This window comes from Grammomys surdaster, unplaced genomic scaffold, assembly GCF_004785775.1.
Source record: "Grammomys surdaster isolate TR1022 unplaced genomic scaffold, NIH_TR_1.0 241, whole genome shotgun sequence".
Taxonomy (NCBI): Eukaryota; Metazoa; Chordata; class Mammalia; order Rodentia; family Muridae; genus Grammomys; species Grammomys surdaster.
The window spans coordinates 3,207,601-3,269,122 of record NW_021604686.1 but is presented as its reverse complement, the minus strand read 5'-3'; the positions used below and the strand labels follow the sequence as shown (position 1 = coordinate 3,269,122).

Sequence of the window (61,522 nt, the reverse complement as noted above, 5' to 3'; positions counted from 1 at the left end):
CTGGCTCCCAAGTGCTGGGATACAGTTGTGCACCACCACATCTGGCTTTAACTCTCTTGTCACTCTTCAGTTCATGTGCTCTGTCCCCGTCTTGAAAGTGGAGTGCTAGTTGGCAGTTATTACTGTTGACTTGTCTACTTTTTTTAGGATTACTTCATGAATCTGATGAGTATGTATTTTTATAAATGTTATTATTTTTATTGGTTAACCATTTTCAAAACATATCATTTGTCTTTAGCCATAATTCTCCCTTAAAGTGTCTTCAGTATCAGAGTGACGCTCTGGTCTTCTTCTGGCCATGGTTTACCTGGTATATCTTTCACATTTTTTTCTTTTCAACTTAGTGGTATATTTGAGGATGAGATATATCTATGTCTTGTAGACAGTATGCAGCTGGATCGTGGGTTTTAATCCTCTCTGTAAGTCTTTTGCTTTTAATTTGAATGTTTGGTCTGTTTACGTGTAATGCATTTACTGATATGATAGAAGTTACATCTGGCATTCTCCTATTTGGTTTCTCTATATCCTGCTTTTTTAAATAATCTCATCACTGTTTCTGACTTTTCCATGCCACAGATATTTTCTACTGTGTCATTTTAATTATCTGGCCAGAAAACGCAAATCGCTAAAATTTAGCAAGCTGGTCATCATCAAAATTAAAATCTTTGACCTTTGACAGACATAAATAAGAAAATAAAAAGGTAGGCCACAAACTTATAGAAAATAATTCCCAAACAACTATTTATCAAGTACTTATATGTTGAATATTTTAGTTATCATTCAATAATAAGGAAATGGAAAGCCTGTGAGATCAATTGTGTAAAAATTTGAATAAGCATTTTTTTTTTTACCACAGAACATAGATGGGTGGAAGATGGATGCCTAAAATGACGCTCGACATCTTTAGTCCTTGTGGAGATGCAAACGGAAAGCAGAGTTTCCATGACATACGTCTGGAGTGGCAACATTGCAGCTGACGGTCCCCAGCGTAAGGAGGTGAAGTGACCCGCGTGTCATTGCTGATGGAGATGCAAGCAGCCCTTGCACTTTGGAAAATGAAATTACAAATATACTGAGCATATGACTCAAGAGAATCATTGCCGGGTATAATCAATGAAAACTTATTCAAACATTGTTTTGAAACAATTAGAAGAATAAGTTTTTACGTGTTCTCACCACAAAAATATGACATATGAAGTAATACGTGTTCATTAGCTCAGTTTACCCAGTTCACTAAGTACACATTTCAAAGCATCATCTTGTGTGTGATAATCTGTATTTGCCGATTCACGTGTTTTAAAAATCCACATTCATATGTCTCGAACACAAATATTCATAGAAACTTTATTCTTAATAGGCAAAAAGGAAAATATCCCAGTTGTTCATCGATGGTTAAATAAACAAATCCTGACCAAGCCATACAAGGGAGCTCAGCACGGCATCCCATGGGCAGACCTCAAAGGCATTGGGCTAAATGAAGGATATCAGGCAGGTCTAGACAGTGAGGGCTTCCTGAGTCCACTTACATGAAATCTCAGAAACATCAAAACTTGAGGGATACAAGAACAGGCTGCTGGAAATCAAGTAAGAGGAGGAACCCGAAGCAAGATGAGACAGGGTCGTGGAAGTGTTCTGATTCTGACTGGTGAGGTGGTGATTAGACCTCGTTGAACTCAACACTTAAAATGGGTGAATTTTGCTGCATATGAATTAAACCTCACTAGGAAGCATAGATAAAATTAGCAATAGTAACAAAACCATGAGAAGCTAGGTACAAATCCAATGAACTGTAAAACCTGAGGAAGACCATTATTAAACCATATTAAAAGATGGCCAGGATGTTCTTGAGCTGATGTGCTAGTGAGTGTTAACTATCAACTTGACACAGACAACCAGAATCACCTGGGAAGAATCGTCATGGGAAATTGCACAGATCGGGTTGTTCTGTGCTCATGTCCTTGGGAGATTGCCTTGCTTGTTAACTAATGTAGGAAGACGCAGCACATCGTGGGTGGCGTCATTCCCTGAGCAGGGAATCCTGAGCAGTATAAAGGGAGAAAACAAGCTGAGATTACACAGTAAGTCAGGACAAATGTGTCTGTTCTTTCTCTGCTCTTGACTGTGGGTGTGACACTTTAAGATCCTTCCTTGACTTCCCTGTAGTAAGGGACTGTAACCTGGAAGTGTGAGGCTAAGAAGCCCTTCCTCCCCTACGTTGCTTTTAGTTGGTTGTTTTATCACCACAACAGATATAAACTGACGACTGGCAAGAATTCCAGGTCCCTGTTTGACATATACAACCTCTTTTGTAGTTATGTGGCAGCTCTGTGACAATGGAATAGAAAGAAAGTGACCAAATAACGTAAGATCGGGGTGTGAGAGGTGTCTTAAGCAAAGAAGGCACTAAGGAAATTTCTAGAATTTGAAATATTTCTATTGACAAACTTAAACTTCATTTTTATATAGAAAGCATCTGTTTATCAAAACAGATAAGGAGAGAGGGAGGGAAGGAAGAAGGAGGGAAGAAAAGGAGATGGAGGGGGAGAGAGGGAGAGAGGGAGAAGGAGAGGGAGAGGGAGAGAGAGAGAGAGAGAGAGAGAGAGAGAGAGAGAGAGAGAATGATACAAGCCTTGTGTACCAAGAGGGTATTTGTGATACATAGTTAATAAAGAATTTATTGTGTTTTCCTAATAGATATGTGTAAAAGTCCTACAAATCAACAAAAAGACAAATGACACTAGAAAATGGAACAAAACACATAAATCCATATTTCTCAGAAAAAAAACACAAATTAGTATATTAACAAAATATATGGGAAATTAGTATAGGAACAGAGACCCAGCCTTACTAGTAATTAGATATTTGTTCATTAAAACACAATTAATAGCACTAGGCTGGGGAATAAGAAGCCTGGTGACTCCGTTATTGGCAAGAACGAGGAGCAAGAATAACTCATACCCTGCAGGTGGGAGTGCGAATTGTTTGAACTACTTAAACAGGTTGGCATTATCTCATAAAAAGAAGATTAATTTGCCAGTGACTGTTCCACTGCTGGCTGTGGAGCCTAGAGACGGTTCAGCAGCCACCCTGACCAGGAGCTCTGGTAGCAGCCGTGTCTGCAAGGGAGAGAGCCTGACTTGCCTTTCCCATCTCCAGACTGGAGTCCTATGCAAGTGAGACAAAGAAGAGGCCTCAGTACCCCCCCCCCTTGTGATTAACCTAAGGTACAATTCACGTGCAGCGGGGTAGCATTTGTTTAACAAGCACTTTAAAACCAAAAGTCTCTTCAGTGGACCACAGAGATTAAAGGAGTGTGGCCCTTTAATAAAAGGGCAATAAAAAGACACTTCTTGTTGCTGTAACAGGGCTTCTGCTGTAACTGGCCTCCAGGGCTAACCTGCTGTAACTAACAGGGCTGCCCTTGACCCCCGGCCCTCCTGCCTCCACCTCCTGAGTACCGGGGTTACAGGCATGTGTCGCCACGCCTGTTCTTATGCTGGGGATGAAACCCAGGGATTTGTCCATGCTAGGCAAGTCCTCTGCCAACTGAGCGGCATCCTCAAACCCATAGATCCGTATTGTAGAGAAATTCAAAAACAGTGACAAAACTAACAATCACACACAGACTTGCATCACATACGGAAATTCTGAGGAATATTAATAACAAAATCCTCCAGCCCTCCAAGCAGCCGCTTCTAATCCAACGCCTCAACCTTGGTATGCAACCAAATACATTGTACGGACACCTTATTTCTGTAAAAGGGAGTGGAAGGTAGCTCTCAGATAAGTGGTTTTGCCTGGAGAAGCAGGGCCACAGATGGCCACAGAGAAGATGCCTTCAGAGGTGGTGTTTATGTCCTGTTTCTTAAGCTACGTGAGTAGTAAGAGGCTAGTGTTGTTACTATCTCCATATGGAATGCATCTTCTGCCTAGCTGAAATATTCCACCTTCAAGAGAGAGAGAACTAAAGAAGTAAAGTCAACAGGGTCAGGGGTCAGCGGGGGCAGAGGTCAGCAGGAGAAAGCTCTGAGCCACACTGGGAGCTGTAAGCAGCAGAGAGTGGAAGAGCCTAGTCCATCAGAAGAGGATGAAGCCCCAGCCAAGGCTGAGGGAATGGAGAGCCTGGGTTGAGATAAAGTGTGGGAGGCTTTTGTCTACAAAGGGAGAAGCCCTGGACATGGGTCAGGTCACCCTGGAAGAGCATATGGAGTGACAAGAGAGGAGGCCGAGACCAGAGGCCCCATCAGCACCAACCTTTGGGAAGAAGAGGAACTCTTAAAGCTGAGTCTAGGTTAAGGAGAGAGAGTGGTGACCCCAAATCTGGGGAGAAGCTGACCAGTGGGGTCTGACACTAAGGAAGGAGATCAAGACCAGGCATGGACATCAGACCTGGATTCTCCAGTGTGGGCCTAGAGGGCTGGCTCAGAGCCTTTCCCAGGGAGGAGAAATGGAAGCCACATTGCTAGGGAGGAAGAAGAGACTTCCAGGGTAGGACGTGAGGCCAGAGAGTTGAGACTGCCCTTAGGACATTCTGCTGGAGACAGCAACTTACAGCACTTGGGATGGACACAGCCTCCAGGGAGCATGCTAAATCGTTCAAATTCTCTTTTGAATGGCCTGGTGCAGACCTATAATCTCAGCTATTCAAGAGGAGGCTGAAGCAAGAGGATCTTCATGTTGAGATTTGCCTGGGCTACAGACTGAATTCAAGGCTAGCCTGAGTGACCCATCTCAAGAAACAATGTAGAGGATGTAAATCAGTAATGATACAGCACTTGCCTGGCTTATAAGAGGCCCTAGGTTTGATCCCCAGAAACACACACACACACACACACACACACACACACACACAATTTGAATTTCCCAGTCTACTTTAGTGCCTCTGAGGTCTAAGAGTAACCTTGGGTCTCCTCACCCTCCACTGATGGGCATCCAGTAAGCACCAGCTCTGAGCCTTGCACCTCTTTCCTGAGGCTCACTCTCATTGACTTTTGACTTTAGAGTTGGTGAGAGAACAGACAATGGGAAAGCACCCAGGGCTTAGCATACAACAAGCAGTCACAACCTGCCCCTGTGAAGTCTAGGAACAAAACAATTAGCTGGTGTAGCCATCCACTTCAGTTTGGTTGAGACCTGCCTCTAATCCCACTTCACCCCACCTCACCTATGAAGGCTTCCCGCTGGCCCCAGAGGCCACCTTCACCAGAGGCCACTGTGGTCCAGCCTAGGCTGCTCCCACAGCAGCTGAGTTTAGCCCCGCCTATGTCATGCCAGTGGGGTTCCCCGAGGAAGCTCTGCTACCTGGCCACAGGGGGCAGTTGTCATGGGGATGCTGGGCATACTGAGCTGTCTGCTTAGCAACAGGACTCCCAGGCCCGTCGCCACGGAAACAGCCTAGGCAAGCAGTGATGGGGAACAACTGGCCAGGTTCCCTGCTCTTTCCAGAGGAGATCCCCCTCTTGACGCAGGCAGGATGGTATTCCCCCACCATCCAGGAACATGAAAACTGCTCTTCCAACCCCAGACACCAGCCCTAACGCTCAAGGTCCAGAGCCTGCAGGTACCCTCTGCGGCAAAGGTTAGGTACAAGAGTGTGAGATAGAAGTGGGTACCATACCACCTCCTAGCTCCAGACCTGCCCTTGGACTGCTAGAGTCCCACATCTGTCCTTCATCCACTGATGCCTATGATGCTGTCCCCGCAACTGGTCACCTCCTGCCCCCCAGCTAATCATCCTTTTCTGAGGGCCTGTCTGCAGCAAGAGGCCGTGGGGCCTGTTCTAGTTGGGTGGAGCTCATGTGTCCTGTACTAGCTGCTTCCTCCTCTTCTGCAGAGTCTGGAGCTGTGGCAGAGGCAGGGAGGAGGACCTGCATCATGGTCCTTCCCCCTACACACATGACACTGGGGATACACTGTCACACACACACACACACACACACACAGGTTGTACACAGGTGCACAACTCTCTATAGTTAGGCCTCACACACCCATGCACAGTTCTGCATACAACTCAATTCCGTGCTTCGAGGGGGGGGGGCAGGCTTATGCACATGTGCCCACAGCTGCTTGAGGGGCAGTGTCCCGCCCCCCACGGCCACATCCTCACTGGAGACTCCAGGTTTCCTTGTGAACCTCACCTCTCCATCTCTGACCCCAAAATAACGCGGCATTTGCTGTAACTTTTTTTATTTAAATAAAATATACAAGACGGTGTGTTTAACCGTTTTCTGTTTTAAAAGTGGAAGATTTTGAAAATTGCTTTTAGAGGTTGTGGGGTGGAAGGTCCTACAGACTGGACCTGGCCTCTCCATAGTCACCAAGGAGTTTGCCAGTGTGTCAGAGTGTTTATAAAATGCATGTATCAGTAGAGAAGGGTGCTTAGGCCAGGCCTGATGACAAGAGACTCCTCGTTCCTTATAACTTGACCCCCCATCTCCTCTCCTCTACCTCTGGGATGGACTACAGGTTTAGTGGAGTCCAGCTGGCTCCCTAAGCTGCCTGCCTTGGGGACAGAACTCAGGTCTGAAGACTGAGTCTGGGAGGCTTCTCCAACCCCTGTATAAACTAGGGCTCCTACCGATCTTCCAGGGCCCTGGGGCCTTCTTCACCCCTTCTTTCCCTGCAAACCATTCGCAGAGGATCCCCTGTGGCATCCCAGGGTCAAACCTGTTCATGCCACCCTTTCTGGCTGGTGCACGGCATGGTAGAACCAGCCCTCCTCACTGCATGGGCATCAAAGTCCTACCTGCTTCGACCCATGGATAGGGACGCCTCTGGCTGTGCCTCCACCAGGGTCCTGAGATCTGCTTCTAGTTCAGGGCCAACGCCACAGAGCAGTTTTAGTCTCTCATCCAAGGTCCTCCTCTGGTCCCCAGCCTGTATGTCTCCCCCAGGACCCCAGCTCCACATCACTGCGGTGACCTCCCCTATGCACCCCGTCCTCTCTAATTCTTTACTCACACATCCCGTATCCCAAGGCCTGGCTCAAGCCCATCACTGGCCACGCACCTTCCTCCAGCCGTGATGGAGGCCCAGCCACCTCCTGAGTCCTGAGAGTTTTAAGTCTTGGAGCCCTCAGCTAAAGTTCCCTGGGCTCTCACCATGGTTCACTGGAGCAATGGGCTAAATTTATGAGGAGGGGGAGAAGAAACATGATTTATTGAGCACCTGCTATGCTGTGTGCCAGGCACTGAGCTGGGCATTTCACATCTTTTTCTTATCTGGTTCTCACTGGTCATTGTGAGGCAGTTCCATAGTTCTTATTTCACTAATGAGGGAACAGAAAGGTCAGGTAACTTGCCCAAGGCCACACAGCTAAGAAGTGGCAGAGCTGGGATTTGAATTGAAACCTGACTACCACCAAGCTCCCATCTCTTCCTCCTGCACTTTGCCTAGGGGCCAAAAGCCAGGGCTCTACCAAACACTGTTTTCTGATGGGAAGAATACAGGCTTCAGCCTTAGGGAGGTTGATCCGCAGCTCAGACCAGACCAGCTCTGCCACTCCTGGTTATGTGATTCTAACCAGCCCTCAGTTTCCTCACCTGTGAAATGGGAGAAACCATAATCTCCACCTCCCCGTCTGTAGGTATGTATAGCCAGTGCTTGGCACAGAACAGTCTCAATAAATAGTTCCCCTCACCTCCCATTGTACAGCTGGAGAAACTTTGGGCCACAGAGGTGACAGGTGTGCTTGGAGCCCTGGGAAGTGAAAGGCTCAGCCTGGAGTCTTCCCCTTCCATGGGACTAGAGGTTGGGCTAGAACTGGGTTGCAGCCCAGAGATGGGGAAAGAGGGTCTGCTGCAAGGTTCCAGGGGTCCCCTTCCCTGAGGACTGGGAGGGAGAACTTCCCCCAGAGCCGCCAGTGCCCAGCCTGCGGGCCACAGCAGATCGATGGATGTAAGCTGACCTGGGTGTCCTGGCAACATGGGATTAAACTAGACTGCACACGCATGTGCACACATGGAAGCTGATATCTACACGGCTCTACAGAGCACTACATAGCTATACATAGACACATCTTACATACATATACATATTCATATACATATCTTGCTACGTTTACAGTAGAAAAAAAAATACAAGGCCCTCAAGGGTCCAGTGTGTCCCAAGGACTCGGGCGCAGGAGGCTCCTGGGAACACACTCCTGGGCAGCCCCCCAGCAGGGTGGGCTCCACGTTCACAGCCAAGGATCTGATGGTAGGTAGCTCTTGCTCTCAAGAACAATACAATGACAGGTCTGCGCTAGGACCCAGACATGGGTCACCCCACCCCTGCCCTGTCCCCAGAGGCCCTGCCTGCCTTCCTCTGACTGTTGCCTTTGGGCCTTGCCTGCTCCCCCCTCCCTCCCTCCCTCCCTCCCTCTAGTGCTGAGTATTAAAATAGTCTATAAAAGCAAATGACCAAAAATCTATAGCTCTAAGAATACCTGGTTATTTTCTGCTGTCTTTTTGTTTTTCTGGGGTATGTTTTTTTTTTATGGTTATTATTGTTATTGGTACATCTCCTAATCACAGTTAAACCTGAAGGAAGAAAGGAGCCAGAAAAAGAAGAGGGAGGGAGGGCCCAGCTCATAAATTAGACGGCAGTTTGGAGCGTACTGGCTCGGACCTAGCGCCAGGTTCCCTCTGGGGTGCAGCAGTCAGAGGGGGCCCTCCAGAAGAGGCGGCTCTTGCCCCAAACAAAGAAAGTGGGGGTGGCAAAGAACCTGAGGATGTCTTCCGAGGCAAAGTGACATGCTGGCCTGGGATGGCACCATATGGCCTTCCAGGAGGCCCAAGCCCCCCACTGCTCCCGCTGCCACCCCCAGCTCTGGGGTAGAGTAAGAAGGCAGCCACCGACTCCCCTGAGGAGTGAGGCGAGGCCCTGCGGAGAGTCTGGGCCCCATCCTGGGGGAGGGCTGGCTGAGAGGCTGAGATGAGCTTCAGGTCCTGTGTGAGGCGGCCGGGGGTGAGGGGTGGTGTGCCCCTGCGCTGTGGGACCTGGGGAGGCGGAGGACTGGATGCAGGTGGCAGGAGCAGGGAACCATGGGAGCCAGAAGCCCGGGGTGGGGCACTCGGGAAAGTTCTTGGGGGGCCCGGGCTGTGGCCCGGAGGGCTGAGGCCTCCTCGGGGGGTAAAGGCTACAGGAGAAGCCCCCCCAGAGGCCCCTGCCATGAAGGATGGCCGTTCAGGCCGTGGGGGTGTCTCTGGTGTACTTGGTGGACCAGCTGCCAGACCTGGGGACAACTCTCCAGGAGGCTGGCCGAGCTGCCCAGGGCTGGATGATGGTGACCTGGAGGAGGGTGGGGGCGGCAAGAAATGCTCCAGGAGTCCCAGGCCTCCTCGGGCCCCAGGCAGTGGGGGTGGCGGCTGGGCAGCCTGTGGAGAGCGAGCCCCCGGTTGCAGCGGGGTGAGCAGCGGGGAGTCAGAGGATGACAGGGAGCCACCTAGCGCCTTGTGAAAGTGGCCGAACCCAGTGGTGGTGGCGGCAGCGGAGGTGGATGGTGTGGGGGCTGCGGGGGAACCGCAGGCTCCTGGAGGCGGGGAAGAGCTAGAGGAGGGCAGGAGAGGGCTCAGTCCGGGAGGTGCAGAGAATCCAGCCAGCTGTTGGATGTGGAAAGAGGATGAAGATGGCGTGTCCACCTGTGAGGGGCTGCTGGCTGGTGAAGCAGAGCCCAGCGCTGAAGGGATCAAGGACTGCAGCCTCCTTGGGTGCCTCGGTGTCTGTCCAGCCCCAAGGTTGCCCAGCCCAGATCCGGGAGGAGGCCGGAAGATGGCGGCGGGCAGGCGGGGGTGGTGTGTGAGGGCTATAGCCACCGAAGTAGTAGCAGCAGCAGCCTGCAGTGGCGCCTGGATCAGCGGGGTCCATATGACAGGCGTGGGGGTTGGGGTGGCCGAGGCGGCAGCCTGGACCCGGTGAGCACAGTGGGCCATCTCGCGGTCGTGCCGCACGATCTGCTGGATGATCTCGTTCTCCTGGTAGTTGAAGACGCCTGAGTTGAGGTCGTGCTGCACCTTGTGGAGGAGGATGGAGTTCTTCTTGCCTGCGCCATAGAACAAGAGCGGACACTCAGGCCACGCCCAGGAAAGGAGATTTGGAGTCTGCCCTGCCCTCCCGCCTGCTCGCCCTGCCCCTCACCTATGCGGTCCAGGCGGTCCAGCGCAACCGTCTCGAAGGCCCTCCGCATCATGGGATACTCCTCCAGCACCTCATTGAAGTTGTCCACGCTCAGCGAGTAGAGGCGGCAGTAAGTATCCGCCCTCACGCTGGCTGTGCGACGGCCCCGGGTCAGCAAGCAGATCTCTGCGGGCACAGCAGGGCTCAGGGACAATCAGGTATAAAACTTCCCAGGCCACCCAGAGCTGCATGATCCTGCCCTTGGACTCCACTAGCTGGTACAATGAACTCGCTAGGTTATCTGCTAGGTTGTAGTCATACTGGGTACCAGCAATACCCCCAACCAACTGGGTGTCAAGTCGTTTCTATCTCTCGGGTCAATGCCCCTCCAATGGACAAAATGCCTGTGCCCACCCCATATTCCTATGCTGAAATCCTGGTCTCAAGGTGATCTGGTACGTAGAGGTAGGACTTTGGGAGGTGATTCATATCTTTATAGAAGAGGCTAGAGGGGGGGCAGGCCAGCAGGATGGCACTTTTGGCCAAGTCTCATAATTTGAGTTGGATACCTAGGACCCACACAATAGGAGAGACTTGACTGCCCAAGTTATGCGCTAACCTCTACATGGGCACCATGGTGTGTGAGAATGGGTAGGTGTGGTTGGGTATATGCAGGCTCAGACACACACACACAAACATAATAGAAGAGGCTAAGGAAACATATGTTCTTTCTACCTTCTGAGACAACAAAAATCACTAAGAGAATCCTCAATGGAATCCACTATGCTTGTACCCTGGTCTGTGACTCCCAACCTCCAGAGCTGACAATCCAATTTCTATGGTTTATAAGCTACCAGTCTTAGACACTCTATAAGCAGATCTCACAGACAGACACCCCTATACCAGGCTCACAGATGCCCACTTCCACGCTGTGGCTACAAAGGGCCCCTCCATGCTTCTGATCTCAGGGTATCCCTCTAGCCTAGTTCCCAGTCACCCCTGTCCTCCTGGTGCCCCCTGGCTGTCTCACCTCCAAAATAGGAGCCATCAGCCAGCTTGGTCTCCTTGTTTCCCTTAGTGAGCACACTGACCACGCCGTGCTGGATAAAATACATCTTCTTGCCAATGGTGCCTTCACGGATGATGTAATCCCCAGGCTGGAAGACCTCGAAACGCAACTTGGTCAACATGGAAGTCACGAAGTTAGGGTCTGCATTGGCAAACAGTGGCATGGAAGCCACCAGCTTCCGGCAGTTAAAGTTGATGATCTCCTGCTCGGGTCGGAACACAGAAGAAGAAGAGGGTCAGGGAAGTGTGTGCCAGCAAGGCCTGGCACCCCCACCATCCACCCAGGCTGCCCTGCAGCTCACCTCTCTAAGGGGTTCACTCAGCTCACCCAGGATGCTTTCCTCATCGAACATCTTCCCCTGATAGCGGTGTTCATAATAGTCATGGATGCGCTGCCGTGTGTCGGGCGGGAGCTTGTGGAAGGACATGTACTGCTCCACCTGTTTGTACTGAGATGGGAGAGAGACAGGAGTCACTTCCGGGCACCCCAGGCTGGTGACCAGAGGCACACTCCAACCCTGGGGCTTTCTTAGCTAACTCTGGCTCAATGTAGTATAAGCACAAAATAATGGCCCTGACTCCCAGCTCTGAGGGGTGATGGAGGTAGGGAGAGAAGGAACAAATACCATCCATGTTTGGTCCTCACCGTACCCAAAACTATAAAGATGAGTGGGAATGTGGACTGTCAATAGCCCACAGATGAGCTAATGACCAGGGAAGTGACCGGGTTTCCTCTAAGCATATTAGAGTCACCAACTTCTGACAGGAGAGACAATAGGGTCAGTAACAGGAAGGGCTGTCGTGGTGCAGAATCCAGGAAGTGCAAGTGAGAGCACCTCACCCTTTTATAAACTGTGTCTGTGGGTAGATACAGCCTCAGCTGAGACCTTGAGGTTTGGTGGTGATGGTGGTGGTTGTTGTTTTCAGTTTGGGTTTTGGGTTTTTTGACACAGGCTGGCCTCTAACACATGAAGATCAGCCTGTATCTACCTCTGCCTCTCTCTGCCTCTCTCTGCCTCTCTCTGCCTCTCTCTGCCTCTCTGCCTCTGCCTCTACCTGAGTGCTGGGACTAAAGGCATGTACCACTATGCCCGGCTGAGGGTTTGTTGTTGTTGTTTGTTTGTTTGTTTAATAGCATTTCCAGTCGAGAGTAGACAGGCCTACTGGGCAGTAGTCTCCTGGCCAGCCTTTGTGACAGAGGCAGCCTGCACATTTGGAGTTGTGTTTTGGAGAATTGCCTCTCAACAAACAGATGGGGAAACACCAGGAGGATTTAGAAGGCTCCTGGAGTAGTCTAGGGAAGAGATGGGGTTGGGGCGGGGTAGAGAGGTAAGATGTCTGAGAAGGATTTTTAAAGTAAATCGGGAAAGACTTACCCAAGAATAAAATAGGGGGAAATTCTTAAAGAAGTCACAAGCAGCTTCCGTCTGTCTGTGGTATAACAGACTGCACAGCCTTTGCTACACAGATCCCTGTTGTGTATCCCACAGGCTGAGCCCTGATGCTGCCTGTAGACCGATCCTCACCTAGGCCTGACCTGAGTCCTGTCCTTTATGGTCTGACTCCTATCCGACCCACCCCACCTTCTTGCTAACCCAGAACCTTGCTTTCTACCATCTTCCCTGACACCACCGGCCTAGGATTCTCTCTCACTTTCTCCTGCTTCTTCAAAGCACACTTTCCTGCTTCCCCCACCCCCACCCCACGCCCCCTGGCATTTGACAGCATCATCAAACTTGGCTGATGGCTCCCGGATAGGGTCTGAGCTCCTAAGGTTTGTCAGTAAAATAGGCAGAGTGGCGTTTGGTGTGGCAAGAGGTGTGAGAGGGACCGCTCTGATGTCATACATGGGGTGGGTGGTCTGCAGGCCACCCGGGAAACACTGGAGCTGAGAATGGGCTGGGCTGATGGCACCAGGAACATGTGAGGGCAGTGTGCAGAACATGCTGCCTGGGGAGCCTCAACAGGATCAGAGCACTTAGGATCCCAAGGCGGGAGGCCAGCAGGGAGGACTGGCCAGAGACGTGCAGTCCTAGAAACCAAGTGGGAAGCTAAGGAGTCGGGGCTGTGTCAGATGCTGAGAGCCTGCATCGGAGGCTGAAGAACCTTACTAGATTTAGCAATACTGAGGGTACTGGTCCCTGCAAATAAAGAAATACCTCACTGTCTTCCTCCACCACAGAAGAGAGGAAGGATGTGTGCAGAGCAGGTTTAAGTCAAGGACTTGGCAAGGTTCTCATCTAAGACTGCCCACCACAGGACTGACAGTTGTGAGCCTGGCTCAGGGACCAGATCCTCGTGAGAAACCCCTGGGCAGACACAGCAATCAACCTACCTTCTCCTGGTACTGGCGCCGGGAGGAGTCGAGGGACTGGATGAGGGCGGTGGCGTGACCGATGAACATGGCGTAGCAGGTGGCACCCACGATCATACTGAGCATGGTGAGCCAGACGTCAGACATGCCCACCGGTGCCTGCCGTCCATACCCGATACACAGCATGTGGCTCATGGCCTTGAAGAGGGCGTAGGAATACTGCTTGCCCCAGGAGTTGTTCTGCACGCACAACACAGGAGGCCAGATAAGCGAAAGTGGTAAGGGTAGGCCTGGCCCAGTGACAGGGAAGGCCCTTCTTGCTGGCACCTAGAAGATTCCCTGCCAACCTTTCAGGCACAGGGCTCCCCAGTGTTGCTTTTGGCTGAAGACTTTCGGCAATGGACCGGAAAGCTGGCAACTCATGGTGGCCGCAAATGAAACCTAGGCCTTGCTATTGTTACACTAGGATGGAGAAGAGGGAAGCAAGGACCACACCAGAAGATACATTAAGGGGATGAGCCAGCTGGTCCTGGCCCTGGACAGGGGAGAGGGAGGCTGAATTCTCCTGGCTGGGTAGCATATGGCCCCAGGCTGAGCCACCCTGCTGTCTTCCCTCACTAAATAGCTCCATCCCCTATCCCTAAACAGCTGCCAAACAGAGCCCATTTCCCCACTGACCTCAATTATAAAGCTAGCAATGCTTCCCCTCGGGGGATGGCTCCGCGGGAGCCAATAACTCTGTCCTCTTTTTGGGTGAGCAGCAGTTGGAGCTTCCTGTGTTCTCAGAACCCTGCTCGTCTGCCCACGGCCTCGGCCCCTGATCCTGCTGCCTCTGCCCCTGAAGGTGGACTCTCCTGAATATAGTGTGTAGGCTGGGAGGATGAAATCAGGGAGGGAGACTCTCGGCTATTTTTGTCTCCAAAGTGTCTCAAGGAAGGCTCCTTGTAGGAGCAGGGTCTCAGAATTTAGTGCATGTGTGGGCCTGATACTTTCACACACATAGAAAAAAAAATGCCCCCATAAGAAGGAGCACCAGCTGAACCCTGCTTCTGACCCTTTGCCTAGTGTCTCCACTCAGAAGCCAAGATGTTGGGAACAATGTGAAGTCCACAGAGCCTGTGCCTAGATCCTTAAACATTTCTGCAGCATCTGGAGGACATCAAACCAGGCCTGGGCCAAGTTCAAGGTCACCATCCTACCTAGAGCTGAGCTCACCTGTGGAGTCTGTGGTTCAGTCCACACTAGGGTGGGGAGGGTAGGACTGTTTCCCAGGGGTGAAAGAGGCCTGGGCCCCAGCCTTAGGGCAGCCCCTAGCTATTTTCTGTCAGGGTTTCCCACCTCACTGCTGAGCCTCTGGGAACAGGGGAAATTCAACCCATATGGCAAATTCACTTACATGTAGCTCATCAAATGCTATTCTGTAAAGGCCTGTCTGATTCTGAAGATGCCTCAGGGTCTCTTTCACCTCTTTCAAAGCCAGTTTTTCATCCTGTGGGGCCCTGGGGATTTGCCTTCAGACCACACCGCACTGAACAGGAGGAGAGGCAGGGGTTCACCGGTGCCAGAGAAATACCCACAGGGACTACTTCATGGGAAACCCTTTCTGTAGCTGGAGGCTCTGTCCTAAAGCTTTTGGAAGCCTCAAGTCTGATCCTGTAACCCATGCACAATGTCAGAGAGAGTCACCGTCCAGCCTGTCTGTGCTCCATGCTCAGCCCTGCACGGGAGGCTCGTGTGGGAGTCTCTTTAAGGCACTGGGACACTTAGCTCTGCCCCTCAGAGCACAGAGGCTCTTATGCTGCTGACAGCGCCCTCATGGCCTTTGGTTTTCTCAGCTCAGCTTCTAAGCAGCATGGTGAGCCATCCGCCCAGTTTTGTCCCATGATCACAACACAGAGTAACCTGGGTCTTAGTCTCTGTGGGTAAAGCCAGCCCAGCTGTCCAAATGTGTGGCTGGATGAAAAAGCTAGAAGGTGCACAACTCCAGCCAAGAGTTCTGCAAATGACTTCTCGAACGAGGAGGGGAGAGCTCAATATGAGAAGGACAGAGCTGTGTGTCCTTAAGTCCCAGGCCAGCATCTCACATGCTGGGATTCAGGAGTTGCATAGCCCCTCTCCTACCCATCTCTGCTTCTGAAGAGGAGCCATCTAGCCCAGAGTGGCAGCGCCATGTACTTACCACCATGCCATTGATGGACACCCAGCAGTCATGGGGGAAGTCCTGCAGCATGGGCACCAGGAACTGCAGGCATCCATCCCAGTGGCACAGCAGCAGCATCATACCGATGAGGTTGACGATGCGGACCACGGCACTGGCCAGGTCATAGGTCATGTGGAAGATCTGTGGAGTCGAGCCATTGCACAGACAAGTGGTCAGAGTGGGCGTTCGGGCTGGGGCTGGGGCTGGGGAGAGAAGCCAATAAGCAAGACCCAGAAGAGGTGGGCTGGAGGGTACCATGGTGACATGCCTGGCATCTGTGAGGATACAGATATTCTCCCCGTGGGAGGTGCAGCTATCCAGGACAAGACGTGGGTAGAGAGGCCACCTCGGCAGCTTGCTGAGGGCATGTGGACTCCAGGGAGAAGCCAGCATATGCCCAAAGCATCCTGTGAATCATATTCTGAAGTCAGGCCCCAGCCATGAGTCCTCCCTAAATCCGTTACTAGGACATCGGGGCCCAGTCCTAGGAACGGCAAAGGGGCAAGCACAGGCCCACAGGCTTCATGTTCAGATAGATCTTGAACCTAGGCCTGGTCCTGACCAAATTCCTAGCTGTGCTGTCCTGAAGAAATCCCCAGACTTCTCTGATCACGTTTCCCCGTGTGGAAAATGGTGAGAAACATTTGTAACTGAGTGGTTGTCAAAAGGATTGAATTATGCATATGAAGTACTTAGATCTGAGTGTAAGAGTATTCGATAAATCACAAGCCATTATGAGACAATGTTATTAACAATTAATCTTCATGATTAGTTTCATACGCATTAGTAACACTGCTGTTAATTACACTCGAATCAGTTATGGCAGTACCCACACCCCAGCCTGCTGCAGCCTGCCCACCTTCATGTGTGGTTCTGTGTGCTACAGTGTGGCAGGGTCTGGTCAGGATGGGTACATCCTAGCCTCTCAGGCCCAGCCTCTTACTCCAGAGCTGCCATGCACCAATGTACAGCAGAGACTTGAGCGCAAGGTTACGAGGCCTTGGGGAGATAGAGAGAGGTTGAGGCAAGTCCAGGGAGCATGCAGAAGTTCTGGCCTCTAGTCTGGGAGACATTGGGGGCTCTCCAGCCATCTGTCCCTAGTTCTGATACCTCTATACTATCCCCAGGAAAATACATTCCTCTCGGATAGGGGGTTTGGAGTCCAAATTACAAACCTATAGACCCACTTCAGACCCAAGCTCATTTCAGAAGGGAACCTGAGTCCAGGGACAAACTTTTTAAGCATTTCAGTTCTCGGTCTGATGTCCCTAAGGCTCTGGCATGAGAGACATCAGTCATTTCAGGCCGGAGTGCAGCCTTAAGAGTTTGTGCTGAGCTGGGAACCACAGAGGTAGACCTGCCCCTAATATAGCACAAGGGAATTCCACAAACTTTAGGTCTTCATAGCTGAGTCAGGCTGACAAACCGATAAAAGGCATATATTCTCTGGTTCTACTTAAACAGAACCCACCCTCACAATGCCCCAGGGAGCCAGCGTAAAGCTGAGATTGTCAGAAAACCACACTAGGGGCTGGAGGGCTGGAGAGTGCTTAGTCAGCAAAGGGTTTGCCATGAAAGCACGGGAACTCGAATTTCTTCCCTAGGACCCATATTACAAAGCTAGGTGCGGTTGCACGTTCTTGCAATACTGGCACTGGGAAGGCAGAGGAGGATTTCTGGGGCTCCTGGACCAGCTTGCCTAGCATGCTTGGTGAGAGCCAGGCCAATGAGAGACCCTGTCTCAATAACACGGTAAATGACACCAAGGACTCACAGACACACAAACACACACATACACACAGAGGGGGAGGAAGGAGGAGAGGAGGGAGGGAGAGACAGATAGACAGAGGAACCACTTCAGAGCATGGGCCAACTAGCTCCTCTTCCCTGACTATCCCATGGTCGAGCTCCATTCATGACACTCCTACAAACAGCCATGTGTGAGGATGTCAAGGGACTACAGCAGCACGGGGCAGTGCCCTTGGAGCACAGATCTCAGAGGCTCTTGGGGTCAGCTTTGAGCTGTTTAGACAGGGAAGGGTAGCTTCCGATCCACTCCCCTCTGTGCACCACGTGCTGTAGGAAGAATCGCAATGGGTCCCCAGGCTTGCCTGCAGGAGATCCCTCTAGAGTGAGGGGCTTGTAGGACCCTTCTTCCTGAGTCTCAGCGCTGTACCCTCAGAACTCTTGACTGTCTACTACTCCATGCCTCCAGGAGGCCACCCTGTGTCAGTCAGTGCCCAAGAAAATCCCCCTCCATCGGGGGAGCAGGGAGACAGCTTGCCCCAAGCTCAGAGTCAGTCACACACAGGAACAGAGACTTGGAAGCAGGCATGGAATAGCAGCAACAGAGGAGGCTGAGTGGGGATCAAAAGGGGACGTGACAGAGGGGCCAGTCTGGCACTAGGCTGCCCTGTCTGGATCCTGAAGGAGACTGGATAGCAAGTCACCCACAGACGCTATAGCCACCAGCACAGCTGGTGTTCTGCCTCCTCCCAATTCTGGCTTGCTAAGGCAGCACAGTTCTGTGGAGGATTTCTTGGTTATGGATTTATTAGAGGGGGACTTCTTCTCTCGCTGTACCCTGAGTGGAGTCTCACCGTCTAAGGGTCTCATTGTGGTGGATCAGTGTGGCACATCACGGGAAACTGCCAAAGGAGATCTGCTCTGCAATGCCTGTCCTCACCGAGAAAGGGCACCTCCTCTTGTTCTCCCTTCAACCCCAGAGATGCCCCAGTTTTTTGTTTGCTATGTCCAGGACACATGAATAGACAGCAGTGGCAGATTGGCTTGCCTGTCCAGCTGTTCCTCGGTCTATCTACACGTGGATACATCTAAAGCCACTTTGTCCCTGGCTGCACAGGCAAGCAACAAGAACGGGACCTTCAGGCTCCTCTGTGGAGACATCCCCCCACGTATCCTATCGAGATTCAATCAGGCAGGGACGATCTACACACTGCACGGGACTCCATCCCGCTAGCCCACTCTCCACCAAGCAGTTAGATTTAACTCTTCAAGATAAGCAAATGTTGCCGGGCGGTGGTGGCGCATGCCTTTAATCCCGGCACTCGGGAGGCAGAGGCAGGCGGATTTCTGAGTTCAAGGCCAGCCTGGTCTACAGACTGAGTTCCAGGACAGCTAGAGTTACAAGAGAAACCCTGTCTCGAAAAAAAAAAAAAAAAAAAAAAAAGATAAGCAAGCTTTTTTGTTGTTGTTGTTGTTGTTTTTTCTGTTTGGGGGGTACGAATGAGAGAACATGAATTTGGGTGAGTAGGGAGGAGCTGGGGGAGGAGCAAGAATAGGATCAAAATAAATTGTATGAAAAAGTAAGTTTTAAATGAAAGTTAAAAAAAAAAGTAAGCGGGCTGTGTCACCTTGGACTGGAAGCTGTCCAGTGACCACTATCAATATTTCAGATCACACTCCACCTGCTGACTACGGCTTCAGCATCCTGGGCCTCAACTACTTCCCCAGCCCTCCTCCACTCTGCCCAGGGCCCCTCATTTCTGGCTACAGTGCCCCCTTCAGGTCCTCGAATGCCCCAGACAGTTCTTCCTAGGCTACAGGGATTCAGCACTGCATCTGCCAAACCACCTGCCTATGCCCTTCTTCTGGCTCCTCATCGTCCTGTCTTCTGCTGCCACACAAAGGCCTCCCATGATGCTCCGTAAAGTAGCCAGTGGCCCTCCCTTCCGGCTCACCAGGACTGTTCCGTGACTGATTTCTTCCGTGGTATTCTCTCTATTCCAAAATGAGATTTACTAACTCACATTCGACGGCACGAGCCTCAGCTGCCACAGCCCCCTCTGGCTTCTGTGTGTCTCTGTTCCTGCATGGGATGTACAGGCAGGCATGCAAAACATCTGTTGGCCGCCTGCATGCATGCATGTGTGCTTAAATGAATAAACAGACACCATATGGAAGCCAAACGAAGCCCCAGGCCCTGACTGCGAAGTATATCCGGCTGCTGCCCGCTGTCACAGCCCATAATCCCTGCCCTTTTCTATGAATTACTCTGGGTCATAAAGACAGAAGCATCCGAGCTGGCGCATACCACACAGCCTCTACTTTCTGCACCTCTTGATGTTTTGCTTATTTCAGAGGGCTGCATGTACCACCATGCACATGTGCGGATGTCAGGGAACAAACTTGCACCTAGTCAAGACAGGATTTCTTGATTACTGCTGTTTACATCAGGTGAGCCGGCCTGCAAGCTTCCACGGACTCTGCCCCTCCTACAGCACTGGCTTTGTGTGGGTTGTGGGATCTGAACTCAGGCCCACAGACGTGCATAGACTGCTTTACTCCCAGAGCCGTACCCCAACCCCACTCCCCTGCACTTTCCCCATAACTCACTTTCTTCCAAGATCAAGCCTGTGTAGTTTTGCCTTCACCACAGTTAACAGGGCATGCAGCACATGGCAGAGACTCAAGAGTCGGGAAGAGCTTAGCGACACAGATGAACGTTACAGTGACCATGATGGAGCTGGAGGTAAACAGGTCCCAGCCAGTATATAGAGTCAAAAAGGGCATGCAGCCTAGGCAGACACAGATCACAGGAAGCCTGATTTGACCTTTGTGGGAAGGATAATGGTGCTTTTCTTTCCCCGTGGACAGAGAGCCTGGGGTAGCACCTCATGGCACAGCCCAGTGGAGTAGCTGAGGGTACCTGACCGCAGAGCCAATTGTGCCAACACGGCCACGGCAGAGCTGCCTGGTGGGAGCTGGTCAGGATAGAGGGTGCCCTCAACTGCAAGGATACACACCACACCTTTAACATGAGACAGCACTCAGGATATGGTTGTCAAGGAGAAGGCTGGCCATTACTGAAAGAAGCTGTTCTGTGCTCATGTCCCCATTGTGGGTTGGGGCCACATGCCACCTGCCAGTCAGCTGCACCAGGTAAATATTTGCCTTGCTCTTTATATTTCATTAAAATCTCCTGTTACGATGTTGGCTGACTGGGGAGCTGAGCACCTTTAGGCTAATGGAGGCTTCACCAGACAGATGGCCTGGCAAGCTCGTTCTCTGCCTGCTTGGCACTCTGGGAACCTATGTCCACTCCTGCAAAATTTCAACTTCACTGGCAAAGCAACGTGTGTTCCATGTCCTGGTATACCCCCTCAGGGCCTCAGTTATCTCATCTGTGGAATGGGTCACTAATTATGAGTTCCTACACCCGCAGCTCTCTTGGAAACTAGGTGAAATAATGGACAAAGGTGCCACACAGTAGGTACTTTATACATAGTGGCTCCTTTCCGTCTACCTCTCGCCCAGCCATCAGCAGAACTACTTTCTCGATACAGTTCAGACCCCAGGCACTGGGGTCAGGCTGCCATGGAGTCTCCACTAAGGCCTCTTCTTGAAACCTAGTTATGTTTTTTCCAGAGACTCATTTTCTCCTCTAGAAAAATGAACAAGTCCCTACCCACGTGAAAGACAAGTCGAGATCCAAGAGAGGCCAGGGCATGGGTGTCCTAGGCATGGCCTGGAGCTCTGAGGGTCACACTGGGGCCTGTGATGGTATCAGCAGGCAGAGCCAGTCCCAGTCCTCCAGGACCGATTCCCACAGGCGCCAACCATTAGAGTCTGAGAGAAGTATAGAACTGGAGTCCCTCAGGAAGAGGGGCTCAGACCACACAGCTCCTGGGCCGAGCACTCATCTTGCCACTCCAGGCTTCTGGGAGAGAAGAGGCCTCTGGGATGGGTCTCTTGGTGTGCTGAAGCCCTCTGCTGCAGAACATCTGAAGGGGGGGCCACCAGGGTTTCTAACAATAGCCTGCGTGCCTGTGACAAGCTCACACCTCAGAGGGAGGGGAGAGGCTGGCTCCAAGAGGCTCTGAGGGAGGCTGCTGACCTAGATCTCCAGGGACAGAGGAAGCTTGTGCCCAGCTGAAGCCACTCCGCCCACCCTGCTACTAAGTCTAGAGAAAACTCCAGAGCAATAGGATGGACCTGCTGGGGGAGCCAGGAGAGGCTGGGAGATCAGGTGCCACTTTTTTTTCCAGGGGGCGTTGGACAAGCTGACACTTTAACCTGTTGGACAAGCTGACACTTTAACCTGACACTGGGGTTCCCTCCTTCAAGGCCTGTCAGTCACAACCTGGCCCTCAGGGGCCAGCTAACACTCCTTTCAAGAAAGACAACCAGGGCCTGAGCACCTCAGCCTCAGAAAACACCAATCCACTTCCGACACCTGGGGGAAATGAGGCCCCTCATAAAATAAAATTATTCAGGATTTTTTTCTATGTCTGCTCTGTTCTCTAGCTCTCATGGAGATATGAGGTTGCCAGGCAAGCTAAGGCTGGGAGAAGCCCAGAGGGTGGAGTGGGCTACCCCAGATCCCAGAAATGGGGTTTCCAGGATCAGCTGGGAAATCCCAATCTAATTCCAGGGGAGCCCTTGGCTGGGCTGTGTCCAGGCAGAAAACAGCTCAAAGCAATTTCCTCCGAAGCTGGTGAGAGAGATAAGGGTGACAGTGGAGGAGTGGGGAACCATCCATCTGGCTGCCTGGGATCTCCCTTCCTGCCCACAGCTGGGGGTAGCAACATTTCAGTTTAGGGCCTCGGACCTCAATTCCCAGGACCTCTGTCTACCCCAGGGCTACAGCTTGGCTAATGATGTCTAGATAAATAACCTAGAAGGTAGCCAGGCCAGAGGGGCCATGGGGACAGCCACCCTGGGCCTGAGCTCCTAAAGCCTAGGGTTCAGGGACAGTAAAAGAAAGGCTTTGTTCTGCCCTGGGCTCAGCTAGCATAGCCACACGCTACTGCTACTCCGTCAACTCCCACTAAGCTGTGAGGAAGGTGGACCTCAGGGCCTATGGGATCTAGTGACCCAAACCAGGAAAGAAAATGGAGGATACTCTATCCTTTGAGTCTATGGCAGGCAGAAACACTAGGGTTTGCTCTGGATCTTAAGGGATTACCTGGGTCCTGATTTTCCACAAGGAAAGCAGTCTGCCAGGTCACTGTGGGAAACAAACCACACTCCTTCCTTCATAGCCATTTAGGGTGGGTCAGCTCACCAGCTGCAGAGGTGCTGTCCCTCCTCTCCTTAGCTTTGAGCTCAGACCTACACTTCTTTGGGGACTTCAGATACAGCCATCACACACCATGGCCTCCATTCCCCATGATCCACCCCTTTTCTGGTATTCCCTATTGCAGGTGAGTCCACAGAGCCCTGCCCAGGGCAAAGCACAGGTAAACACTTGGCAAGGTCCTTTCAGACCAAATGGAACCTAGGCACCCATCATGGGTGTGGCCTAGTAACAGAGGGGATGTTTCTAGATCACAGGTCATGGACCAGGAGACAGGGAGCCTTGGCCATAAAGCCTACCTGTGGGGCAGGTGGGGCTTCCGATCCTCAGTTTCTTCACCTGGAAAATGAGAGTAATAAAACTCTGCCATTTGCCTTGCTGGCTATTGCTAAGAAGACTGGTGACAAGGGACATTTGTTAAATAGCTGACTGTGATAGGCTTTGTGAAAAAGCCTCAAGAAAACAACAATGACTGATACTCAATTTTATAGGGGGGAAGAATGAGGCTGAGGGATGTGAGGTGGCATGGAGCCCAGCGGTGTGCGGCTGGGACTGAACTCGGGTCTCCAACATGTCACTCAACCTCCAAGGTCCTCAAGTATTGTTACACCAGGCAGGGACAAACCACGCTGCTGCTGGGAGCCAAGACAGCTGAGTGGATCCAACCTCATCTCTGCCCGCAGACCACTTTGCGACCTTGGTCCAGTCATTGTCTCTCTTTGTCAGCAAAAATAATGCAAATTTCCCAAGCCCAAGAGAATTTCTGCTGCGAGTGCTTCTGCCAAGCTGGTGTAGCCACTTCTTCCATAGCACATGTGTTCATGACACCCCTGACCTGAATCTGCCTTGCCCCGACCATCAGCTAGGCTGCCGCAGGACTGGAGGGCAGGGACACTGGAACCTGATCGTAGGGCTTTCAGCCCAGCTGAGCAGGGGTTCTGGAAACCCAGAGGCCCGCAGGGAGAGGCACCTTGGCAATACGCTTGCTTAGCACAGCCTAATCCACACGCCAAGGTGAGTGTCTCATGCAGCGTGACTCTCCCAAACCTGAGAAAGCTCCTGGCATAGGCTGCTTGCCACCACTAACAAAATATGGAGCTGTGCTGGTTAGTCTGTATCACAAGCTGGAGTCACCGAAGAGAAGGAACCTCAGTTGAGAAAATGTCCCCTGTAGGCAAGCCTTGAGGGTATTGTCTTGATTAATTATTGATATGCAAAAGCCCAACCCACAAGGGCAATGCCTGGGCAGGTGGTCCTAGGGGTGCATAAGAAAGCAGTCTGAGCAAGCCAGTAAGCAGCACCCCTCTGTGACCTCTGGTTCCATTTCTGCTTCTAGGTTTCTGCCTGGAGCGGCTGCCCTGACTTGCGTTATGATGGGCTGTAAGCCATAGGACTGTGACTTAAGTTACTTTGGATCATGGTGTTTATAACAGCCACAGAAAGCAAACCAGGACAGAAGCAAAGTCATCGTCAAACACCCAGCAATGCCACCTGCGTCTGTGCTTCTTCTCCTGTGGCCTCAGTCCCCACCCCCCCACCCCCACCCCCACCCCCACCCCCACCCCCACCCCCCACCTCCGCCTGCAGGCCAGTGCTCCAGTAGGGAGGGAGTTGAGGACCTTCCGAATGACGAATGACGTGAACCCGCCTAGTTTATCTGAGGCATTTCAAACTTTAATATGTGTAGCTGGAGTCCTCAGACTCTTGAATTTCCTTACAGTTTTATACACAAGGCTTTAGTGCCGCAGAGGCTTTCGGCCTCTACAATCAGTACTTTCGTGGAAGCTGGAAACTGATTTGACTGTGGGCATAAGTAAAACCCAAGAGTGCCTTGGACTGACTCTTAGACAAGAGAATGTAACCATTCCAACTCTCTTCCCCGGTTAGCACAAGTTCAGGGTATGGTGTACACTGTGCCCAGAGCTCCCCATGGGACTTTGCTTGATGCCTCACCTCATTGGCTTCTCATTTGTCCTGGACCTCTTGCCCTGTTTTTCTCACCGTGTTCTCCAAAAGATGCCCCCCTCCTAAATAACTGTCATGAAAATCCGCATCTCAGAGCATGAGTGCCAACAGTATTCGTACAGTATCCCTTGTGACCGTTACAGACTTAAGTGAGATGCTATTTGTGAAATGCTCTGTATAGAAACTAACGCTGGGTAAGGAACCACACAACTGCCGATGTTTGTCCTCCTGGAGCAGGCAACAGCCACACAACCCATCTCCAGTTTTCTGAGGGCACCCACTGGCTCTGCCATCTTGGCAGGGACCTGGTCCTCCCACAGAAAGTCTCTGTCCAACCACTCACCTCTTCCCACTGATGGATATATCGAATGAGGCGGGAAAGCCGCAAGAGGCGCAGGAGGCTGAGGATTTTAGTGAAGCGGACGATGCGTAGCGCCCGGGCGGTTTTGTAGACCTCCGAGTCAATGCGCGTCTCCACTATGAGGAAGATGTAGTCGACGGGGATGGAGGAGATGAAATCCACCACAAACCAGCTTTTCAGGTACTTCATCTTGATCCGCTGGGGGTCAAGGATGATTTCCGTGTTGTCTTCCACCACGATCCCCGTGCGGAAGTTGAGGACCAAGTCAATGAGGAAGAATGTGTCTGACACCACATTGAAGATGATCCAGGGCGTGGTGTTCTCATCCTTGAAGAAGGTGATACCCACGGGGATGATGATCAGATTTCCCACCATCAGCAACAGCATGGTCAGGTCCCAGTAAAACCTGCCCAGAGTGACACAGAGGTCAGTTACCAGGAGAGCGAGGGCAAGCTACAGACACAGAGGAGAATCTGGGGCTTCTGAGGCACTCAGGGAGACAGGAGTGTGAGCATTGGGGCGAGGTGTAGAGGTTGTAAACACAGCATGCCACAGGCAAAGGTTTCTCATTCACCAGGATACCCTCCATCTGTGTTCTGGAAGTTTCCCAGGCTTCTATCCTCCCCAGCCATAGGCAACCTGAAACACAACTGAACAATGACCTCTGGGAACAAATAAGAGATTACTTTAGTGACAAAAGAAACTCACATCATCTTCCCCAGGTTCAGGCCAGGATGCCCTTATGTTCCCTGAAGTTTAACTATTGCTGAGATAGGCTGACAGCCATGCCATCGAGCATGACCAGAGAACAGGGGACACTCAGTCACTCATCAGGTGCCTGGGAGGCAGAGGCTTCAGCTCAGCTTGATTCTGTCACTGAAACCTTATGTGACATCAAGCAGGTCCAAGGCCCCTCATTCTAGGCCTGAGTTTCCTCGCTGTGTAGAGTCCTACAGCTGTGACTTAGTGTGTCTCACATTGGCTCTCTAGTATCCCCCTTAACCAGGAAATGTCTTGTCATCTCTCTGCCCAGTTTGCACCTTGATACCGGAGTGTTATCCAGCCTTCATATATTTCTTTAAAGAACACACTACATCCACCGGTGAGTTTTGGGTCCAGCTTCTACAGGGTATTCTTGATCTGGGTACACTCTGCCCAGCCACACACTAGTCATTCAAAGAGAGCTGTATGTACTTATTACAAGCCACATCTGGGTATCCCCATTCATACACACAGCGTGCAAATACCCATGTGTATACACACACACACACACACACACACACACACATACACACACAGTCATCATTCCTTTTCATTTCATCTCCTGGGGAAAACAAACAAACAAAAATACTGTTCCATAGAGGAGCCACTCAGGGCCATGTGGCCCTTCGTACATAAATCTAATAATATACCCAGGCTAGAGGAGTTTCTAAAATTAACAGATTGGGTGCAAAGCGGCTGGGAATGCTGACTCCAGCAGGCCTGCCACTCTGGCGAATTTCTACACCCCGCCCCTCTCCAGCTCTAGTTCCCTCAATTACAGACCAAATTCAAGACAGTAATTAACAGGAGAATGTTTGCATTTAGTGGTCTTCATAAAACTAAATTGCATGAGGCAAAACCACCCATTTCCTTACATTCTGACTAACTGTTTCAATCTAGAGTTTCCAGATATTCCTAGCTGATCTGGGCTGGGGTTAGAATACTGGCACTTCCTTCTCCTGTCCTGGAGCATGCCAGGAGCTCTGTGAGGGGCGAATCACTCTGTGTGTGTGTGGGGGGGGGTAGAGTTCTAGGGATAGCCAACCTTGCATCTGCTCCGGTTCTACTCACTCAGACTCTCCTGCCTCAGTTTTTTCTCATCTGCTCAGGGGAGTGACTCATATACAACGCCAGCAAAAGTTGACATAAGAACAAGATAAACTGAGTCCAATAAAATGTCCTGACCCATGCCCTATATTATTAAGTGGGTAAATAAATGACTTCAATCAATCAACTGGCAGGAAAGACGTAAGAGGTGAAAGACGGACCCTCCAGGGACTTGCTGAAGCAAAACTTCCACTAGGAATAAGGCCAGGAGGGAACCTGTAATAAACAGGAGAGGCATTGACAGAAGCCAGGGACCACAGCACCTGACTGATCAGATGACAGCACCTATTGCTTCAGTGTCCAGATGCCTTGACCTCAGAGAACTTGATCCCCTTGGAGGATAAGCCTTGGGGTCTAAGAGCCATCCCCTGCAGCTGGGCATCTGAAGATGTGGCTCTTGGGGACCACACTGGGAAGGATGAGAGGATTCAGGCTCTGGGAACTGCCCTTGGACTTGTAGACAGTGTCACTATGCTCTTTGCCAGATGGTTGCACAAATCTCTGAACTAAGCCCAAAATTGTGTTCAGCACCATGGACAGTGTCCGTCACGCCTGCCAGCCCCAGTCTGCAGGTCCAGCCAGGGGAGCTTGGCGACAGCTTCCCCTCTGGCATCTTCTGTGTACACCACCCTCTCTACATCCCCAGTCTGGGTGGCCAGAAGTATCTCAAATGAGTCTTTCTTGTGACTAGCATTTTGTATTGGTGGCTCCTTGAAGACAGCAAAGCCTTTATTCGTAAAGAGCCCACAAATGCTTGCTGCACAGGGATTTACTGCTTAACTTTGTGCTTTCTGTGAATTATATCGTTTAACCCTCACGCTAGTACTACAGTTATTTCTGTCTGTGTTTTAAAGATGATAACATTGAGGCTCAAAGAGATACATTTGCTTGGGGCCATACAGCTAATGAGGAGTAGAGGCAAGATTCAGAGAGGTCAATAAAACTGCAAAATCTGGCCTTGGAGGGGGGTGGGTAGGTGGGGGTAGGCAGCTCTGCAGGGTGTAGGAGACAGGTGAACTTTCTTGGTACTGTGTCATAGTGGAGAGGATCCTACCAAGGTAGATTCATCCCTGCCCCAGTCACAGAAGAAGAAAGGATTGTTGAGAAAAAACCTGAGAGGACCAAGCTTTCTGATATCAGGGCCTCCTAAGGTCTGGCCTGCGTGAGGGTACAGAAGATCTCTCCAGGATTAAAAGTCAACTGATCAGCCAGCCAGTCAGCCAGGAAGAGCTGTACCTATCCTTCAGAAGGGAAGACTAAAGTCCGAGGAACAGTGGAATGGCTGGAACCATAAGATAGATGCAAAATGTTCCCATAGCACCCCACTGTCCCTCGAACCACTCAGAAAAAAAACATCACAATCCAAGACAGCCAACCACGGGGCCGGCATCATGCCGTGGTAGAGAAGCAATGGGCAGCCAGACCAAGACGCGTTGCAGTTGGCACATGTCAAAATTAGAGGCTTGGGCTCTCCAATGCCTTTCTCCCTTCAAGTGCTGATGGGCCTGGTCAGAAAGCAAGAGCTGGGCTCTGGTTCAGTCCCAGGATGTCAGACTTGTCTCCGCTTGGCGGCAGGCTTTTGCCTCCTGTTTGGATCAGGTAAGTGGTGGGGAGCGGGATTCCAGAAGCTGATGCTGAGGGTCCAGGACCCATGTGTAGAAGGACTGAGGGACATCAAATAGGCAAACAGCCCTTTACTCTGTTGTCTGTATTACTTCATTGGGTGGCTGAGGGGAAGGGGCTGCCTTCCATGGAGATGAGAGCAGAGAAGATAGCAACTCCTGACCTTGAACCCAGAGACTAGACAAAGGATCCTCTCCTTCCACGTGGGCTGAAGAAGATGGCTTCCTCTAGCCTCCTTGTTTACTCATAAGCTCATGCTTGCCTGTGAGCACAAATACACATATACGTGTGTGTGTGTGTGTGTGTGTGTGTGTGTACCACCCACTGCACAGATGCAAACATGCATACACACGAGTGAGTTTTTGTAAACAACTGTCTGTGACTCCATTTTGCCCTCACACCTATATCCACCTCCAGCCACACCCATGTGAATACGTTTTTGGCACAAATGATATCCCCAGGGAATCCTGTCATCTATAAGGAGGAGGATGCCATCATCTTGCCATTCAGATTTTCCCATCATTCCATGTTCATCTGAACAGCTCCCTCCTCTGGGCCTCTTTAACCTCTAACCTAAGGTCTTGGCTAGCTTGAGCCCTGGTTTCATGGTTTCAGCTCTTAGCAGGCTTCAGGCTCCTGAGGGACAGGTCTTTGTCTCAGCCCTGGGTCCCTCCCTGGATGCAGCCTTCAGTGCTGGCCCTCCACTGTGTTAAGCAGCACCCTGCCTCTTTTTACTCCTGTGTGCAGATGGTTCCTGCCCCAAGCCCCCACCCTCCTCCTAGCACCCGACCTGCCTTCCCACCTGCCTGCAGAATGTGCCCACCTGGAGGGCCAGCTGTCTCTACACCCAGTGAGTACACAGTCGAACTCAGCATCGTCCTCTAAGCTGAAAGGTACAATCTGCATTTCTGTTCCTGCAGCCAGGGCTCACACCTCCCAGCTGCTCTCCACAGACCTCCCTCACCCCGCCTGCCCTCACAAACCCCTCAGAAGTTACCAGGTCTTCTCTGGCTTCCTATGATGCTGCCTCAAAGTGCCCTTTCTGACCTAGATCTGAATCTCTGTACCTTCGCCCCACCTATTACGTGGTCCCCATCCTCCACTGTTTGCCTCCAACACACACGCCCCCTGTATTACCTTCCCAAGTCATGAGCAGGCTACCATTGGCCTGAAACCTATGGGAACCTGTAAGATAGAAGACCCGAACTCTTAATATGGCAAACCAGCCACCCCTTTCCTCTTCTTCTCCTCAGCTCCTACACAGTAGCCAACAGAACGAACCCCTGGCCCTCCCCTCCCGGGCCCCTTCTCATCCACAGCCTTGTTCCTCCGTAGCCATAAGCTTTAGAAGTCTTTCCTCTCACCCAAGGCCCAAAGTCTTTATCTTCACAAGGTTGACCTGTGTTTCCTGCTTTGGGGTTGAGCATCTGTTAGCAGATGCTCACTCTCCCTTCATCTTGAACTTCCCACCCTCCTCGCTAGCCCTTCAACAAATCACAGGAGTCTTCACATCTTGAGAGCTGAGACAATTTCCTCCAATCGTGCACTATCTGCCAGTTTTCCTGTTCAGTAAAGCAACTGCCCCATGGTGACAGACGGAGAGATGCAGGAGTGCAGTCAGCAGTTGTTAGCCACCTGCTACCTGCCAGGCACTAATCTGTACGGGGATTACTTTTTTTGTCCTCATAAAGACACTAAGAAGCAGACACCGGTTATGCCCATTTTATGACAAGGAGACTGAGGTCCAGTAAGTTGAGAACTTTGCTATATGTATATAGTAGATCAAGAATTCAAGGGCAAACGTCCCGACTCCAGAGTCATGCATGTCACAATTCCGTAGAAGTAGAAGTAGAAGTTAGGCTAGTGATATTTTATTACTCCCAAAGTCTGTTCCCCTTTCCCTCCCTCCTCCAAACTCTTGACCATACACTCTCCCATGATTCCTTTCTCCTCAGCTTCTTCACTCTCTGATCCATCAACATTCCCTTTAATGAACCTAGAGCATCATTCTCCCCAGAGCCCCTCACACCTCAAGGTCAGGGTGAGTCAGCATCCTCTCCTGCTTCCTGCTGTCACTACCTGCCTCTGGTAGAAATGCCTACCAGATCCTTTGGGCATCCTGTCATCTCCTGGCCATCCTCCAGCATCCATCTGCCACCCATGGGGACCGTGGCAATCCTGGCACCTGGTTTGCAACCTTCCGCTCCACTCTGTCCTGCCACTACCCTGGGTGACTTCAGCTCTCTGCTGTGTGTGCAGACAGGCCCATGCTCTTGGAAGCGAGAAGCCCCAATCCTAAGGACCCCTCTTACCGTCCACTGCAGCCACACACCCTAGACCACGTGAGCACCTGCAATTGCCCCAGCTCTGCTCTCTCAGTAGGAGGGCCTCTCCACCCTCCCCCCATCCTGCTTTCTGCAGCTGTGCCTGGTTAGCTTCAGGGTCCCAGAGCTACAGTCTGCTGACTCTTCAGACTCTCTCCCAAAGAGCTTCCCGTCCCAGACACGATGGTCCAGCCTGCCCTTCTCTAAGCCTCACCTCTCGTGCTGACCTTTCCGGAACAGTCTTCACAAAAACACAGCCCTGGTCTGGAGGGGTTCTCTTTCTTTCTGTGTCTGAATGTGGCTCAGCGATAAATGCTCATCCATTAGACTAAACATCCAAGCTCCTGAGCAGCTCCTGTCCCCACTCTCAGCTGGACCCTCAGCCCTGCCAGGACCTTCCAGGAGACCACAGTGGATACCCCACCCACCCACCCATGGCCCCTCTTCTAGAAACTCTGAAGTCATTTTATGCCTCCCACTAAGCAGACACCACCACCTACAACTCCGCAGAGAAGAGATGATTCGCCAGAATGTCCCCTCCCTTTCTGCCACCAGACCTCTTTGCTCATTCTCTTCCTTTCTAGCCTGTGGGACCGCTCTTGTCCACCTCCTCAGTACCTCCCTCTTCAGACATCCTTTCCCAGTGGTCTCATGTAGCCCAGGCTAGGCTCCATCTAGATATATAGCAGAGGATGACCTTGAACATCCTGCTTCCACCTCCTGAGTGAATAAATGGATTGCAGGCACGTGCCGGCAAGCCTGGCTTTGTGTTGTTCCGGGGATTGAACCCAGGGCCTCATGCATGCTTGACACACACTCTACTAACGGAGCTACAGCCCCGGTTCAGCCTTTTATTTTAAGCTCTATAAAGACTACAGCCAAAGCCTCGGGTCCAGCCTGCAGGCCGCAGGCCACTGTGGCAGAACCCCCTGCCACCCTCGCTCTCTGTCCAGGCTCCTGTTTGCTATGCCCTTCCTTTTTCTCACATCCAGTCACCTGCTGCCTGTCTGCCGGTGAGTAGACCCTGCCGGCCTCTGTCCTGGGCTTGCATGTCAAGCTCACTCGAGTCATAGCTGACCTATTCATCTGCTAACACCCTCTCAGCTCAGGCTTCTAGAGGGGAGCATACTCCCTCCACCACTTCCTTCCTGCCTAGCCCCCCCTCAGGCCCCAGGGTCTCCCCACAACAGTGGAGAGACTGCTCTTCCCCCCCCCCCCCCCCCCCCGCCTGGCGACCAGGGCGCTATTTTTAACCCACCTCAAAAATCTCTGACTCAGAATCACAGGGCTCCCAGGTAGCTGCTCCGAGCTGCCTCTGCTGCTGCAGACACAGACTCACAACCAAGGGTTGGCAGCTGGGCTTGGGCTGTGGGTCTGAGCGTGCTTGTCTAATGGTTCCACAATCATCGGTCACTTGAGTAACAACTGTTTTGTTCTCAAAGGTCTCCGAATGATCCTTTAGTTCTCGTCTCTTCTGAGGTCCCTCACTAGTTAGGCTAAAGTCCTAGCCCCTCATAATAGAGTGAAGGCTGGTGTCAGCCATGCAGTGGGAACAAGGCAAGCTGTGGGCTATGACTGACCCACCCCTTCCAGACGACGATCCTTCAGCTATGGGACACAGGCACCTGGGTGTCTGTTCAAGGTGTGGGCTCCAGCAGGTGAGGAAAGGGTCTGACATCTGTGTTGGTGACAAGTTCCATGTTGGATTAGCTAAGATACTCATATTTCTCTGTTTTAGACAGGGTCTCTTGTAGTTCAGGTTGGTATAACTTTGAACTTCTGACCCTCCAGCCTCCACCTCTGCTGAGTGCTGGGATTAGGGGTGTGTGCCACCATGCCAGATGTACGTAATAATGGGGAATGGACCTAAGGTTTTGTATATGCCAGGCAAGCGCTCTATCAATTGAGTGGCATCCCCAGCTCCTGACATACTATTTCTAACACATTATATAGTGTATGAAACCAGCACATGCTGGCCATTATCACCACCGTCATCATTCTGTGCCAGCAAAATGCAGGGCATAGCCTGAGAGTTGTGGGGGCCCTGTAACCCATCCTCCCCGTTCTCCATTTTACTTAAAGCAGCACTCTTTCTGAGAAAAGACAGACCCACCCATGGGGGCCTGACCGCATAGAGACCAACTCAACGGCAACGTTACCTACGCTGGGAAAGAAGACGCCGCTTCTTTGGTTCTGCATCACAGAGGCTGTGGCTGCCAGAAGGGAATTCAGCCAAGGCTCAAAGGGAAAGCAAGGAACAGTGTGACCCACTGGCTACTACAACCTCAAAGAGGAGCAGAGGGTAGGAGGCTGAATGGGTCCAGGGATCAGTGCTGTGGCCTGGACACAGGAAGAGAACAGGGACAGGAGCCCAAGGGTCTCAGTTCTCTTTGTGTCTCTAAGCTGCCGTGGTTCCTTTCTCTCATGGCCCTCCTCAGATCCACCACCACCGCCATCAGTACACAGAGAGGACAAGGCCATGCACACTAAAGGAACCACAGAGGTCAGAGAGGCTGGGTGTCAGGCTGAGCCTGGAGAAAGAAAAGGAAGGAAGTGCAGCTTAGCATCCTCAGCCTGATACCTGTATAGGAAAGACAGGGATGCCCTGAAAGGCAGGCCCAGAAGCTGGGATTCTTCTGGGAGCTTCAGTGGCCATGGGGATTGTAGATTTCCCTGGGAATGGACTGTTACTGCGTCTCTCACTTCTCCTCTTAGCCTGGCTGCTGGGGACAGACACTTTGAGGCGATAACCCATTGCTTTTCTCAGAGGCTGAGTTCTCTGTACACAGACACAAACTAGAATCTATGTACATGCATATGTGTGTACACACAGAGGCACACACACCAAACAGCACAGCATGAGACATCTGCTTGCTCTACACTATAGCACTCCACGTTTTCAGGAGTCTAAACTCCCTCAGGCTGGCCACCCAGCACCTTCACGGTTCCGAGCAAGAGAAGAAGATCTAAAGAAAACTGGGAGGGGATCAACACTTAAACTTAGATCTATCTACAAGAATCAAAGACTCAAGTACCACTCTCCCCCCAACCCCCAGCCTTCCGATCTACCATTCAGGAGCCAGGGACGAAAATAGCGTCTTGTTGTAGAAGAGCATGTGAGCACCGCCCTGCCCCCAAGGGAAGCCAGGTACGTGGCCTCACCTGCCCTTGCAGAAAGGCCTAACAGGGTGAAGGAGAAAATGCACTCGATAGAGTTGCAACAAGGCCTCCAATAGGTTTGGACCACAGTAGCTACGGTAGGGAAGACCCATAAAACAAAGTTTTGCTGAACACCCTGATTTTGCTGAGGTGAGTTAGTTGAGCAGTAAGGATCCTGCTGCGGTCTGTGGGCTCGGAGGACCTGGGGCTAGATGGATCTCTAGTTCTCCCCCAGGAAAACTGTCTTAACAAGGAGTCTGAGCAAAGGCTGAGTTCCTTGAGTGCCCTCTGAGCCTGGTTTTCATGATTCAGATTTATAACAACCTGTGTGGGGAAAGGTAGGAAAGGGCTCACTAGAGAAGAGGGCCTGTCCCCCTGGGCGGGGCATGGGGCAGAGTTTGACTGGGGCCTTAGGGAGCTAATGTAGGATTGAGGCAAAGCAGATGCTTCAGGCCAGAGAGCCCTTAGAGAAGCCCACCACATGGGCCCCCAAAGTGAGTAGCATGAGGCAGTAGGGGGGGTGTGCCTGCAAGTTTTTTTGTTTGTTTGTTTTGTTTTTGTTTTGTCAACTTCACTCAAGCTGGGGTCATCTGGGAAGAGAGAAATTCAGTTGAGAAAATGCCCCCATCAGATTGCCTGTAGGCAAGTCTATGGGGCATTTCCTTGGTTGATCTGGGAGGGCCCAGCTCAGTGTGGGTGGGACTACCCCTAAGACAAGTGGCCCTAGGTTATACTAAAAAGAAACAGACCTTAGAGTTGTGAGGAGTAAACTCAGTCAGCAGCACTCCTCCACAGCCCCTGCATCAGCTGCTGCCTCCAGGGTCTGGCTTCAATTCCTGCCCCGACTTCCCTTTATGGTGGACTGTGATCAGGATGGGTAAGACAAATCAGTCCTTCCTCCCTATGTGGCGTTTGTCCACGGTGTTTGTCACAGCAGTAGAAAGTGAATGGAGACAGGGTGTTTCCTGCCTAGCCTCATTCTGGAGAGGCCAGATTACTTAAAGACCTTGGGGACCCTGCAGTGGCCACCACCCAGGCTTTGGAACCTTGCTAAAACGCAACCTTTGTCCCTCTCATATTCAAACAGAGAAAAGAGGCCACAGAAGTAAGCTTCAGCTAAGCCCACTAGCTAGACTGGCCTTTGATTCCCACACTCCTCCTGGGCCTGTTTTAGATGCTGCCTCCTAAGAGCCTCTGGGGCTGGAATGGTCACTTTCATAGCTGACAGTCCTAGTAGCCCGTGGCTTCCTCCACCACAGCCACCTATCGTGACCTGCAGTCTCCGTGACTCCTAACACTGAATGTTCGATAGGCCAGCTCTGAGCTTCCAGGAGCGGGCAACCCTCCTCAGGAATTGTCCCCAGGAGAAGGAGGAGGACACAGGACCTAAGGAAATCAGGTGACATCATTTTCTTTAAGCTCTTGTTCCAAGTTGGTGCTTGGGTAGGAACATAGCAAGGAACACAGAAAAAAAAAAGTCTTCTTACGTTCTATCCACAGGGCTGAGAGCTAATGGAGAGCCCCCACGCTGCCCGCTGTACCCAAGGGCTAGCAAGTCCTCAGCAGAAAGATGTCAGAGGTACCCCAACTATTCTGGGACCAGAGACTATAAAATGGCAGTATCTCGCCTGACTTGGCTCAGTGGAGCCAAGGTTCTTTCTCATCAGCTCTGGTCAGCAGGGCCCTGCTGGCTCAGTTTGCACTAATGGGGTCAGGATTGCAGGCTCAATATCTATTTGTGAAATTAGCTCTGCTCTCTTCTCAGGCTTAGTCTGAGTCCTGACCCTGGACTCTGAGAGAGAAAAGAAGCTTGCTGAGGTTCCACGGCTATGAAGGGAGGACAGCCTCCTGGTGCGGGGAAGGCTCACACATAAACAAACTCAGGGTGGGAAGGCAAGGACTCCAGGTGAGCTAACCTAGGCTCATCTGCAGAAACTTCTCAGCTAGACCACATTCTTCTAAAAGGTGTTACATGAGACACTGAGACCTAGCTGTTATGAGGATCGATAAGACCTGGGTGCTTGCGGGTCTTCCGGTGCCCGTAGGAAGAAACAGACGTCTTATATCTTCTGAGAAACTGCAGAAAGAAGAACCTATGTCTCACCAGGCATCCAGTGGCCAGGGACTTGTGTTAATCATTGACAGGGGCTGCTCCAGCCTTCAAGGGGACTGCAGGGTAATTACTTCTGGGCTCCAGGCCACACGCTCAGTGACATTATGACAGCAGTGTCTGCCTTCTGAGCCTTGTGGAGACGGAGAAGGGAGTCTCCTCCAGGGTTGTTGCAAGGCTCAGAGTGAATACACAGCAACAGCAACAGCAGAGGCAAGCAGGCAGGCAGGCAGACAGGCAGGCAGGCAGCAGGGCCAGGCGCCTGGGAGTTGAGAAAGCAATGCCAAAGGAGGGCAGATCCAAAGAGCCAGAGTCTGATAACACCCACCTCAAGCAGGTGGCTCAGTCTCCCAACCATCGGCTTCCTAGAAAGTGTGCAGAATGATTCTCCCTCCTTCAGTCCCAGTTCAGATTGCCCTTTACTGGCCATGCATCCACACCGGCCTGTCCTTTTTCTGTCTCCTCCAAACAAGCCCCAGAGACCTGACAAGGAGCCAGCATCCTCACCTGTCAGGTGAGCGGTGTCTTTCCCACAACATGGAAACAGTCTTAGGACATGGACTTCTGGAGGGCATGACCCCTCCTCGCTCCTCCTCAAGCCCAGAAAACAATGTATTCGCCAGCCCTGTTATGTATTAATTTCTGAAAGCCTCGTTCATGCAGACATAACACATCCACCCACATGAGTAAATGCTTAGACAGACATAAAACCACCAGTACAATTATCAGGCCCCCGCAGCTACTGGGATCAGACCCGGAAGCCCTACTGCATGCTCTATAGAGTTCTGGGTACCCTGGGCAGAGGGAGTCCTGCTCTGAAGCCCATACATACTACATGCCTGTCACCAGGCATTATTCTACATATGCCTCGGGCCTTGCTGCCTGGCTGGGAACACCAGACACTGGCCCCAACAATGAGGGGCAGAGCAGGGTGGGGAGCGGTCCTGTTTGAGACTTGGCAATCCCAGCAGTGGTGACATGGACACTTATTTGTAATTTGTGCTTTGCCTACCAGTGTGGACCAAAGGCAGCCGGCTCAGATGTTAAGAGGCATAGGAGCCCCAGGAAGGAAGGGGAGCACAAGGTGATGAATGTCCTCAATCCTACCCCAAGATCAGGGCCTCCTGGAAGACATTGAAATTAGTTCACAAGCTTTGCTACTGACCCTGAACCAAGCCTTTATCTTATGAGCCCCTGATCCTAGTCATGACTGACCTTTGATCCAGCTCAAAAGCTGAGCCTTAAAAAAAAAGCTGAGCTTTGGTCCCAATCACAAGCGAAGTCCTAGTGGTCACACTCTTGAGTCTAGACCACATCCTCGGGCTGAGCCCTGATCTTCATCAGAAACTGAACTCTGACCCTGACCACAGAATGAGCCCAGCTTCCAGTCACAGGCCTCAGGTGAGAGGCCTCCAGTCTCTACACCCTCATTTTTCTAAAGGATTCAATAAACAGCACAACGTGTTTCTCTGGTGGACTGAGCACAGACACCCTGGCTGACTATCCCGCTTTCCCCAGAACCTAAGCCAACCTACTGGAACAGGGACTTAGATGGTACTCTAGTGTGCTACCAAAATCCCAGCAGTTAGCCCTGCCAGGGGAAGATCTGGAGGGTAGGTCTCTGGACCTTTGTAGAGAGACACCACATAACCCAGTGCGTTCTGGTTTTGTCTTGGACGGGAACTTCCTCAGAAAACTTTCTCTATGCCCTGGCTTCCGGCTACACAAGGAACACCCTAAACAAGGAGCTTGCTTATGTCTTTCCTCTGGGGCTCTGAGCCTAATAGAGCCCCTGTACCTGCTTGTTACTCCTTTTCCTGAGCCCCTCCATAACGTTTTGATTCTCAGGAGGATATTCCCGAGGAAAACTTGTATAATTAAGTTTTTAAAGCAAAGGAGAAAAGAGGAGGGGAGGAGGAAGGAGGAGTGAGGGCAGGCATAAGTTCCGAGTCCTGAAGATAAGCTGCTTCTTCCCAATCATGAGATTTGGGATGAATTGCTCCCTGACCCCCAGAGTAACCTTTTCTATAAAATTAGCATGATTAAACCATCTGGGGGCCACTTTGAAGAGTAAATGAGTTAAAATATATCCAGTTCCCCACAGGACCTGGCCTGTGACAGCTGCTTCGTTCATGATGGTAGCTCTTGGTCTATAAACCCGCCTGACGTTAGTCTCCCTATTGGAGTGAAGGGTTCTGAACTCAGACGTGATAAGGGTTTGGGTAGCTAGATGAAAGGTCAAGCTGGATATGAAAGAGATTCCATAGGAACAAACAGCCAGGGTCTAGGGACTGGAGACAAAATGGAAACCCTAAGCACAGCTGGAAGGTGAATAGCTGGCTCCTGTGCTCTGGACTGTGAGGTGAAGACACTGAGGCCAGAGCTGCTCTCCCCAATATTTTTGAGAGAAGTTTCCAACCTGCGTGTGTGCGTGTGTGGTGTGCGTGGTGTGTCTGCATGTGTATGTGTGTCTGTGTATGAGTGTGCGTCTCTGTGTGTTTGTCTGTGTCTGTGTGGTGTCTGTGCGTGTATCTGTCTGTGTCTCTGTGTGTGTCTGTCTGTGTGTATGTGTGTCTATGTGTCTGTGTATCTATGTGTGTCTGTGTGTGTATGTATGTATGTCTGTGTTTCTGTATGTGTGTGTGTGTCTGTGTGTGAGTGTCTGTGTGTATATGTGTGTCTGTGTGTGTGTCTGTGTGTGTGTCTGTGTGTATGTGTATCTGTGTGTGAGTATGTCTCTCTGTTTGTCAATTTGTGTGTGTATCTGTGTGTGTATGTGTGTCTGAGTGTATGTCTGTGTGTGTATCTCCATTTGTCTGTGTGTCTGCGTGTGAGTGTGTGTCTCTGTATGTCTCTCTGTGTGTTTGTCTATGTGTGTTTGTATGTCTCTCTGTGTGTGTGTGTATGTCTATGTGTGCCTGTGTGTGAGTGTGTGTCTGTGTGTTTGTCTGTGTATGTGTGTCTGTGTGTGTATGTGTATCTGTGTATGTGTGTGTTGTATGTATGTGTACATCTATGCAGGTGTTTATAGCTGTGTGGAAACCAGAGGTCACCACCAGTTCACTTGATTGCTCTCCATCTTATTTTGGGGGATAGGGTCTCTCACTAAACTTAAGACTCACCCGTTTGGTTATGTGGTCTGGTTAACACGGCCCAGGGATCCTCCTGAACTTACCTCCAGACTGGGATTAAAGGCACAAGATATTGAACCTGGATTGATGTGGACACTGGGCATCCAAACTCATGTCCTCAGTACTTAGAGGGCAAGCACCTTACTGTCTGATCTATGGCCTCAGCCCCCTATATATCCAGGCTCACATCCGTCACAATGCACTACGCCGGCCAAACAGCTTATCTCCGTGCCGAATCTGCTCCACGGGATACAGAGCACACAAGTACTCTTCGGTGTTATCCTGAGCATCCTCTGTGCTAGAGAGCTCGACACCTCTCAGTACTGCCTCCTGCCCCAGCTCAGTCTTCCTGATGGTAGAAAGTGTCTTGAGTGGCTCCCTGGCCCTTGGGACCACAGATGTCCAGGTCCCTGGCAATGCTTTCTCAGCAAGGAAGCCTGGCTGGCAGAGAGCATCCTTTCCAAAGCCAAGACAATGCCCCTGCCCTCCCGTGGCCCTCTCTGGCTGGGAAACGTGGATTCTTCAGCATCCCCTGGGCCCAAGCAGGACTGCCTGGCTGGCCTCTGTGGCCTTTCTATTAATTAGCAACTGGCAGTAGCAACTTTGTAAGAGCTCTCAAGTCAGGCTGGAGCCATGGCCGACTCCGTTACACGACAAGCCCCCAAGGGACTGGGCCAGGACCTTCTGTGCTACATGGTTTCCCTCTTGGTATTCAGTGTTGTGGCAGACACAAGGGCCACTCAGGCTTCTCTGACTTGTCCACCCTGTTATCTGACTGGAGGCTAAGAGAGGGACAAAGAAGTTGACAGGCAGGCCTTTCCCATAGGGAAGGCTGCTAGTCAGGGACAGGAACAGAGAAAGAACACAGGATTGGAACAGATCCCCTGCTCAAAGTATAAGGCAGCTGCTATTCAGGATGCCTCTGTTCCCTTCCAGCTGGACACTGTCGCAGCTACCTGTCACCCCTGGACTCTCACTGACAATGTCTACCTACTCTGGAAATCTCATTGCTGTAAGGTATACCGAAGTACTCTCTCCTGTTCTTCCCTCTCTCAGGCCTCAGCCTCTGACCCATAGGACTGGAGAGAAGCTGAAAGACTGGTGACATGCCCTCTGGTCACCTGGTCTCTTCCTGCTTGTTCTCCAGCTTCCTCCAGAAGGCAGTATGCAAACCCAAACCAAACCTGTGAGGGCAGGAGATGAGTCTGACATCCTGGGGTACAAGCTGATCTCTGAAGCCCAGGCCCCACCTAACTTTACAGTTAGGTGCCTGCCCTGCTGAACTGAAACTGGGGCTGGAGGCAAGGATTCCACTGCCAAGGGTATAGGAAACAGTCTTGGGGCCTTGCAAGCATGCCTTAAACATGTGGGCTAGAAGCTCAGGACTCCACGCCTGATCCCAGAGCACCAGGAATATCATTACACACCGGAAGCTGCATTTTAACTAGGTCCCAGGGTGAGGTAAGATGGATAACACTCCAATGAGAAGCTTCATTAAAACAACCAGAGTGCCACCCAATGCCACCAGGCAGCCAGGAGGAATAGATGAATGGTTTGAAGAAACATAAGGAAGACTTGGAAATGTGACGTCTTCCAACCTGGAGAGGAGGGCAGATGAGCAGGCAGAGAGAAGAGCACCGTTGGGTCTCCCTGTATGATGTCTGCGACCTACCAGCCTTATTTCATAAAACCAAAGGGTTAGAGACCAGGCCAAACATGAAGGCAGCCCCAGACCCATCAAGCAGTTCCCAGTCTTAAGAGCTAGAACAAAGCTACAGAGAGAACTGGATAGTCAAGGGGCTTAGCCCCCGGCCCAGTGGGTTTCCAGGCACCTGTACTCATGAAGACAACATCCCCTAAGCTCTGCTAGCTCCAGTGAGGAGTGCTGCACAGCTGGAGAGTCCGCTGCCCACTGTGCCACCAGTCAAGCACCAGCAGGGCAGCTCACCTTGGAATTCCCCTCTACACCAAGGCGCTCTCCCCTCCCTGCTGCCTCTGCCCGCTGTGTCTTTCACCCAGCTTCCCACATACCCAGCAGGAACAGCTGGCCCCAAAAAAAAAAAAAAAAAAAGGCTCCCCTTAGAAAGGGCCTCCAAACTCCCAAACCCGGAACCAGGCTGCCTCTTTCCTGAACAGTCCTTCTCAAGGCTGCAAAGAAAAGGGCATGGCAGTGAGGCTGAGAAATAAGCCAGCGGTGAGTCCTCAAACTCTCTTCCCTTTCACAGGCTTCTAACTCTGATCCCTGACTGCTTATGCACTCTGCCAGCAACGAGAGACCCACGTCCAGATCACAGAGGGAGACCCAGACCCCACTCACACCATACTAGGCCCCAAGGAAGGCTAGTACCCCACCCCTGCAAGGGCCTAGATCCTCTCTTGGCTTGGCCTCTGCAGCAAAATCCACAACCATCGGGCCCCACATGATTCTCAATTTAGGGAAGCCTCAGACACAGGAAACTGTCACATTTCATGTGCCTGCATATGTATGTGTTTCTCTAGGTACTGACTTGGTAGTTTCTAACAGATGATCCATAAAGTTCCTGATCACAAACTAGTTCAGAACCCCTGGCCAGAATCCAGGACAGAAGTCCATGTGGTTCACCCAGGATCAGGGGGAGGAAAGAGTGAGGGCAGGGAAGGTATTTGACGGCTTGCTCGCTGTAGGCTCTCACATCAACTGTGTATCTACAGTTGTTCAGTTTGTGTCTAACGCAGACATGGACAAGAGGAGTCCCATTTTCTGGGCAGGAAAACGGAGGCTCACAGAAGGCTGAAGCAGAACCTCATAGCAAACAGGTTGGGCAAGGGATGTGTATGGATAAGCGGCATTGATCTGGTGCAGGGACCAGCCACACAATGTCTTAGGCAACGTCTAAGAGGCAACATCATCGCGGTATCCAGAATTCCAAAGCCCAGTTGCTTTGGCTCCAGTAAAAAGATGCTTTTATATCCTTCTGTCTCTTCCTTTCCTTCTGGATTTAAAAGGATAAAGTGAGGACAAGAGGCGACCCAAGCTTTTGCCTGATCTATTGTCAAGGCTGAGCTGCTGTTTGGGGCACAATGGTAGACCCAGAGCTAATATCCAGATAAGAATTTCCCTGACAACCACCATGTCCACCCACACATCCCCAAGACACAGTCTCCAACATACACACAACCAGGTCAACTCCCTGAGCCCAGTGTTTGAACTTTTAGCCAACCAGCCTCCAGGACAAAAGCAGCTGCACCTTCTCTCGAGGTCCCTCCCTACTCTCTTTCCTCCCCGTCCCATCTTCTTGGGAAACCAGTATTATCTAGTTAATGTGTTGTGTGTTCTTAGGTTCCAACCATCAATCCCAGGCTTCTAGGATAGACATCAGTTTGGGAGGAAGGCTGTTCTGGGACCTTGGTTGATAGCCTGGGGAAATGTCCTGAGGGCTGCCACATGCTGGTCTCTTCCATTAACAAACTGTAAGTATGAACTTCAAACAGCCAATGGAGTTGGAGAAGAAGGGAGGCCTGAAGCCTTGGGGACTGCAGAAGCCACATGAATAGCTAGTGTGATAGGAATGGTACAGACACCGAGCAGAGACGACTTAGTCTCTCTAGGTCACTACCCAAGTTATGGTGAGTCTCAGAGCAAGTCCGTGTCCTCCCAGGGAAAGGTACCCAAGCCCTCCTCTCCCCAGACAGGAGATGTCAGAAGCAGCCCATCACAGCCAGCCCTGAACTCCAAACCGCAAACTCAATCTATCATGGTTTGCTGGTGATACTTTATTAAGCCAATTCTGCAAGATCAATGCTTCCTGCCAGTCAAAATGATGAATAAATCCTCTGTGGGTCTGGGAAGTGCTTGCAGAAGCTCTGGTGGGCGATGATGTCTGTCCCCAGATAAAGACCTAAGGCCAGCACCCAAAACTTTGTGGTTCAAGGCTTGAGTTCTCCAGGGGGAGTGGTGGCTTGGAAGGAGTGATGATGGGTTTTCTAAGGTTAGCAGATTCAGCTAATCCCTTATCTCTCTGACTCCTAAAGCCAAGACTTGGCCTAAGAGGCAGAAGGGGCATAGCCACTGGCCTCCAAAGACTCACACATTGTCTTGGACTGATTTCCATCCTACAGACCCAGCATCAGACAAGGCTAGGCATGGAAGATGAGCGGTTCCAGCTACAGTTTCTGTTGCTTGTTACAAACCCACATTGAAACCCAGTTGGACCCCTGTTCTGTTGTCTATGTCGCAGACTTCATGTCTCCAAAGCCTGGTTCAGTGGGGCCTCTACAGCAAAGGGCCTGCAAGCTGGTATGTTATGAATGGCACAGGTAAGACTAGGAAGTGTCAGGTGTGGGGGGGGGGCACTGGGAAGGGGGATGGGTGGCTTCAGTCCCAGATCTTCACCATCTGAGGGAAGATGTGTGGGGAGGGCAAGGCTTTGCAGTCAGAAGTTCTCCATCAGTTCCTGTCAGTGGAGGTAAGCCGTGCCTGAGGTTGATAATGGGGCTTGAAGAAACGTGTGAATGGAAGTTTTCCCACAACCAATAGGGACAGAAGTTGAGCACTTGATTAGAACACATTAGCAATCTCAAGTGATCAATACTGGACCTGTCTGTCACCACCTCTGAGGAAAGAGAAGCCTGGGGCACTCAGGGACAGCAGAGGCAAAGGAGACATGGCTCCTGTCCTCGTCTCTGTGGTTCAAACCAGGAGCATCAGCTCCCAGTCCCAGTTATGGGAGTTCCCGAAGGATCCTACCAAGGACCTTTGCTCATATCGTTTGAAGACAGCAGCTCTGTCTAGCAAGCCTACTGCCTCCTTGTCCTCTGAGAATAGGAAGCCTGGATATTCGGGTTAGAAAGAACTATCTCCCAAGAGAAACGGGGGAAAGGAACCAAAAGAGGGTGCTTCTCCTTATTCACCACCTATTTTAAGCCACCAAAGTGTTGTCTGACTGGTCATTCCCAGCCAGAGAAATCTCTCTCATTGGACAGAAAATAGCTTTGCTCTCATTACAAATCCAGCTGCCCTGGAGTTTCCAAAGAGGCTCCAGTCGGCAAAATGTTCCTTTATACAGGCAGGCCAGCAGGTAGGCAGGCAAGGGAGATAAACAGGGCAGGACACAGGGAGAGGACAAAAAAAAACCAGAGAGATCTTCATCCTAATCTGGTGTGCTGGGAAGGCCTCAAGAGACCGGAGAGAGTGGAGACTCAGAACCTTGACTGAGACAAAGGCATACTCAATGCAAACCCAGAGGCAACTCATAACCCCTCGTGGACACAGCTCAGTCAGTCCACAGGCCCAAGTGGTATCCCCTGATCATTGGCATTAGATTCAGGGGGTGCAAAAGGGGACAAGATCCCTCTCCCTGACTGGTCTAGGGACCCATGAGAGACCTTGTAGTTGCTAGAGTTTAGGCCATTGGGATAGGGATAGGACTCTGGACCAGTTTGAGAATCAATAGGCAGCCGCATGTCAGTAAGGACAGCAGACATCTTCACTGACCACTGTGAGCAAGGTCATTGTGCCCTGCCAGTGTGGAAGTTAACTGTGTAGGGTACCTGCTCCTGGTACACCACTCAACGTGAGGGGCTGGGTAAAAATGTGTAGAGGGCTTTCATCCTGGGCCTGAGGCCCCAGAAACCTCAGTCCTCCAGGAATCTGGCTGCAGCTTCACAGGCCCAGCAAAATATTAATACCTGCAGTCAGCACCCAAGGAGCTGACCCAGCTGCTAAGATGGCTATCTCCCTCTATGACCCTTCTCTGCAAGCTGAATGACAGGGGGAGGTGCGTGGTTTGGACAATTGGAGCTCTCTACCCTGGCTGCAGGCAGGGCTAGGCCAAACTCAGAACACCTTTGAGCTTGCCTCCAAAGTGGCCCACATCCCAGAAGAGAGAAAGGAGACCCAGGAGCCTGAAGACTGAGGAGGTTCCCAGTGTACTGCAGGAGGTCCGGGGGTGTCTGGGACGCTCCAGGCACCCCACTTCTCTTGGAGCTCCCAGCGCGAGCAAGGAAAGTTAACTCGGGCCGGGAGGCAGGACTGGAAAGAAAGCATGCCTGCAACTACACAAGGCATCCACAGCATCCCCACCTGGCCTCTTACCTGAAGTCACTATACGGGTGGATAATCCAAAACCCAGCTGACTTAACCCTCTCCTGCTCGCGTTCCACCGCTTTCTGGCTGCCGAACATCCTTAGGGAGAATTTGTTGACCCCAGGTTGCAGCATGGCACCGAACTGGCGCTGCATGAAGCCGCTCTGGCCCAGACGCACCTCGGCCTCGGGGAGGATCTGGTCGCTGGCGGCCGCGCCTCCCTCCACTTTGATAGCCGTGTCCGCCGAGGGCTGCTCGCCGGAGGCAGAGGCCGGCTGCGGCGGCTGCTGGGGCGGCGGCGAGGCTGCGGGCTGTGCCGCGGCGCCCGGGCGCTCGGGCTCGGTCGCCAGGCCCGGGGGCGTCCTGTCCTCGCCGGGGGACGCATCGCCCTCAGCGGCGATGAGCCGCCGTTCCTCCCCGGAGTCATGCAGGTGCCCGAGACTGCTGCCGCCCCCTGCTCCACCACTGCCGCCGCCCCGGCTGCCCAGCGAGGCCAGACTCCCGCGGAAGCGCCTGCAGTCACCGTTGGTGCTGGACTTGCCGGCGCTGCGGCCCGGCCCCTCGCTGTCTGTCGCCCCGAGGGCCGCACCCCGGGACTCCGAGCAGCCGGCGGCCACCGAGGGCGAGGGCGAGGGCAGCGGCCGCAGTCGGATGCTCCTTCGGCTCGGGTCTTGGCGGCCCCCGGCCCCCTCATCCTCACCATCCTCTTCCTCGTCCATGATCCACGCCTTGGCCCCCACCTGCTGCGGAAGGCTGTAGAGCCGCTTGCGCATGGACGGCGGCAGCTTGTCCATGGTGCCGGGGACTGGGCCGGGGGCAACGGTGCGGGTGCGGCACGGGGGACCCGCTCCAGGTGCGCCTGCCAGTGAGGACGCGTCCTTCGCTGCCTCACGAGCCCATGATCGCGCCGGCTGCGCGCCGAGGGGAGGCTCCTTGTCCGGCTTGCGGGTCCCCGGGTTCGTTGCGCTGCACCTCCTCCCGGGCCCGGCTTGGGAGCGGGGACCCCACGCTCCCTCCCTTTCTTCCCTCCCTCCTGCGATCAGGGGCGCGGCGCGCGGCCCGGCTCCAGGCGCCCCGCCCCCGCGGGGAACAATGGGCGCGGGCAGCGGCGGCGCTGCGGCCACAGCGCTCCGGGAACCGCTCCCGAGCGCAGAGCGCACTGACCGCGCGGTTCCCGGGAGTGCGTCCGGCGGGCGTCTGGGGCTGGCTGTCAGTGCGTGTGACCGCCGGGGCTCTGCAGCCGGCCACCCGGGTTCTCGCTTTGCCTCCTCTAGCTGAGCCCAGCCGGCCCGGTCCTGGAGACTCCCGCCGCAGCCAAGCGGAGCCCAGCGGCCCGCCGGGCTTACATCAGCCGCCGCCTCTCCCGGAGCGCCCTCCGGCAGCGCTCGGGCTCCCGCGCCCCGGAATATTCATGAAGCCGCCGCAGCTCGCGGGTTGCCATAGGAGCGGCTTCTGCAGCCCGGCCTGCCTACCTGGGCTTCTTAAAGGGGCAGCGGCGTCCCAGCCCAGACATAGAGGGGGGCGGAGGGGGGCGGGCCCGGCGAGGGGCGCAGGGCGGAACCTCGCCAGACCTCAGGGACTGAGGTAGGAGGCATCCTTACTCCGGTGCGCGTAATGATTTCTGCTGGCCATGGGCTGAGAGCTCCCCCCAAGTGAGGGCTCCGGTTGGGGCTCAAGATTGGGGGGCGGGGTTTCCCAGTCTCTCCGGCGAGCTTCGGGCTTTCCTTGCCTAGCCTGCTCTCTCCACGCTGGGGTCTCGGACCCTCCTCTGGGGAGGCGTGTCGGTCGTAAGGCTGCGGAGCGGCTGCTTTCCCGCAACTCGCCTGGAGAGGGGGTTTCCGGAAAACGCTTCGAGTCCGGGCGGCTCCCAGGGTTTTCCCGAGCCACGGGCGGGGGGCGAACCTCGCGTGGGTCTTCCCCGGCGCGGCGAGGAGGGCTTGCGGGAAACTCTCCAGGCGCTCACTGGGCGCGCGGGTGGGCCCGCTTCTGCGAGGTAAGACTTCGAAGAAATGCGCCGACCGTAGCAGTCACAGACGCGGGATCCCAGCGCCGGACTTCCCACCACCCACTCCCCAGCGCCTTCCCCGGAGCATTTCGATGCAGGGTTCCCAAGACCGACGGGCCGTAGCCAGGAGGCTATGGGCAGGCTCCTCTGGCGACCTGACACTCTGGGGAAGGCTTTGAATCCCTCACCTTGTGCTTCCATCCAGTCGAGACACCTTCTTCTGTGTGCACCAGCGTTAGAGGGTTCCATCTCCACCCAGACACACTCTTTACCCGCCTCAGCATCTACACAGCCCAGCCTCCATTTGATCCCTCTCATAAGCCAGTCAGACATGCTCCTGGGCTTCTTCTCGCTCCCTGTGTTACATTCTCGATTTAAGGGCAAATCCCAGTAGCTCAACCTACGGTATAGCTTAGGTACCCACACTTTAGGACAGCCCAACACCCAACATTAGCTTTAAAAAAAAAAAAAGTGAAGGGGTGGTTCAGAGGGAGAACTGGCTAGAGAAGGTTGGAGTCTGTGTCAGCCGAGAAATAGACCCGCGGACAGGAAGACAAGAAGGTCCGCAACTCTGACGAATAACATGCGTGAAGTTTAAATCTGAAATCTTAGCTCGCTTGTGTCCATACACATATCCAAAGTGGGAATTTTGGAGGCAGCTGGGTTTGGGCAGTGGGCAGCCTAGCAGGGTCTTTTCTGCTCTACCCACTGGACCACAGGACTTCGCACAGGGGCGGGGATGTCTAGGGTGATGACATCACCCGGTGCTGGCATTTCTACTTTTGAGCAGTTCTGAGCTGACAGTTCCCCGCACAGATGCCGGGAGGCACGATCTCGCAATGTCCTTGGGTCTCCTTGAGGAGTGCTCTTAACTGCCTGAGAGCCCTGACTGCCCGATGGATGAAGACCTCCCTTTAGCTCACTTGCTACAGTTTCTCTGATCACCGGAAAGCGACCTGCAGTGACCCAGCTGCAGGAAGGCAGTACACACAAGGCATCCTTTCCTGACTAACCCACATATTGGTTATGTCTCCACTTCTGGCTCGTATTGAGTGAGTCCCCATTAATCTGAACATCAGTGACACCAGGCTGCCCTTGTCCCTCTGGATTAAGTTCCTTGTGGGGGAAAGGCAAGACTAACTTAAACTCAGAAGCCTGGGCAACCATCACAAGGGTGAACAAAGAGCAGATCGACTCTATCTGAAGCAAGGGACCCTGAAATCTAACTACTGGTGCTAAAAGGAACCCCGAGTGGGGGGAGATGAGGATGAGACTAAGATTCTGTTTCCTAGCAACCACTGTCCCAGGCTGGCCAGGGGCTGCCTGTCGACTCTTTCTCTAACACCTCACTCAACTTCAACTCAATTACCACAAGCCATGTAGAGCCAACTCTGGGTATAGAATTGACACTTAGATAAGTCAGACCATAATAACCCCCTATTGAGACTGAGCTTCTCCTGTATCCTCCATATGGGGAGGCTAATAGAGGATTTCTGCTTGCTGGTATGCCAGCAAAAATCTGAGGGGCAGGGGAAGAGGATGGAACCTTTGTGGGCTCCATGTTAGGAGGTTAGACTCATGCTCTGGAATAGAGAGGAAACCAGAACTCACGAACTACAACATATTAGAAGCTAGATCACGTCTTCCCCAAGAGAGATCTGGAAGCTTGCTAAGCCTGGCCTACTTAGGGAAGGCTTCCTGGAGGAGGGGGATTAGATTTAATGAGAAACACATACCAACCAAGAGGAAGATGTCTTGTGTCCTGCTCTTCTTACACCCTCCACTCCGTTGGGTTTTTTGAGACAGAGTCATTGAACCTTTAGCTGGGTTGGGGGCAGCCCGGATCTTCCCGTGTTCCCCACCCTTCTATGCTGTAATTACAGGTATGTACAGCCACGCCCAGATTTTATGTGGCTGCTGGATATTAAGACTCAAATCCTGAGGATGGAGAGATGGCTCAGTGGTTAAGAGCACTGGCTGTTCTTCCAAAGGACTCAGGTTCAATTCCCAGCACCCACATGGCAGCTCACAACTGTCTGTAACTCCAGTTACAGGGGACCTGACACCTTTACACACACACATACAAGCAGGCAGAACACCTCCATAGCCCCTATGACCAGTACCTTATGTCTTATTTATTTAAACTACCTGAAATTGTCATTAGTTGGGCCAAATGTGGCCAAATTTTGGCAATGTTCTTGTTTCTGTTTGCAACGAGAGAGCTAAAGCCCAGAAAGGGGAAACAGTTTGCCTCAGTGAGAAAATGGTGGAGCTGGGATTCCAATAACAATTCCTTCCACAGGTCAGGCTCTGCCCTGGTAGCCAGCTGCCTTTCCCAGGTGGGGAGGGGCAGGCACGGGTGCGGGGTGGGGGTAATGTAGACTACTATTTTGAGTGTAACGTTGTCTCCTTCCTTTCTTAGAAGGCTGTGTGTTCTGAGATAATATCCTTGCCACTTTATGAAATCATAGAGCTAGGAAATGTGTTTGGTCCTTTTGTTTGTTTTCTTAATGTTCTTGGCCAAATAACAAAACTTGGCATGCTGTTCTGTGTTTGTTCCCCCAAAGAGGAATCATTTGGAAACATTTATCTGTGAATTCCAGAAGCCTGAGGGCCCAGGCTGGAAACCACAGCCAGGAGTGATAGGAACCAAAAGCCGTGGGGTTCAGTCATCCTCTGATACTAGCTGCCTGGGTGCACCTCATCTTCCTCCTCTGTAACAGTCACCTCACAAGTTGTCATGAAGACTAAGTGAGGAGACGCATGAGGGGAACAGACAACCCCACCTGTGGTGCTCCGTTCACATTTCATGATGGAATCTGGAATGAAGACTGCATCAACCAATGGCTGGGGAGACACTTGGCCCTTGAAATCCATATGTTCATCTTGAAAATTCCTGTAGGGATGAAAGAGATGTTTTGCTGTACAGAACTGTTTCCTTTAGTTGTCACCCCTGGTAAGTCCTAGCTGGGTCCCCAAGGGAGATCTTCCCTCAGGCATGGGCACTTACCCTGCCCCCACCCCCAATAAGCCCTACAGGCAGCTAAGTGGAATCGGAGGCAGCTTGTCTTGACACTGGGATCAGGATCGCCTCCTCCACAGAAGACAGGAATAGGGGTCACCAGACATGTATGCACCTCCACCTTTTTCTCCTGTGAGGATTTAATCCTCCCCAGTGTATCTCCTGCTCAGCTATGCTAGGCAGTGAAGGGTGGGTCACACATATGGAGGCTTCCTACTGAGAGCCTGACTCGGAGACCAGATTTCTCTTTCCCACCTGGGAAGCAGAGGGACACATGAGGTGGCTCCAGGGGGACTGATGTGCATGAGAGTAAGTCAGTTGGCCAAATCTGTCCAACCTTAGGTGCCCCATTGTTTGCTCAGGCTTCCAGAGCTGGTGCTTGAGAAGGCTCATAGATGCCTTGCTGGTTGAGGCACGAGGCCATCCCAGAGGGATGAGTGAGGACCACGGGGAGCGTTTCAGATGCTCAGGGCAATGGCTCTCGTGAGTGCGGTCAAGGTGGGACTTCTGAAGGAGGTAGCAAGTGAGGTGTGAGCTTGGTTTTCTGGGCAGTGGGAAGAAGGGGAGGTGGGGGAGGGATGAAGCTATGGGGTAGGGGAGATCCTGAATATGGAGTGGCTTGGTGAGGAGGAGGCTTGCTGTATTCACTCAGTGGGATCCACAAAGGATGGGATGATCCGCACGTACCCGTCTTGGAGGGCTGCTTATCTTTGTTCTCAGTTGGTTTTAAGGGAAAATCTGTGAGTAATGGATCCCCTTACCCCTCTTCCTAGCACCCCTCAGGCCAGCCTTGGGGCCTCAGCTCCCCATCTATCAGCTTTCTCCCGTCCCGTGCACCCGCTGTTCCTCAGGGATTCTACTGGGGCGTGGGAAAGATCCTGGCTCGAAAAAGTACCGTGAGCCAACATGCTCACCCACCCCCGAATCCCATTAAGACAGTAGAGAGCCAGAAAACCCTTACAGGCTCCCCTTCTTGTTGAGTTGAGCGTCTACTTTCTTGGTAGTTCTGCCTGATTTCTTTAGGATCTAGGAGAGGAAGCTATTGAACTGTCCTGGGCTTCATCCCTTGCCTGGGCACAAGGTCCCACCTGGGAATCCTGAGACCCTCATACATGTATGAGCTCAAAGCCCTTCCAGCTTCAGGCCAGCCATGGCCCCCCTACCGTCCTTCCCTCAGCCGCCTCCTGTCCTGTGTACCCGCTGTTTCCTAGGGACTCTGCCAGGGAATGGGTGGGATCTCATGCCACCTCTTGGCCCTGAATGGGGTGGAGAAAGATATGCTGACAGCTCAGGCAGGCCTGGACTATGTCTCTGTGTCCTGCCAGGGCTCCAGGACGTCTGGGCCACCTGGACTGGGAGCCAGGCTGGAGAGGGGGGCACTGGGAGGGAAGGCCCCTGAGGTGCCAGCAGAGAGGAGCTGCCAAGGAGTTAAGTGGAAGAGACTCCTCAGCCCCAAGTCTGGATCTTACCATCTGTCAGAGCGTCAGTAGGTTCAAACAGACACACACACACACACACACACACACACACGAGGACAGTTTAAACAGCCTGGACTAGAGGCTTGAGGGAGGGAGAAACAGAATGAGCTGGATGTAGGGAAAACAACTGGAGCAGCTCTGGGGAATGGAGACTGAAGACAGCTGCGTATGTGGGGCTTTTCCAGGGACCCCAAGATGATGCAGGGAATAGACTTGGCTCATGGCCTCCCACTGGCCCAGGGAGGGCAGCTCACACTGTCCCTCGCCATCTCTTCAGCCCTCTCCTCTTCCCTCTCCCCTGACTTGACATGACTTGACATCACTTGTTCCCATCATGAAACCAATTATCTGTGTACTGAGTGCCTACCTCATGACTCTGAGACTCGGCATACCATCTTCAGGTACAAGAGACTGTGGCAAGCATGAGACAAATTCCCTAAGTCACAGAATGCAGGCCAGGCCCCAAGGGCATGTGATGTGACCAGAGGACCACAGAGCAGAGGATGGAGTTTCTGGAGGAGGGGCAAGGGACTTAGGTTTGAATCTGTCTCTGGAGACATCAGGTGCACTTTGGAGACATGGAGACAGACAAGTGGAGGGGATGCCAGGTGAAGGGCACACTGTGAGCAGAGAATGGCCAAGGGGAGCCATGAATGGGGATAGGTCACAAGGACACCAAGATGGGTTGGATCTGGAGAAGACAATGGGGAAGGAGCTACTGAAAGCAATTTAAGATAAGATTCTGGAAGAACCATTGAATTGTGTGCCCTGGGAACCCAGCCTTGGGCTTAGCTGTGCAGAGTAAGCCAGAGTAACAATACACTGCATCCCTGTCCCCTGGAGACGCAAGTGGGGTCAAGGAAGCAGACATAAGTGGGGTCCAGGAAGCAGCGTCTGCCCCCTGAGCCCTGTGAGCACAGAGTAAGCACAGCCAGCCTAGGGTACCGGTCTGGGAGCTGCACTCTCCAGCTCCCTATGAAGTATATCTTTTGTACGGGCTCCACAGCCCAGCCTCCCTCCCACAAGCCCTGCACATCAGGATAACCTGCTATTACATGAGCCTTCCGCTGGACGCCTTCCAGGGAGAGACAGTTCCGCTGTGTAATGAGAGCCGTGCCCCGCTGGCCACGCTGTGGGGCCAGAAGAACAGGCAGAGCCTAGGAGAGGGCAGTGGAGACTGGGGCTTGGGCTGTGACAAGGGCTGTGATGGACTGAGGCTGAAGGTGTCATAGAGATGGTGACACAGGACCTGTGTGTGACAGTACTGTGGCAGATGCTACAGTAGGGGCAGAGACACTGTGGCATTGCACTGATGTGATCTCTGAAAGGGGCCATGACAGGAGATGCGACAGAGACTGTGATGCCCTGTGATGGAGTCTGTGGCAGACACTCTGGCAGCAGCGGCGATAAAGGCTATGACATAGAGCTTGCCAGAGACTGACCGTGTAATGGGCTGTGATAGAGACAGTGATGGAGAGTGTGACAGACATTGTGACAGGCGCTGTGATCCAGGCTGTACTGGAGACTTTGTGGGTGACAGGAGTCTGTGACAGGTGCTCTGGCAGGTTCTGTGCAGGGACTCTGACAGGGGACTGACAGGAAATAGTCCTAAGACGGAGACTGTGCTAGCACTGGGACTGAGAAGGGTTCAGTGACTGACGGGCCCTGCCAGTTACTGAGAAGGAGGCTCTAACAAGTCCTGAGAATGTGGTGGCTGGGAAGGAGTCTGTGACAGGTCCTGACAAGGGCTGGGAAGGGGCTGTGGTGGGTCCTATGGCAAGGCCTGTGGTGAGACTTTGACAGGAGCTGAGACAGAAATATGGCTAAATCTGGAACCGTAATCAGAGTTGGGACAACAGTTCCTGGATCCCAGGCCCATACTCCCACGGCCGACAGAGCAGTTGGCGGTGACAGCGCCAACACACAGGCCCAGCCAGGCCCAGGCATGTGTGGAAACATGGGCGGGCTGTGCACGGAAGCTGAGACGGAGACTCCAACAGCAAGCCGAGGGAGGCTGGCTCCCTAGGGCTGCTGTGTGAGGATCACAGTGTCTGTGGGCAGGTCCGTGGCTGCTATACTCTGGATCGGAAATGCCCTCCCAGAGTCACAAGTTGAAGCCATGGTAGCCAGCAGGTGGCACTTCTGGGAGGTGGCAGAGCCTGTAGAAGTTGGGTCAGCAGTAATATATCCTTGAGGGGGAGATTCCAAAGCCAGTTTCTTGGTTGTTTGGCCTGAAGCCTTGACAAAGTGAGCCTCCTCCTCCACCCTGAACTCCCCAAGGTGAAGTTCTCTGTGTCACAGGCCCAAAGTAATAGGGCTAAGTGACCACCCGTGACCTCCCGGAAACATGAACTTCCTTTCTGTTTTTTCTTTACGTCTCTCGTTCTCTTCCTCCCCTCTCCTCTCCTTTCTCTTTCTTTCATGTCTTTCTTTCAAGATATGGATAAGGAGTTCTCACTGTGTAGCACAGGCTAACCTGAAATTCATTTTGCTGAAGCCACCCTTCTCTCCCAGCTTCTGGAGTAGCCAGGACCACGGACATCTATGGTGCTGTACTGAGTTCTTCCTTTAAAGGAAACTGAATTTGTCTGGACTTACAGCTCTGGTGAGCTGACTGCCACTCTGGCCCTCTGGGCCTTTGTTTTCCTCGTAGTGGTTTCCTTTGGAGAACAATTTAGAGGGTGAGCTAGGTGCAGGTATGTATTGGAGGGGCCATCTGCGAAACCCCCAAGTGATTTACTGCAAAACCTTCAGGTCAAGGTGACAGTGAGCTTTCCATAGCTATGAACAATCTTCTCTCTGGTGTGTGAAGATGCTTCCGGGAGGGACACAAATTTGTGCTGAAGAGTAAATGAGCTCATGATGAGGGTAACTAACACTTGCAGAGCTTTTGCTCTGTGCCAGGCAGCATGCCAAGTGCTTAGCACGGATTAACTCATGTAATCCGTGCAGAAACTCCATCAGGTAAGTGGTATTATCCCCATTTCACAGATGATTACATTGAGGCTCTAAATGCTTGACTGAATTGCCTAAGCTCCGAGGTTAGAGAAAGATCATTGGGGCCTGGGGCAGTGACTCCTGGTCTAGCCTTGTCTCTCACCCTTGCTTACCACAAGTAGCTTTCTCAGTCACAGCTACTGTGGTCTCTCTGTTGTTTTGAAGTTGAGAGACGTTGTCAGTGAAAAGGGCACCTTCATACTTGAACTGGATGACACTTGCACGGACATCCTTTCATTCTGTGGCATCCATGGGACTGAGACCACAAGGACTATGTTCAGATCTGTTTTTAAGTCACTGTCTCAGAGCAGAATCTTCATAGAAGGCCACTCTTCTATCCTGGATGGCTGGATGTGTATTCTCCCAGACTGCCATGTTAGGAAGTGAGGTGTGGATATCGTCTCCCTATAAACCCCACCCTCCTGCCTGCTCCTCAGAGGCCCCCATGTCCTGCTTTCCTGGGAAAGGTTCTTTGTCGTCTCTGGCCCTGATTTTTCTGATTTTCGGTGGCCTTCAGTTGGTTCCCCATTCTTAAGGCTGCTCTAGCCTAGAAAGACTCTGCCTTTAACAACTGAAATTCAGCTTTCCTGTCTGAGCTCAGCCCTGTGCCTTCTGCTGCTCTTCAAGGACGTAGAGTGAACCTCAGAGGCACTTTTAGCTCAGGGTGACTCTGTCCAAGCCTTTGCACTAAGTGACTTAAACAAACACTGGCATAGCTTCTAATAGATCAGTACTGTGTGTCTAGGATGGTGACTCTGGCCCCTCGTGGCTCCCGCCTGGAAAAACTCAAAGCTGTCAGAAGGATTCACTGTGCATTCCTGCCAACACTTGAAGATAGGGCCTCTGTCTCCCAGGCTCTGAAGGATGATAGAAGCCTCACTTCCTAAACACAATTTAGAAACCCTAGGTGGTCCCGCCGCTTGGGGAAAGCCCCTGCCTCTTCCTTCCTGGATTTCCTGTGGTTATACACAGCCTTTAAATATCTGCCTTTTGTTTCAGAGAAGTTCAGTTCAGGCTGGATTCTTTCCTATGACAAAAGCTATCACTGACTCAGACTTGCCCTACTTACTGAGTATCCAGCTTGCTTTGTCCTTGCCCACTGCCTGCCTGTGCATCCCTCCCGGCCTCTACCTCCCCTCCCCAGCTTAGATCCCGCGATCCACCACCTCAGATGGTGTCCTCTGCTCCCTTACCTCACCATCTGTCTCCTCAGTCAGCGTACCCATTTAGCTCTGTGTCAACTCAACCAGACCCTCCCCGCAGGAGGCGCACAGACTGTAGCTGCCCCGTGAGGCCCCAGAGGCAACCACGAAGCTCCAGAGGCTGTGCTTCCTCAAATTCAGTTTCTGACGTGCCTCTGTGACGCTTAGCACTCAGGTTGGTTTTCCTCTATCAGCTGCATCCTCCACCGAATCGACCCGTTAACCCTTTGGGTTGTGTTTGTTTAATTTGTTTTTAGGTTTGCTCATTTTATGTCTATGACTATTCTACCTGCTTGTATGTATTTGCACCACGTGTGTACCAAGGAGGCATTAGATCTCTGAAACTGTAGTTACCTGTCATTTCGAGCATCATGTGGGTGCTGGGAGTGGAACCTGGGTCCTCTGCGAGAGCAGCTAGTACTCTTAACTGCCAAGCTATCTGTCCAGCCCCTTGTTTGTTTTTTGAGACAGAGTCTCATGTAGCCCAGGCTGGCTTCCCACTTTATAGCCAAGTAACTGTACGTTTGTATCTGCCTGCCTTTACCTCTCCAGAGCTGGGATTGCTAGCATATACCACCACAATAGGTTTTATGAGGTGCTGGGGATCAGACCCAGGGCTTTATGAGTGCCAGGCAAGAACATTGTCAACTGAGCTAGGTCCCTGTCCCCAATTCTATGTGAGCCCTTGAGTTCCACTTGAACTCTTGTGCCCAAATCCCTACCGCTTACAGTAGGAGCCTTTCTGACAGTAGCAAGCCTGAAGAAAAAACTCTGCTGTCCTGAAGTGGTCCTGGTACCTCTGTTCTTCCCTCACCATCCCATCTATACTTCTCAATGACGTCATATGCTGCTCTTTTTCAGCACTTTATCCCCCATTCCTCTGCCTTCGGCAGTCAGGTTTACTCTCACTAGGTCTTAAGCAAGATCACTAAGGATGTCCTGAGTACCAAGAATGACCTTCAGTCTTTCCTTACTGACTTCGGGGCACCGAGCCGGGCTGCTGTCTCTCCCTTCTTGACATGCCCCTCCCACATCTCTGGCCAGTCCTTGGTTACCTCCAGTCCTGCAGCCTCTGTTGGGCCCTCAGATGTGAACTCTGCACTTGACTTCGTGATTGATCTGTATTTTCCACTGAGATCTCTGTCCCTGGTCACTTTGCAGCCAAGCCCTTGCCTCTGGTTACTGTCCATACTAACAGCTCAGACCTTTCCAGTGGTCTCCAGGCCTTTTTGTTCAACGTCTCGTGGCTGTCTTACAAGTACTCTATACTCTTTAATTTACTTCACTTAGTACGTGTGTACGTGTGCATGTGCGTGTGTGTGTGTGTAAGCAGCCACACATGTGTATTGACATCTCTGTGGAAGTCAGAAGAAAATTCTCAGGGGTCAGTTCTCTCCCACCACCCCCTGGGATCCCTGGGTTCAAACTCAGGTTGTCAGACTTGCCCACTTGGGCCCTCTACCCACAGAGTCACCTCACCAACCCCACTCTCATACTCTAAGTGTCTGAACACCCACAATATCTCCAAAGACCCCTGCTGTCACACCCACAGAAGACGTCCATCCAGCCAGAAACCTGGGCATGGATTCTGACTCTTTCCTATGCTTCCTAGATCCAGTTAATTCAAAAGTCCCACCCTTTCTCCTTCATCGGTCTCTCCCCCTCTGTGTCCACTTTTCAGGTCCCTTGACACTACTCCAGCTGATTTCCTGCCTGGACTATAGCATCTGGCCTCCTAGCTGTCTGTCCTCCCTGACTCCAGCCCTGACCTACTCTAATCCATTATCCAGCATGCTGCCAGAATGGCTTTGCAAAATGTAAATCTGCTTAAACTCTTCAATGAATTCCACTGGCCTTGGGATAAAGCTGGAGTCCTGCAAATAAGCTTCTTACAGCCCGGCTGCAGTTGCATCACAGCCCTGTCTGCAGCCAGTGTACTCCCTCCCCAGCACAGGGCTGGGGCCCCTCGGGCTTTCTGCTAGTGATCATGGGGCAATACAGGGCCTAGTAGTCATGTGATGTGTGTGTGAGTGTGTGTGTGTTTGTGTTGTATGTGTGTTTGTATGTTTGTGTGTTTGTGTGTGTGAGATAATATGGATATGTTACTTGCTAAGGACTGTGTGTTTTTGTGTGTATGTGTGTGAATGTATATGTGTAAGTTTGTGTATGAGTGTGTGTATGTTTGTGTTGTATGTGTGTTTGTGTATGTGTGTGAGTTTGTGTTGTATGTGTGTCTGTGTGTGAGACAATATGGATATGTTACTTGCTAAGGACTGTGTGTGTTTGTGTGTATGTGTGAGCTTGTGTGTGTGTGTGAGTGTGTGTGTGTGTGTGTGTGTGTGTATGTGGGTACACAGATATGTCCCTGTGTGTAGAAACTAGAGGAGAACCCTCAGGTGTCTTTCCTAATGTGTGCCCACCTTATTTTTTGAGAGAAGGCCTCTCTCTCTCCTGGCCTGAAGCTCACCAACTGGGCTAGCCTGGCTGGGTGGCAAGCCCCAGTGATCCACCTGTCTCTGTCCTCCCAAGCTGAAATTATGAGCAGCATGGCCAGCAAACCCACTTCTTTTACATGGGTGCTGGAGATTAAACTCAGGTCCTCGTACTTGCAAGGAAAGCACTGTCCCCACTCAGCTAACTCCCACGCCCCACTTGATGGGGATCTTTTAAAACACTGCCCATCACGTTTTGAAAGCAGACGCCGTCCAGCCTGCAGATGCTCCTTTTTACTATCTCCTGGAAGGCTGACTGTGTATTCACAGTCATCTCTATTCAGGGCTGATTAGGTCTACTCTGGCTAACTCTGACACTGACTTAGATATCAGCCTAGAACTGTGTCCAGTGCTATCTCTCTCCAGCCTAGGAGCTCTGTATGGTGATGGGCAGCAGCAGTGATGTTGGAAGAGAGGTGGTAGTGACAGGTATGAAGATTTGATATCAGCACTCAGTGGAGAGGTGGATACAGCTGCTGGGCTCATGGGAAAAGAGCCACAGGTAGATTGAGGCCCGTTGATGCTTGCTAGGTCCTCTCTTTGCTGCTGGCTCTCTTGGTGACCAGCTGGAGGTCTGCTTTGACATTTCAGTGGCTTAACTGTAGAACCCTGTCACTTGGGACTAGTGGTCAGACCTCCATCACAGGACACTTGCCAAACTGGGTCCTAACACACCAAACGCAGAGAGCATTCCTCCCTGGGATATTTGAACCTATGAATATGCTTGGATGCAGCTTTCCTCCATGTAAAAGCAGGGGCTAGGAAGGAAGGAACAGGGTGGAGGGGACTGAACAGGCATCTGCACTTGGGTAGGCTGAATAATGGCACCCAGAGATGCCTAGGTCCTCAGCCCTGGGGACCTGTGAATGCCATGGTAAGTGACAAAGAGGTTTTGACCATGCTATCGCATTTTTTTCTGGTCAACCCAGATAACCCCAGTTGGTGTCCTAATCTCCAGGCTTCACAGAGGGAGGTGAAGAGAGGTGTGACATGGGGCTTGAAACAGTGCAGCCATTAAACCATGGGGGCTGTGAGGTCAGAGGGAAGGCTCATTAGCCAAAGAATGCACATAGAATTGAAAGAAGCAAGGAACATTCTCTCCCAGAGACTCGGGAGGGGGCAAGACAGAAGCCTTTAATTCTGGTCCATTGAAACTTCTGTCAGGCTTCTGACCTTCAGAATTTTAAGAGAATAAAGTGAGTCCTTTTTTTTTTACATATTTAATTTAATCTTTGACGAATTCATACCTGTATTGGGTGTGTTTTTATCATATTCTCACATTATTTGCCCCCAGCAGTGATTCTTTTCTCATCCAATAAGCCCCTCTCCTATTTACACGGCTGTTTTAGTGCATGCGTGCGTGTTATGTTTGTATGTGTGTCGCTTGCCTGAGTATGAATGGGGCGGGGGGAGTAGTTACTGGTGCATGGTTACATCACTGAAGAAAAGAAAAATGAGTCCCCTCCCCCAGTAGCCATTAGCTGCCAATAGCTCCTCAGCTAGTGATGGGGCTTCAAGAACTTCTCTCCCAGATATGATTGGATGTTGACCGTTCGGTCTTGTACAAGTCGCTTGCAGGTAGCAGCTGCTATGAGTTCATGAGGACAGCAGTTGTGTCATCTCTCAAACCCAAGCAGAAAGTAGTTGGTTATTCCTGTAACAGCTTTGCTACGGTGGCATTATGGTTACTCTCCTGGCACATAGGGTCGATTGCTGGGTAAGTTCAGTGATGACTGTCCCCCTGCTGCTTCTGTAGCACCTTCCAGCATTAGGAAGAAGCTTGTAGTAGTTTAATTTCAGCTTGATTTCTCTATGTCCTGATGTCTTCATGGGTATGATGTCTTCAGCAATAGAGTCTTACTTCTAATTCTGGTGAGAACCAAGAACAGCAGCAAGAGCTTGGATTGTTTGGGGAGGCCTCTGAGTTTTCCCTAACTGACAGCTCATAGGAAGGTACTTCATACCTGACATTTGGATTTTTAGTAACTCGTGTCTTCTGGGATTGACAGTATCTGCCCGTGTAGGTAGGGTACCTCTCTCCAAATGCTTTTTTTCTGAACTTATATTTTAATTAGCTTACAAAGTAGTATGATTCCATATGGTTTTTTCATGCATTTTTAGTTCTGGTTAGTCATCCAATACTCCCTAGTTTCCTCCATCCCTGATTAATCCTCATGCTATTTTTAAAAGTTTTTATTCACTTTCTTTTCTTTTTTGTTTTTTTATATATTTGAAGATTTATTTTATGTTGATATCTCTTGCTTTCTCTCCCACCTCTCTCTCTCTCTCTCTCTCTCTCTCTCTCTCTCTCTCTCTCTCTCTCTCTCTCTGGTGTGTGTGTGTGTGTGTGTGTGTGTGTGTGTGTGTGTGTGTGTGTGTGTGTGTGAGAGAGAGAGAGAGAGAGAGAGAGAGAGAGAGAGAGACCCCAAAGAGGCTAGAAGAGTGCATCCAAGCCCTGGGAATTGTACTTGCAGACAGTTGTGAGCTGCTGGGATTTGAACTTGGGTCCTCTGGCAGTGAGGACTGCAAGCAGCAAGTGCTCTTAACCATTGAGCAATCTCTCTAGCCCTTGTCTTTTGGTTTCTGAAACAGGGTCTCAGTCTGTATGTAGTTCAGGTTGCCTTAGAACTCACAAACGGGCTGACTGTGAATACACAGCAATCCTCCTGACTCAGCTTCTTGAGTAGTGGGATGATAGGTGTGAGCCTCGTGTCCCAGATCTAAAATATATATTCTTTTAAGTCACCAAGTCTGTGATAGCTTGTCAAACACAGTCCTCTTCTGCCCCTTCTCTCTGCTGCTGTTTTTTTGTTGTCCTTAGATTAAGACCTGGGTTAAGCTGGCCACTGGGCAGCAGAGAAAACATTTTCATCTCTCCTTGGGCCAAGGAATGGTGGCTTTGGAAATATTCAAGGTAATATCTCCCCAGGGCAGCAGTCACACACAGGCCACCGTCAGGGTGACATGCTCAAGCTATTTCTAGGGGCTTTGTTGGCAGCAGGTT

At 51.7% G+C, this 61,522-nt stretch overlaps 1 protein-coding gene across 1 annotated transcript; it reads right to left on the bottom strand.

Annotated features, from left to right (window-relative positions):
* Positions 1–6,169: 6,169 nt before the first annotated feature.
* Hcn4 (hyperpolarization activated cyclic nucleotide gated potassium channel 4) lies at positions 6,170–46,778 on the bottom strand. The gene is made up of 8 exons (XM_028774579.1): positions 45,332–46,778; positions 25,025–25,448; positions 15,657–15,818; positions 13,499–13,717; positions 11,466–11,612; positions 11,126–11,366; positions 10,117–10,281; positions 6,170–10,021 (listed from the first exon to the last, which is right to left on the bottom strand). The coding sequence occupies exons 1-8, from the start codon at positions 46,114–46,116 to the stop codon at positions 8,568–8,570; spliced, it is 3,597 nt and encodes a 1,198-aa protein (XP_028630412.1). The 5' UTR covers positions 46,117–46,778; the 3' UTR covers positions 6,170–8,567.
* Between the last annotated feature and the right edge of the window lie 14,744 nt (positions 46,779–61,522).

Bases quoted from the DNA above. Each gene is read 5' to 3' on its own strand.
- Hcn4 (XM_028774579.1), bottom strand. From the start codon at position 46,116: ATGGACAAGCTGCCGCCGTCCATGCGCAAGCGGCTCTACAGCCTTCCG. The intron at 15,819-25,024 runs GTGAGTGGTTGG...TCGACTCCACAG, and splicing joins ATATCCATCAGTGGGAAGAG to ATCTTCCACATGACCTATGA. The intron at 10,282-11,125 runs GTGAGACAGCCA...CTGTGCCCGCAG, and splicing joins TGATGGCTCCTATTTTGGAG to AGATCTGCTTGCTGACCCGG.